This window comes from Pan paniscus, chromosome 14, assembly GCF_029289425.2.
Source record: "Pan paniscus chromosome 14, NHGRI_mPanPan1-v2.0_pri, whole genome shotgun sequence".
NCBI classification, from domain to species: Eukaryota; Metazoa; Chordata; class Mammalia; order Primates; family Hominidae; genus Pan; species Pan paniscus.
This window is the reverse complement of record NC_073263.2, coordinates 92,799,076-92,871,164: the sequence shown is the minus strand read 5'-3', so window position 1 is coordinate 92,871,164 and position 72,089 is coordinate 92,799,076. Positions and strand designations below refer to the sequence as shown.

The following is a 72,089-nucleotide window of genomic DNA, read 5'->3' as shown; positions in this document are numbered from 1 at the left end:
TAGTGAATAAGTCTCATGAGATGTGATGGTTTCCCCTTTGCTTGGCTCTCATTGTCTCTTGTCTGCCGCCATGTGAGACGTGTCTTCTGCCTTCTGCCATAATTGCGAGGCTGTCCCAGCCATGTGGAACTGTGAGTCTATTAAACCTCCTTTTATTTATAGATTACCCAGTCTCTGGTATGTCTTTATCAGCAGCATGAAAACGGTCTAATACACTCATTCTCATGTCTAGTTAATTATGCAAATATATATAGCTATTTCCTCTAATATATTCATGTCAAGAAAATATCCTTTCATATAACAGCAGTTTTAATTCTCACAGTGACTTAGTAAAATAAAGGTTACTATCACTGATTCACAAAAGATGAAACAGAGGCTCAGAGAAGTGACAGAATTTTATACAAAGTCTCAACAGGTTCAAGTGACTGAGTCAGGTCTGTCCAATTCCATTATACCATACTAATTTTAATATTCAGCTCATGAAGTCAACATGCATAAAGAAAGAAAAAGAATCATTTATGATCTACATCTCTACTATAGGGGTGGGTTACAATATTACTAGATATCTAGTCACCTTTCTCCCCTGAACACATGGCATGTTGTTGAAATATCCCAGAGATAAGACCTTTTTCTTTCCACTTGCACTGCTCAAGTGGCGTGCTACCCTGCCATACACTCTTCTTATCCCAAACCAGAACTTGCCATTATGGAAAGAGGTGCAGCCACAATACCCTAACAGCAATTTCCCATAAATATGCTTTTCCTCTTAAGCACACATCCTCTAGAAGGCAGACTTAAGAAGAGACCTCTGAAGGTAGCCTAATTGTTAAGCTTTTTCATATTCATGGGTAGCATATATGCCAATATCTAGGAAAGACGGAAAGGGAGCTTTCCCTCAGTGAGGTTGGCTGGCAGATGAGAGCAAGGATGGAAGTGTGCACCCCAAAGTGCTCTTGCTTTACATATTCAGCCATCAAAGTGATTTAGGAGAGTGTGGCTCATAAACACCCATCACACTGGTGCCATTCCATACCAATGTTTACATTGGTTACGGCAAAAATAGTAAAAAAAATAAATAATAAATAAGCATAACACCAGTGAGTTCTTTTGTAAATTTTGGTGTCTAACGATTTAGTGTGTTAGATTTTATTGTGAGGTTATAGCCAGCTTATTTCTGAGGGGTTAAAACACCTTTTAAGAAAGGACAATAATGGTGATGACTGGCGAATGGCATTTGTTTTTACCAAATGAATAAAATTAAAATAAAAATTTAAAAATCTGAACATTTTAAATTTTAATTTTATTTGTTTGATAAAAATTAAAAATGTAAATGAATAAAAGATTGGAGTGTGAAATCAAAATGCCTAGGGCTGTTCACTCTAGTGATTCCAAACCTTGATTCTTTTCTCCCCAAACCTTGATTTTAACAACACAAGCCTGTCTCTAGTTATTCCAGTGAATGTGAAATTCTTAAAACTCAATAATTTTAAAGTTTCTTTCTTTCTTTTTCTTTCTTTCTTTCCTTCTTTCCTTCTTTCTTTTTCTTCTTTCTTTCTTCTTTTCTCTTTCTTTCTCTCCCTCCCTTCCTTCCTTCCTTCCTTCTTTCCTTCCTTCTTTCCTTCCCTCCCTCCCTCTTTTCTTTTCTCTTCCTTCCCTCCCTCCCTCCCTCCCTCTCTTTCTTTCTTTCCTTCCTTCCTTCTTTCTTTCTTTCCTTCCTTCCTTCTTTCTTTCTTTCTTTTTTCTTTCTTTCTCTTTCTTTCTTTCTCTTTCCTTCCTTCCTCTTTCTTTCTCTCTCTCTCTCTCTGTCTCTCTCCTTCCTTCCTTCCTTCCTTCTTTCTTTCTTTCCTTTTTTCAGAGTCTCAATCTGTCACCGAGGCTGGAGTGCAGTGGCATGGTCTCGGCTCACTGCAACCCCTACCTCCTGCGTTCAAGCAATTCTCCTGTCTCAGCTGGTCTCAAACTCCTGACCTCAGGTGATCTGCCTGCCTTGGCCTCCCAAAGTGCAGGGATTACAGGTATGAGCCACCACACCCAGCCTTAAAATTTGTTTCTAAGGAAAGCAGAACTCTATGCCATTCAACATTTTTAAAAGTTTAGGGGAGGAAAGCATTGAATCAGTCAAACAAAGGTAGTTTGTTCTACACATCTGGTGGCAGGTGTGTTATCGGGAAGTTTTCGTTTTAAGCTGGAGTTCAATTGGCCAGTTATAGCCGGCTCACAGCAGTCTGAGAAAGACAGCAGAAATTCCAAGTCTCCCAGGACATGATCCTAGGTGCAGGTTCATACACAGTCCATAAGTAGCATTCATCTCTTTACATCTATGGAAAACACCATTGCATTGCAACCTCCTGAAAAAAAAAAATAGCAAAATTAAGGTAAACTGTAGAGACCATCATTGGAGGATCTGCAGGGAAATAGCCTGCCGAGGTGAGATGTGTGAATACCTGCACATGCCTACACCAGGTGGGTAGAAAATGACCTGAAGGGAAGAAATAGTAAAAGGAAGCTATAAAGTTCTTTTAAAAAATCTGGGTTCAAGTACTTCAGGAGAAATCAAAGAGTATTTCAACAACTCAAAGCAGGTCAGTGAAAAAAGGTTCAGTGGGGTGGGCAGGGTGAGAGGAGAGCTGGAAACCTGTGCAGCTTGCGCGTGGTGTGCATCCGGGTCCAGCACAGTATTCGGACACAACTAGAGTCCACCAGTCTTCAGCCCCAAGGGATGAGCCGGCGGAACAAGACTTGAAGATTCTGAGAGGTGGGGCTTGCAGGCCTGGATGGTTAGGAGAATCCATGGTCCCAGGCACAGAGGCAAGCTTCGCTTCTGGGCCAGGTTCTCTTAGAGAACAGCACTGGACCTCGCTAGGCACAGCTGGGCACCTCCTTGGCCAGAGTTGCACCTGTGCCCTTGGCCATGGGAAGCTCCCGGGCCCTCTCCCTTCTACCTGATCCTGACCAGGAAAAGGGGCGTGTGTGTGTGTGTGTGTGTGTGTGTGTGTGTGTGTGTGTGTGTGTACCAGCCTTGCTTGTTTTACTTTTATATGGCTTTATTTTAAAATTTATTACAATACTGTTGGCCCTTGAACAAATGGGAGTTATGGATGCAGAGTCCCACAGACGTGAAAATCCCTGAAGAACCTGACTCCCCCAATTCCTTAAAGGTAACGTGAAGAGTCCACGAACACATAATTTGTATGCTATATGTATTATATACTGTATTCTCATGGTAAAGTAAGTTAGAGAAAAAATGTTATTAAGAAAATCGAAAGGAAGAGAAAATGTATTTGCCATATTAAATGGAAATGGGTCATCATAAAGGTCTTTATCTTCCTAGTCTTCACATTGACTAGGCTGAGGAGGAGGTGGAAGAGGGGAAAGGAGAGGTAGGAGAGGCAGACACACTGGTGTAACTTTTATTGAAAAATAATCTGCATGTAAGTGGACCCCCGCAGTTTAAACCCCTTTTGTTCCACGATCAACAGCATATTCATTTCTATTATTTTATTTTTGCATTTCACAATTTTATTGTTTAACCAGTTTCAAATAGATTTCTTTTCAGAGAAATCGTAGCCCTAGCATGCTCAGGGGTGTCACCCCCAGCTCTGGCTTGCAGCTTGCCAGGGAGTGTCCCGCTGCTGCCCAGCCCATTACAAGGAGAGAGTGTTTGTCTCAGAACCAGTGAGCCAAGAGCCCTTCCACTTCTGCTCCTCTGGGCCCACTCAGGCCCCTTTTTGTTGCATGCTCCCTGGTTGGTGCCGCCTGGAGCAACCCCTGTGTCAAGTATGAACCTTTGTTTGGGGTCCACATGTCTGCACAAAAGAGCATCAGCACTGCCGACTCTACAAGACTATTGTGAAACTTGAAACTTAACTTTTGGCTATGTTCTGGTTTTTAGAGTGTGGTTTAGGACGACGTGGGTTTTCATTCTTCAATGTGCAGTTTTTAATAAGGCAATGCCAATAGGTTTCTGACACTAATTTTCTTGCAGTAGCTCATCAAAGCCATTCACTCTTCCTTGGGACCCAAGGAAACAGTGCCGTTCTTCTTGCTAACTTTAATGTGCTAAGGACTTTGCACCTATTAAAGCGGTTCACACACCAAAAGCAACTAGGTTTTAGGACAGAATTTAAGTCCCCCAAACAGCATATCAACTTAATTGTAGAGGTTAATATCTTCCATGCAGGAATCTTCTTTCCACAGTGTTCTCCAGAATGCGTGTTTCCTGGCCCACAACACTTTATTGTTGTTGCTATTGTTTTGATAGTACTCGTTCTTTCTCATAACCTGCCTCTTCTTAACTGATACTGGGTTAACAGAACCTTTCCATTTCTTTCATAAAATAGGCTGACTGTTGCCAAAGACACTGAGTGTTTAGGAATAGTGGACTCCTCTCTGATAGGTTAGTCAGCGCATTTTTGACCCGAGTAGTTGAGTTATATACTTATCAACAACCTTAGGGTTACAACCTTAAATCGTATTACTTCCCAAACCTGTTTATGTCCATTTTAGATGTTAGTTTAATTATATAATTTAATTAAAAATTATATAAATGATGCAAGATAAGTTTCAAAAGAAAATACCAGCATGTGACATGTATACATATGTAACTAACATGCACATTGTGCACATGTACCCTAATACTTAAAGTATAATAATAATAACAATAATAAAGAAAATAGATACGTATAGGGAAGCTAAATAGAATATTTTTGAATATTCTCTGAAAAGCAAGTGATAAAATTACTGTTAAACTAGTTGTGGGAGACTGACAGTGGAGAAAAAAGTTATGAAAACCCAAAAGTCAGTTCTCAGCTGGTTATAGTGTCTTTAACTGTAACTTTGAGCTAGTCTTAAGTTCTTGTTCCACTTGAAAGAAACTGAACCTGGAAGTTGTACACAATGCATTATGTGAATGGCTTAGGTAAGAAAGCTGATGTAGAATTCCAATCAAAGGGTTCATATTTAAAGAAAAGGATTTGACTCTATACCAAAAGATTGGTGAATGAAATGTGGGTGTCTGTGTATTTGTAAACATTATGTGTTTTAACTTAAAATACATAGATGTGTTTTTCCATTAATAGACTAACCAATGGTGTTAATACTATTAGATAAGTGACTTGTACTTTATTTAGATGTTTTTGAATGTCTTGAATTTTAGGTTTTAGTTTGTTTTGTTCACTGCTTTATTTGGAAAGGTGCCTGGCACCTAGGCTCTCTATCAATGCTTGTTGCAGGTGTGTGAATGAATGTGATGATTGGGTTCTTCAATTTGAATTAACAAAATGTAAACGTAAATATATATAACGGTGTCCTTCAGACCACCTTAAGAGTCAAAAGTTGACGGTTGCTGGAGGTGAAGGAGAAGGCGAGGAAGAGAATTGCGCCCTTTTGAAGGGCCTAGTACAACTGAGCAGGGTGGCTTTGTCAAACTCTACCCCACCAGTCTGACATGTATCCTCAATGTATATCCTTCAAATTCTTCCTGTCTTTTCTTGGCTAAGATCCACTGCAATTTCGTTAAGAACTACTGCCCCCCTAAACTGTTATCTGTATTGTAATTTGCCTCTGAAACATTTAGATTTAGTTCTTTGTATGTTAGGATTGATGCGTCTCTTGGTTTGCTTTGAACTTTAACACACACACTTTTATTGCACATTTGATTATTGGTTGAGAGAAGACAAAGAGTTAGCCAACAGATTGTTTTGAAATTAATGAGAAATTACCAGCAATTTGCTAATAGTTATGTGACTTAACTTGATTTCGTTATTATCTTTGTTATGTTGTGAAATATGGTACATATAAAGAAAACCCAGTAACATTATAAAAAACGAAAACCAAAAAAACTGAAATCTTGTGTGCCTGTCATTCACCTTGAGAGAAAAGACAGTACAGGCACCTTGGAAGTCAGCTGAGTGCACACCCTCCCACCTTATGTCCCTTCCCATAGTACCCAGGAGTTGCCTGTACCCTGAATTTGGCGCTAATCCTTGCCTCACTTTTCTTTATAATTTTAGCGCATTGGGTGTCTTCTTAAGCAATCTGTTGTTTCATTTGCCTGTTTTGGAAATTGAAATCAATGGAATCATATTCTATTCCTCTGTTACTTGGTTTTTCATTTAACATTTAGTTTTTATTTTAAGATTCTTTTTCACTGATACCTATAACTATAGTTCATTGATTTTCCATTCCATAAAGCATTCCAGTGTACAAATGTGCCACAGTTTACTTATCTTATCCAGTGTTATTGGACTTTTGACTTATTTATATATTTTTTGCTACTGTGAGCAACATCGCTATGAGGTTGGACATGCCTCTTCTGCTCAGGTGGAAGAATTTCTCCAGCCTATAGTATTATACACAGGGATGGTCATATAGCATGGATATACTAAACTTTACCAAGTAAAGTCAAATCATTTTCCCACATTGGTTTTAGCAGTTTACACTCCCACCACCTGTGTATGGATGTTTAAATTGAACTTTTCAAAACAACACAGGCATGTGTAGATTTATATATGTCTTGAAATGCTGCTTAATGGCTGCAGTTGGTATAAAGAAGAAGCTTGATGTGCACTTCCTTTAAAGCTTACATTCCCCAAAAGAAAAGGAAAGCCAGGGAATATGTATGATTCTGTTTAGGTTAATTTATATTGGCTTATATTGGCTAAATAAAGAAAAACTAAGTAGTAGACCTGAAAACGAAAGGAAAACATTTTCTTGTTTCTCTTAATTAGGTCTTTGAACTTAATTGCTTGGTGTGAAGGGTAAATTCCTGGAATATATACTATATCATATGTATTATAACACAACCCAGAGTCATTTTGTCTTTATTTTGTAAGAACTTTAATAGGATACAATTAACAGTTGACTACAGATTTTCTTGAAAATATTTTTGTTAATTCTAGAATTATTTTGCTTTCATTTTATGACTATTATACATTTTCTAATTTAACAGTTATTTGAAGTAACATTCCCTCTATTCTGTGAATTATTTTTGATGTTTTGTGATTTAAGAAATGAAAATATATGCAAGTTTTACATTTTAAACAACAAACAACTTTTATTTCCTTATTATTTCAAATTATACTATGGAAATATTTTTAAATCATTTGTGACACAGTGACTTATTTGCCACATGTGAAAAAGACACTTTATTCAAAAGACACTGAATTTCATTGTCCTATCAAATACTTTTAATTTCAAGTTTCAACATATTTTAGGTATACAGTATTTTGATCCTAATTTCCAAGCTAACAAAAATAAGTGACTCCAAGAAATGTAGAACTTACAAGAAAATGACAAAGGAAATATTTTATATGACCAAGTTGAAATCAATAGAATGTATTCTGTTATAAATATATCTTAATTGTTATTTCTGGCACACATAATTAAATGCTATTATTTCTGAAAATGTAATAGCCCTTGAATTTGGCAAATAATACTTAATTTTAAAATAGTTATTAATTACTAGCTATGAGGAGATTATTTAACAAATTCAACCATTTCTTCCTATTTTGTATAAATCTAAAATTCAACATGAATTTATTATTTTGCTATAGAATTTTGAAAATAACGATGGGAACTATGGAATAAATGTTAGTATATATTAATTTATATATAATCAGCCAATAAATGTTACTCCAGCTATTCAGTTTTGTTTTGTACTAACATTTGTAATAGTATAAAGAAAACATGTTTATGCTTGACAAGTATTTGGGAATTTACTGTTTCTTAGTAGTACCCAGGCTCACATTGTGACAATGAATTAAGACATAAGATCCTATTGAACAATTATCTTTTAAAAGGGAAACAATAGTTTTACTACTTGTTTTCTTTTACTTGTGCATTCTGTCCTTAGCTACAGCATGTACACCTTGACTATTTTAAGGAATTGAACAGCTGCTAATTAGTGGTTTTAATAGTCAAGAAAAGGGTGAAGCATGTTGTGGATATAAACCCAACCTAAATGTTTTCTTCTGAATAGGGTTGCACAAAAAAAACCCTTTTAAAACTGCATTTTCTTCATGATCCAAAGTAATATAACCATGTATATCTGCACCCACTTCTCTCACCATGATCCACAATAGATATGCTTTAAAATAATTTTTTAAAAAGTTTACAGACTCTTAAGTTGTGGGCACACACAAACAAAAGTGAGAACTGTATTATACATCAAGAAACCATGTCTAACTTATATTTTAAAATTCTTACATCTGTATGTTCGGGAATTATATTCCTAACGGTTTTCACCTTAAACAATATTGCCTAAACCCCTCAAGTAATGCTAATGAAAATAGGTTATAATTGAAAAGTTTGTTTGCCCAGAATGATCAGAACTAATCTATTCAGAATTAATAGTGATTCTGAAGTTTAGAGAACTTAAATGATTGAAAAAAGATATTTTAGTCCCCAAATGTGGTTTAAGTCAGACATAGGATATGGTACTAAATACACCAGCTTTAAAATCAGAGATGCCTTAGAAAATTTTATACAATGTAAGTAGTTGAGGGACTATATTGAGTTATTTGTTGTTATTTTGTCTCAGTTGCAAATATTTGGGTTTATCTGAAAAGGGAAAAAAGCTTCCTGTAAAACCCTACACATTTGATTATGAGAGAATATTTTATTTACCATTTCAACAAAATCGAAATTTGCCATGGTAACAATTTGCAAAAATTTAAAAAATGACTTAAAAAGGAGCTATCATCCTTCAATAACAAATATCTTAACATTGTATTTACCTGAAAATCTACGTGGATCTGCAGATAGGAGTGAGGCACAATCCCTCCATGTCAGGATGGGTTGAGAAGCATCTGCAGAAACCAAAGGAGAGGATGACGGAATATCTTTTTTTTTTTTTTTCCCCAAGGACCTACTTGTGTCCTTCGACTACTCTTACTAAGTTTTTATTTTCAAACTTCACTTGTTTCTAGTTTGTACAGGTGGAGTTTTTCCTCTTGCTCAGTGGTAATGATCTTAGTCCTATTGAATGTGTGGGCTTTTTTATATATAATATTCTCTGAAAGGGCCATTTTCGTTTCATCAATTATTACCCGTACCACACGGTCCATATTACAGTCTGGCTCTCACTGACGTGGCATTTGCAGCTTTACAGAGACACCACAGGAAATTGTTCTTCAAGTGTTAACCAGCGGGATTTAAAACAAAACAAAACAAAACAAAACAAAACAAAATGCTTATTAAAAAAAAATCCTTCCAAGAAAATCCCATATGAAATGCTTCCCGTATTTAGATTCCCAGGATTTAAAAAAGCCATTTGATTTCAAATAATTGAGAAAACTTGCTTTATTAGAGTTTGCTGTTATTGTAAATTGCATCAAGCGTGAGATGTATGATTTATGCAGATTTGAAAGAAATATCATGCAGAAGGAAAGAGAAGCAGCAGAAAAATAGGCTCTTCGTTCCTTTCTCTTCACTGTCATGATCATGCTCATTCATTAAAAGGAAGATTCTGAAGACCATACATTTGTAAATTGTTTCTGCTGTTGTCCACTGGACCAGCAGAGACTCTAATTAATAGTGAGTCGTCTCAGCTACTTTCTGAAATTTTTGCCACAGCCGCTTTCAAGTAGCAATTTTTGGTTTCACTGATTTGCCCTTATCCTGCCTACCCTCTGGTGGTGGTATTCAGTAACAGTGAAATGGCTACACAGGGAACCACAGAGAAGAAAAGCACGGGAAATACATCACATTCCCAACGGCAAAATGAGTGCCACGACAATTAAAATTAAATTGTACCATAGATACCCAAGGAAAGATTTTAAAAATATCAACAAACTCACAGTTGATGGTGATAGTTTCTTGAGAAAATATCTTTTCTCAAGAATTGGGTTTTTTTTTTGGCCATAATTCTCTTATGTTCAGCCCTTAGACATATTTTAATACTTAGAGCAGTGTGTTGTGAGCAGAACTAAAGTTTGTTCTGCTGTACATAAGTTTGAAAGGCTATCTGGATTGTCTGAAATTAATTATATGACATTAAAAATTATTTAAACAAGGAAAGAACTCATTGACTCGGGAAAAATAGCAGGCATACCAATACATAGCAAACAGAATTATTTGTGAATTGTCAAATTTTGCTCTTGTATTCTCTGTCAATTCTTTGTAAAATTGATGTATATTAACTCTTTTAGCTTAAAAAGGTTTATTTTAAACTTTAAAAAACTTAAAACAATATTTTAAATTTAAAAAGTTAGCCAAGGGTTGTTTTTATAAGGTTTAAAGATGCTCACAGATAGACCCAGGAAGTTTCCATGATAGACAACACTTTTGTGCCCTGGAAGTTTGTGTGTGTGTAGGGGGCGGGGAGGTGTGTGTAGAGCAGGAAGAAGATGGGGATTCTCTAGCACAATTGCAGAAGAAGGAAGTAGCTACTGTCTCTATGATTTACAAAGATGCTAGACTCATAGAGTATACTCTTAATTGTTTGCTGATAGAGTCACTTGCAATTTGCAACACGTTTTCAAGTCATGGGACTCTGAGACAGCTGTAGTCTAATTTCAATGCCAGGTTAAGTACCATAGTGCTAGTCATGAATTTCTAAGAATTTAAAATGCAATCCTCTGATATTCACTACCTTTGGGACACTTGGTAAGTCTGTTAGTTAATTCTTTTGTTTGTTTATTTGAGATGGAGTTGCTGTGTCACCCAGGCTGGAGTGCAGGGGCACACAATCACAGCTTACTGCAGCCTTGACCTCCCTGGCTCAAGTGATCCTTCTGCCTTGGGCTCCCAAAGTGCTGAATTACAGGCAGGAGCCATTGTTCCCAGCCCGAGTATAATTCTTTACACCCATTTCTCTCCTATCTATTCCTCTCTTCCTGCTATACCATACAGCTTCCCAATTATAATGTTTTTCTTAGTACCTAAGCCAGGGTTTACAAGGCCTTTCTTAAAGCGGATACTTCAAAGATATGTTTGATTGCTTGCTGTGCCAGTCATTCATTTATCGCCTCTCAGCTCCAAATTCACCCTTGAATATCTGTTCTCAGGATCTGTATTGAACCCTTGATGGTTTTTTTTTTTCTTTTTGAGAGCATGTTGTAAATTTAGCCAGTGGGTGTGGGAGGGAAATTGCAGGAAGAAGTTAACTTTTCCTGGTTCCTGTGTGTATTTTCATTCTTGCTTCTGCTGCCTGGTTAGTCAGTGGTGGGAAGACATGCAGTGCTCCTCTACTGGACCATGCGACCAGTGTGTGTAGTTCCTGGAACTACCTTGTATCCTTGGCCTGGGCCAGGTGACCTGCTTCCTGCAGGACTCTCAATGTTGACACTGCATGCTCCAGGCTTCTAACCTGCAGCAGCTCTCCTACACACTTTGCGCATCTTCCTGCTAGCTGTGACTCCCTTGCACCCTCAAGGATTATTTCATGTTTTTCTAGCCTCTGGTGATACAGTAAACTTCTCTGCCCTCCAGTGGGCTACAATAATATTTTCTCCAATTACGTCTGAACCTTGACCTTGAGAAGAGGGCCCTCCTTCCGAGTTCGTCCTTCTTTCGTCTGCTCCCTCAGTTTTAGGGTACACTTCAGTGTTCTCTTTACATCTTTGTAGCTGCTTTCCTCTCACAACTGAAAATTCTTCATTTTAAACATCTCCTGCTTAAATTACTGTGTGATTTTTGTCTCCCGATTGGGCCCAGACTCATACATTGACTGACAAAGTATGACATTATCATATAAAAAACTATGATAGTTGTAATTGTACCCTCAGTTACACTTCTTATTTATATTAACATATTCAATGTTTTAAAATGTCATCAAGTTTCTTTGTGCTTACTATCATCACAGAAATAATTTATATAATGTCACTGAGCACCAGTGATATAAATGGTATTAATACCATAGGTTTGTTTTCAATTTTATTCAAATTTCTACTTTGCTTGTAATCTGATTTCTATAAGACCAACATTTATAAAACAGTCAATAAATCATATTTGTAAATGTTTCTATCTCAGCTGTTGAGCTTTTAAATTTTGGGAGATAGATCTAAAAAGTACAGTGTAAGTGATAAAATATTTTCTTGTATCTATAGTGTTACATAACTAGGAAGTATTTTTTTATTCCAAATAGTAACCATTTATAATTTTTACTACCTTGGGATCAAGGTGACATTGATTTCTATTGTACTAGTCAAGATTTTTTACTTTGACCACAAGACAGCAACTCCTTCACAGGTAAAACATGTGATGAACCATCGTGCAGATAACAGGAAAATAGTAGATGTCTCCATATCAAAAATATCTGTATATCAAAGATGCCATTGGCTGAGAATCACAATGTAATTATTTATGTAATGTAGGAAGAAAAGAAAGTGCTGAAACTAATTGTAAGACACTGTAAATTGTAAGGCACTGTAAATGTAAAATATTCTGATTTCAGAGATGTTAAAATGTGAAAAAATATGTCTCTTAGAGTTGATGAAATATGGTAGAATTCTAGATAATTTTTAGAATCAATATCCTTGGTATTGCTGCCCTTACAAAATTATCAATATTTTAGCTGAAGGAAAAACTACTTTGTGAAAATTTACCAAAATATATGCATTGCAGATATTCTACAAAAGGCTTCTTAAGTCTCAGGTCCAAGGTCCTCAAGTACGGTGGTTCTCAAATTATTTTAACAACAACCCACAAGCAATAATTTTTACATATTGACCCAATACAGATTTATATATAATAAAAACAAAACTTTTGCAAAATAATATTTAGTGTTACTATGTATGATTATCCTGATGTTTTATTTTTTTCTTTATTCTATTCTGTTTTATTCATCTAAACTATAAGGCACAGAGCATACATTCTATTTTTCTTATGTACTCCCACTCTCACCTTAGTTTTGCATCTATACCTTAGTTTTGCATCATGAATTTCTAAGCAATAGAATAGAAATAGCATCATGAATTTCTAAGAGATAGCATATTATGCTATCTCTCTTGTAAATATCAATTAGTCATAGTTGAGTAAATATATATTTAATGTCACCATTAGTTTATTTATTTTGTTTTTTTAAATTTTGATGTCTCTCCATTCTTTTAAGATATCTGAAGTTTGTTCTCTGGATCATTACTTACGAAAGGTACAAGAATTTTCTCTGAATTCTTGCATATTTGTATTAATTTGTCTGACACTTTTATACTTGAAAATCAGTTTGGCTACAAATAAAAGCTGTGACTTTCATTTTTTTTTCCTTGAGGATTCAAAATACATTACTCTACTGTGTTTTGGCATAAAATATTGCTGTGCAAAAGTCTGGTAGCAATCTGATTTTCTTTCCTTATAAACTACTTGGTCTTTTAAATTCTTTTTTTGCCTCGAAGGCTGAAAATTTTTCTGTTTTTGTTCTTTCAAGCCCAGTAGCTTCACTAGGATATGTCTACCTTAGTCCATTCTGGATCAGTTTTCCTAGGTGTGATAGGCAACCTTTCAATATTAATTTCAAAGGGTCTTTTATTTCAGGAAAGTTTTGTTAAATTAACAAAATACAGTTTTGTTAAATTAACAAAATACAATTTTGTTAAATTTTTCAAAAAAGTTTTCTAAGATTATGGTTTGTATTATTTGTTCTAATTAATGCATTATATGTATTTTGGATATTCGACGTTCCATCACCTTCTTTCAAATTCCTTTCATCTTTTTTATCTTTTTAACGTTTAAAAACATTCCTCTTTCTCTTATTCGATTTTTCTCAAGGTATTATCTGTTGTGTTTGTTCTCTTTTGTGTTCCATCTAGTTTAATCTTTATTTATCAAAGTATATTTGTTTTAATTTTATTTCTTTCCTGTGTTCTCTTTTCAAATTATCTTTTTCTTTTCTTTCTAAATCTTCATTTTTTTCCCCAATCACCTCATTAGTAAGTTTTTATAATTCTGACATATGTTATCCTTTCATAACTTTTATTATTTTATTTTTTCTTTTATCATCTATCGAAATATTAGGTATATGTATAAATTATATATATAATTATATATATAAGATATATATATACACATATATATATATATGTGTATATATATATCTTTTTTCTGGGGACGTGTTTTTCTGGCAGGTTTTCCTGGACTGTAGGAAGGTAATTTTGTTCTTTCAAGGAGGGAGAGTAGGTCAAGACAGTTTTTTTGGCTTCTTGGCTCTAGAGCTCCCTCTTTGGTTGAGACAATGATAAAGACTGTATCTCATGCTTTTTGAGATAGGCATCCTTTGTTCTTCCCCTCAATTTTTATCAAAACCTTCTTTTTCCTGTGTCATTCCTGTTTCTCTCTCTGTTCAATTTGGATTCTATTCCCATTGAATTCTAATCCTCAGCAGGGGAATTTGTCTCTAAAATCAGTATGGTATATTAGTTTGGTACTCTACAGGATTCAGAGTCCTTGGGCACCATTAGACCACATCATACTTTAACACTCTGTATTTATTCATGAACTGAGTCCCGTAGAAACCCTTTGTGGTTTTGGATTCTGTCCTCAAAGTGGCCTGCTGCAATTTCCAGTGAGTACTCTATGGCAATTAGATTGTTCATTATTCTTAGGACTATTAAGCCAGTTCCCTTCTCTCCACTTCCTGCCAGTCAGATGGTGATTCCCTCTGTGTCTCATAGCTCTTTATGGTCTGTCCCCATACGCTCACACTTGCATTATAGATTTCTAAAGTTTTCTTGTAGATGTTTCTGGATTTGCTATTCTTGCTTGCCTGTCTATTTTCATGGAGAAATTAAAGGAGATTCCAAAACCGTATTGCTACTGCCAAAACCTTACCAGAAGCATTTTGCTTTGTAAATTGCCCATTCCAGCCCATCAGAGTGATTTCATCAATTTCTGATAGGCTTGGACCTGCAGTTTGAAAAGCTGAAGTTTATGTTTGTGCATTGTGGAACTTTTGGAAATACCTATGCAAAATACTGTGCTTATGTGCATTTCTCTATGGTGATATTCTATTCACTCTCCAACCCCCTCACCTTCAATTCTCTTCAGTGTCTGATTTCCAAAAAAAAAAAAAAAAAAAAAACCTGCTCTGAAATATATCCATGGATTCAACAATACCAACAAAAATTTATATGTGGACTATATTGTTTTCTAAACCCGTTAATCTCCAAAGGATCTCTTTTATGGAACATTTTTTTTTTTTTTACTATGTAACCATTTCATTACATTGAGGGATGTTAAAAGAAATAGCTGTATTTGCTGTAAGGATGTTTTAAAATGCATGCTTTTTATGTTGTTATTTCCTCTTAAGTATCCACAGGAAAAATTTCTGTCATGTCTCAGTATCAGGAATTGTTAAATGTTCTTCATTGTCTTTGAAGAACACATAAAGAAATAACTTATGAGTATTTTTAGTATAAAGATAATTAAAGAAAATACATGGCTAATGCTTAAACTCTAAAATTTGATAAAAGGCATAATTATTTTAATATTGTGTTATTAACAGAAAATACTATAAATTTGCCTGCCTTGATAGTACTATCCAACAATATTCTTTCTTCATTTATTCTTTTTGTTGTACACTTCTGGGACTCTTCTAACTCACGTTGAAAATAAGAACCTTGATATAATGTATTACAACATGGATAGATAATATGGTAGTTTCTTTACTTGGTGAAATGTCTTTATGTTCTCAATTATAAAAAATCTAGACTCTCCATCATGTCAAACAACTGTACATACTTTCATTTTTGTTACTTGTATTATTTCCTGGAAATAACAATATTTCTTAAAGACATTTTAATATTTGTTAATGCTCTTTACAGGGCAACATTTCTATCTTACTGTCTTTAAGACAATGAGATTTCAAAGTGGTTGGTTCTTTTCTTCTATTTTGAATATAAATACCCCATTGATTTAACTTGAGCTAGTGGAACTATTATCCCAATAAGTATATAAAAAGTTGAAACACTGTTTATATTTTTCACATGTTCTATTAGTCCATTTTCACACTGCTATAAAGAACTACCTGAGACTGGGTAATTGATGAAGAAAAGAGGTTTAGTTGACTCACAGTTCTGCAGGCTTAACAGGAAGCATGACTGGGAGGCCTCAGAAAACTTACAATCAGAAGGCAAAGAGGAAGCAAGGACCTTCTTCACATGGTTTCAGGAGAGAGAGAGAGTGAAGGGGGAAGTGCCATGCACTTTCAAACAACTGGATCTCATGAGAACTCACTAACTATCATGAGAACAGCAAGGGGGGAGTCCACCCCCATGATTCAATCACCTTCCACCAGGCCCTCCCCTGATACATAGAGATTACAATTTGAGATGAGATTTGAGTAGGGACACAGAGCCAGACCATATCATTCCGCCCCTGGCTCCTCCCAAGTTTCATGTCCTTCTCATATTTCAAAACCAATCATGCCTTCCTACCAGTCCCCAGAAGTCTTTATTCATTTCAGCATTAACTCAAAAATCCAAGTCCAAAATCTCATCTCAGACCAGGCAAATCCTTTCTGTCTATGAGCCTGTAAAATTAAAAACAATTTAGTTGCTTCCAAGATATGACAGGGGTACAGGAATTGGGTAAGTATTTCCATTCCAAATGGGAGAAATTAGCCAAAACAAAGGGGCTGCATACCCCAGGAGGGTATTCATTAAATCCTAAAGCTCCAAAATGATCTCCTTTGACTCCATGTCCCACATTCAGGGCACACTGATGCAAGGGGTGGGTTTCCAAGACCTTGGCAGCTCCACCCCTCTTGTTCTGCAGGGTACAGCTCCCATGGCTGCTTTAATGGTCTGGCATTAAGTGCCTGTGGCTTTTCCAGGCACATGATGTAAACTGTCTGTGGATATACTATTCTGGGATCTGGAGAACAGGGGCTTATTCTCACAGCTCTACTAGGCAGTGCCCCAGGGAGGACTCTATGTGGGGGCTCCAACCCCAAATTTTCTTTCCCCACTTCCCCAGTAGAGGTTCTCCATAAGGGCTCCACCTCTTCAGCAGACTTCTGACTGGACATCCATTTGTTCCCATACATCCTCTGAAATCTAGGTGGAAGCTCCCAAACCTCAACTCTTGCCTTCAGTGCACCTACAGGCCCAACACCATATGGAAACCACCAAGGCTTGCACCCTCTGAGGCAATGGCCTGAGCTATACCTTGGCCCCTTTTAGCCATGGTTGGAGCTGGCGTGGCTAGTATGCAGGGTGCCATGCCCTGAGGCTGCACAGAGCAGCAGAGACTTGGGTGTGTCCCCTGAAACCATTTTTCCCTTCTAGGCCTCCAGGCTTGTGATGGTAGGGGCTATCACAAAGGTCTCTGACATGCCCTGGAGACATTTTCCCCATTGTCTTGACTATTAATATTTGGCTTCTCTTTACTTATGCAAATGTATGCAGCAGGTTTGAATGTCTCCCCAGAAAATGTTTTTTTCTTTCGTGTAACATGGTCAGGCTTCAATTTTTCTAAACTTTTATGCTTTGCTTCCCTTTTAAACATAAGTTCCAATTTCAGACCATCTCTTTGTGAACACATATTTCTATATGCTCTTAGGAGCAGCCAGGCCACATCTTGAACACCTTTCTGCTTAGAAATTTCTTTTTCCAGATACTCTACCTAAATCATCTCTCTCAAGTTCAAACTTTCACAGATCCCTAGAGCAGGGGCACAATGCCACCAGTCTCTTTGGTAAAGTGTAGCAATAGTGACCTTTACTCCAGTTCCCAATAAGTTCTTCATCTCCATCTGAGACCACCTCAGTATAGACTTCATTGTCCATATTACTATCAGCATTTTGGTCTAAACCATTCAATAAGTTTCTGAGAAGTTCCAAACTTTTGCACATCTTCCTTTCTTTCTCTGAGCCCTCCAAACTGTTCCAATCTCTACCTGTTACCCAGTTCCAAAGTTGCTTCCACATTTTCTGGTATGTTTATAGCAGTGCCCCCACTCCAATTTTCTGTATTAACACATTTTCACACTACTATGAAAAACTACCTGAGATTGGGTAATTTATGAAAAAAAAGAGGTTTAGTTGACTCACAGTTCTGCAGGCTTAACAGAAAACATGACTGTGAGGCCTCAGGAAACTTACAGTCATGACAGAAGGTGAAGAGGAAGCAAGGACCTTCTTCACATGGTTTCAGGAGAGAGGGAGAGTGAAGGGGGAAGTGCCACACACTTTCAAACAACCAGATCTCATGAGAACTCACTCACTATCATTAAAACAGCAAGGGGGAAGTCTGTCTCCCTGATTCAATCACTTCTCACCAGACCCCTCTACTGACACATAGGGATTAAAATTTGAGATGAAATTTGAGTAGGGAAACAGAGCCAAACCATATCAGATATCATTACCACTTTCTTTTCTAATTACATCTTTTGAAAAACACTTTGAGTATAAAAACAATATTTCATTAGGAATTTGGTGAATAATGTAAAAATTGCATTAGATGTTTTGATTTTATAATTTTATAAAGTCCAGTAATATAAAATTATTAGAAACCAAACATGGGTGGGCGATGAGGCTAATTTTAGAAGTACGATGCCGTGATCATAAAATTTTCCAGATTTGCCTGAGTTCTCTGAATGTTTTCCTAAATGTGTTACTATTCGATGGGCAGCAAAGATCCAAACACCAGTTTAGGGAAAGAAATTTAGGGAAAGGACTCCAGATTCTAGGACAGGAATTGGTAAGGGCTTGGAAGAACATCAGTTCTATGGGGCACTGAGTTGTAAGCAAAACTGGAAATCAGAAAAACAGAAGCAAAAGCAGGCCCTGATCTATCAGACCTAGTGCACTGTGTTAGCACTGGACTGCTGCCCATAATGGTGAGTCTCAGAAGGTGTGGCTGGGACCATTTACATATCTGTTACTGAAACACCAGGGATTTGGTCTAGGTGCTGCTGCTCATTGCATGGAAAGCCCATCACTGACACAATGCACTACTGACAAGGAAGAAGGCTTTAATTGGGCACTGCAGCTGAGGAGTTGGGAGCTCAGTCTCAAATCCATCTCCCTGATGGACTAAAACTAGGGGCTCATATAGCAGGGAAGAAATGTGACAATGTGTAAGAAAACAGGAACTATTGAAGGGCAAGGAAGCAATCATGACGATTGAGGGGGTCGGCATCTGATGTGGTGATCTCGTGAGTTTCAGTTCTTTGACACTTTTTTTAAGAGAGGCCTGAAGGTTGGTTTTCTGAGGAAGAAATTTAGATAAAACAAATGTTAAGTTTCAAATTTTAAGATCATATGAGTCAATTTTTAAGTTTATAAAAAAACTATGGGACTACTGGATCAGTTACATATCCACTGTTACGCATAACTGCTAATCCTCAGAACCTTGGGTGTAACCTAGAGGTGGGCATAAACGATTATGGGGGAAAAAAGACAGATGGATTTAGAAATAAGTGTGTCAGATAATTAATACAGTTGAAGTAGTGTGTCATCACTACATTTCTATAAATGAATTAGTCAAGGAGAAAAAATGAAATTATTATAGGAAACACAGGGAAAATTAAGATGATCATCATCTAAGAGTACATGTAACAAGGGCAGTTTTCTAAAAAAATGTCTTTCCTTCAAAAACTTGCCTATTTTTCAGCTAAGCGGCCTCTGCTTGACTCCTTGACATTGGCTGCAAGAGTTGGCCTAATGACATGTTTCGTTTAGTTCCTGGAGGAGAACAAAAGATCTTTCTTTGTGAAAATCCAAACCATCCAACTTTAGGCCTATCCTTAGTATTCTCCCTGTGTGAGAGTCTGGGCAGAGGGGAGGGACTTGGCTGATTTCAGGGCTCTGAGACTCTAATAAATCTCAAATCTGGGATTAAGTATAGTATTAAGATGAGTCACAAGAGTCCAGTGAACTTATTGTAAAATAAACTAATTGTAAGAGTAAGTCTAAAACAGTTTAGTGCAGTCTCATAAAAGCAAAAAAAAAAGGACAGTTCTATAATTAACAAAATCTGTTTGCAACACCCAACAGGAGAGAACAAGTCTTCTGACAGTAGCATTTTTATCTCTCTAAAGACAATACTTTATGATAGTGAAAATCTACTCACTGACTACTGAGACTTATTTAAAAGAAAAGATGTGTATTTATACTCATGGAAATGCAGTTAACTTCTCCTGGCAAGCTCTCTGGGTATGCCAGGCATTGATAGGAAATAACAACAGAATAGGTTAACCTTCCTCCTTAGTAAAGATTTGATTAATAAGAATTTCCTCAGCTGGGCACAATTGCTCACACCTGCAATCCCAACATTTTAGGAAGTGGATGTAGGCACCTTGCTTGAGTCCAGGAGTTTGAGACCAGCCTGGGCAACATGAAGAACTCCATCTCTACTAAAAGAAAAATTAGCTGGGCATGATGGTGCATACCTGTAGTCCCAGCTACTTGGAAGCCTGAGGTGGGAGGATCACCTGAGCCCAGGACACAGAGGTTGCAGTGAGCTGAACTCCAGCCTGGGCCACAGACCAAGAGCCTGTCTCAAATTTAAAAAAAAAAAAGAATTTTCTCAAAAGTGATGTCACAGGTCTCCTGCAATTCAAATGAAACCATAAAACATACAAAAAGTTTCCTTTCTCACAGCAAATGATAATTTAAAATTAGACTACAGAAAGGGAGGCTGAGACATAAAACCATGTACCACCTTTACTTTGCAGGCAGATTAGTGGCATGGCTTCACTGCTGTCTTTCCTGTTGCAACTGAATTTTACATTAAACTCATAAGAGAAATAATTATATGTATACTGCTTAATTTTTCTTAATGCACTTTTGAAAAACCTGGCATTAAATTTCTTTTGTTTTTTTTTTTGGCTGACTGTCTTTACAATTGCACTGGGGTATTAGATCTATAAAGACAGGAACTTACTGTATTCCCATGTTTGAAATAATGCATGACACATAGTAGGTGTTGAATAAAAGAGTTGAGGCTGGGTGAGGCAGCTCATGCATGTAATCCCAGCACTTTGGGAGGCCAAGGCAGGAGGATTGCTTGAGGCCAGGAGTTTGAGACCAGCTTGGGCAACATTGTGAGACCCTGTCTCTACAAAAAAAAAGTTTACAAAATTAGCTGGGCATGGTGGCATGTACTTGTAGTCATAGCTGTTTGGGAGGCTGAGGCAGGTCAATTACTTGAGCCCAGGAGGTCAGGGCTGCAGCAAACTATAATCACACCACTGCACTCCAGCCTGAGTGACAGCAAGATCCCATGATATGGTTTGGAGCTATGTCCCCACCAAATCTCATGTCAAATTGTAATCCTCAGTGTTGGACGTGGGACCTGGTGGGAGGTGATTGGATTATGGGGGTGGAGTTATCATGAATGGTTTAGCACCATCCCCTTGGTGCTGCTCTCGTGATAGTGAGTTATCGTGAGATCTGGTTGTTTAAAAGTGTGTAGCATCTCCCCTGCCCCCCTTTTCTTCCTGCTCTGGCCATGTAAAATGTGCCTGCTTCCTCTTTGCCTTCCATCATGATTGTAAATTTGCCAAGGCCTCCCCAGAAGCAGAAGCTGCCATGCTTTCTCTACAGCCTGCGGAATGGTGAGCCAATTACACTTCTTTTCTTTATAAATCACCCAGTCTCAGGTATTTATTTATAGGAGTGCAAGAATGGACTAATACACCCTGACTCAAAAAAAATGAATCAATGGATGAGTGAACAAATGGATATTCTAAAGGACTGTTTTTCTAATTGGGTGTTTGTACTACAATCTCATGAAGGAAAATTTATCTTACAGGAGAGTGATGACAAAGGGGACAAAGCTAAAGGAAATGGTGGTCTTTCTTTACCTAGCAGGCTCATGTACTCTAAAATAAGAAATAGTGCCTGTAATCCCAGCACTTTGGGAGGCCGAGGTGGGCGGATCACTTGAGGTCAGGAGTTCAAGACCAGCCTGGCCAACATGGCGAAACCCTGTCTCTACTAAAAATACAAAAAAAAATTAGCTGGGCATAGTCGGATGCCTATAATCCTAGCTACTCGGGAGGCTGAGGTAGGAGAATAGCTTGAACCCTGGAGGCAGAGGTTGCAGTGAGCCGAGGTTGCACCACTGCACTCCAGCCTGGGCAACAGCAAGACTCCAACTCAAAAAAAAAAAAAGAAAAAAAGAAAAAAGAAAAAAAAAAAAGCAGAACCCCAGCCATTTCATGTCTCTGATTTCCATCTTTGGCTTATAATTGGTTTATATTTTCTAATGTGGGATGTTTGTTATGGGATAGTATTAGAAAGTAATGTGTTTCAATAGATAAGCTATCAGTTAGATGAAAGTTCTAGGCAGAAATATGCATTTTATTCAGTAGTTTGCAAGCTGGAGGTTTTCCCCAAGTACTAATGAGATCACAGCAGAAAACCCACTTAATTTCCCTCTGGGTTGGGTCACTTCCATAAGCAGAAACTAGTGCACTTTATGGGGCTCTTAGAAACTTGTTTTGATTATTTCACTTCCTATTTTGGGCCTAGGTTATTTCATCAGTGAAACAGAATTATGGAGGTAAAACTCTCCTGAATGTACACCTACACTTGATATATGTATATATATTTTAAATATTGAAATACGTAGTTTCTGCAGATAATCTTGAAATTTGGCTGAGGATACACAATAGAAGAGTCCTTGGAATATAGTAAGCACTATTTAGATATTAGCTGTTATCATTGTGATTATTATTTTGATGATACCACTCAGTAGCTTAAGCGCTTAATAAAGAATTGATTTAGGCCAGGTGTGGTGGCCATGCCTATAATCCCAGCAATTTGGGAAGCCAAGGCAACAGGATCTCTTGAGCTTAGGAGTTTGAGATCAGCCTGGGCAGCATAGTGAGACCTCATCTCTACTTAAAAAAAAAAAAAAAAGTACCCAGGCATGTGGTGGTGAGTGCCTGTAGTCTCAACTATTCAGGAGGCTGAGATGGGAGATGGCTCGAGCCCAGGTGGTTGAGGCTGCAGTGAGCCATGATTGTGCCCAGAGAGCGTGTCCCTAAGAAAGAGAAACAACCTGTAATGAAGCCTTACTGCTAAATAGCTCACACTGGAGAGGATATCACGAATTCTTACATTTGATGTCATGCCTTGATAAAACAATAAAAAGTTCGACTCAGGTAGATATATGTAGACATGTGAATGTGAGGTTTGTTTTGTTTTGTTTGAGACAGGGTCTCAATCTCTTGCCCAGCTGGAGTGCAGTGGCGCCATCATGGCTCACTGCAGCCTCAACCTCCCAGGCTCAAGCAATCCTCACACCTCAGCCTACAGAGTAGCCAGAACTACAGGCTTGCACTGCCACACCCAGCTGATATTTGGATTTTTTTTTTTTTTTGAGACGGGGTCTCACCCTGTTGCCCAGTCTTGGATGTGGAGTTTCAGGTTTTTTTGAAATGTTGGACCCTTATAGGAAATTGAGGCATCATCTGTGAAATAATTTTTCCATCACCAAAAGAGTTATACCAATCTCCTATTCTTTCAAAAAATGGTTTGCTAAATTGATCTTAACTATGTAAAGAAATGTCTTCAAATATCTGATGGCCTCTATGTACCACTAAAGAGTACCATCATGGTGTAAGTATAGCATATTTTTAAAAGTTTTTTAGGGGTTCAGAAAAGCTCTATAATATTTTTACTATTTGTATAAAATCTCAGTATATATGAGATAAACTAGAACTAGGTGTTGCTTACACACTTAAGCCAGATCTCATTTAGTCAAAGAATGAATTCAACTGTTTGACATAAAGTAGCTAGTTTTCATCAGTTATTACAAATACATTTAGAGAGCACACCCAACACTCAGATATTGGTGTCTAATACTATTCCACAAGAAACCAGGGCTCTTTGGAGAAATGGCTGATCTCTAGAAGAAGACAGAGTAAGTATAAGATGAACCTGGAATGAAAATCCTATTGTGCCAGAAGGTAAGGAGGAACTAAAAACAAACAGACAAAAGCCAAAAAGAAGTACATGCCCAAAACACCAAAAGCAATGGCAACAAAAGCCAAAATTGACAAATGGGATCTAATTAAACTAAAGAGCTTCTGCACAGCAAAAGAAACTACCATCAGAGTGAACAGGCAACCTACAACATGGGAGAAAATTTTCGCAACCTACTCATCTGACAAAGGGCTAATATCCAGAATCTACAATGAACTCAAACACATTTACAAGAAAAAAACAAACAACCCCATCAAAAAGTGGGCGAAGGACATGAACAGACACTTCTCAAAAGAAGACATTTATGCAGCCAAAAAATACATGAAAAAATGCTCATCATCACTGGCCATCAGAGAAATGCAAATCAAAACCACTATGAGATATGATCTCACACCAGTTAGAATGGCAATCATTAAAAAGTCAGGAAACAACAGGTGCTGGAGAGGATGTGGAGAAATAGGAACACTCTTACACTGTTGGTGGGACTGTAAACTAGTTCAACCATTGTGGAAGTCAGTGTGGCGATTCCTCAGGGATCTAGAACTAGAAATACCATTTGACCCAGCCATCCCATTACTGGGTATATACCCAAATGACTATAAATCATGCTGCTATAAAGACACATGCACACGTATGTTTATTGCAGCATTATTCACAATAGCAAAGACTTGGAACCAACCCAAATGTCCAACAATGATAGACTGGATTAAGAAAATGTGGCACATATACACCACGGAATACTATGCAGCCATAAAAAAATGATGAGTTCATGTCCTTTGTAGGGACATGGATGAAATTGGAAACCATCATTCTCAGTAAACTATCGCAAGAACAAAAAACCAAACACCGCATATTCTCACTCATAGGTGGGAATTGAACAATGAGATCACATGGACACAGGAAGGGGAATATCACACTCTGGGGACTGTGGTGGGGTGGGGGGAGTGGGGAGGGATAGCATTGGGAGATATACCTAATGCTAGATGACGAGTTAGTGGGTGCAGCGCACCAGCATGGCACATGTATACATATGTAACTAACCTGCACAATGTGCACATGTACCCTAAAACTTAAAGTATAAGAAAAAAGAAAAAGAAAAAAAAAAAAGTACAGTCTTCTGTCCATATCTGCGGGTTCCCTATCCACAAATTCAGCCAACGAGGATTGAAAATATATTTTTAAAAAGGATGGTTGCATCTGTGTTGAACATGTACAGGCTTTTTTCTTGTTATTATACCCTAAACAATACAATATAACGACTACTTACATAGCATTTACATTGTATTAGGTATTATAAGTAATCTAGAAGTGATTTAGAGCAGTGGTCCCCAACCTTTTTGGCACCAGGGACCAGTTTTGTGGAAGACAATTTTTCCACAGACCAGGGTTGGTGGGGGGTGGGGGTGGTGTATTTTCAGAAAGATTCAAGTGCATTACATTTATTGTGCACTTTATTTCTATTATTACTACATATTCACTGTAATGTAGAATCAGTGGTGGCCCTGAGCTTGTTTTCCTGAATCTGGATGGTCCCATCTGGGGGTGATGGGAGACAGTTGATGGATCATCAAGCATTAGCTTCACATAAGGAGCATGCAACCTAGATCCCTCGCAGTTCACAATTGGGTTCACGCTCCTGTGAGAATCTAATGCTGTTGCAGATCTAATAGGAGGTGGAGCTCAGCTTCACCTACTGGTCTGCAGCTCACCTCCTGCTGTGCAGTCATGTTCCTAACAAGCCACGGACCAGTTCTGGTCCATGGTATGGGGGTTGGGGACCCCTGATTTAGCATAGACAGGAGGATGTGCACAGGTTATATGCAAATGCTACACCATTTTGTAGTACCAAGGACTTGAGCATCCATGAATTTGGTGTCCTCAGGGCTCCTGGAACAAATCCCCCAGGGATACTGAGAGATGACTATGTTACAGGGACATAGGATCCAGCTTGAGGGGGCTGCTACTGATCAAATCTGGGAAATTGGAGCAGCAAAATAATGAAGTGCAGGCATGAATTATAAACCACAAAAACCACAATGAAATGTCTTCCTGCACCCTGATAATCATTTGATAGATGAATGGATACATAATGGATACATAAAACAAAGATACATAAATGGATACATAAAATGAGGAAGGAACTCAGGAGAGGGGAGGCTACTGATCACAGTAGCATGCTCAGGATTGACTGATAAATGTTGAGGAAATGCTGGAGTTGAAAAATCAGGCTTTTGCAGCCATCATAGTAAAGATCTGCTGAGGAAAGAATCATCAGTGAATACTACATTTATATGATCAGGATTATCTTCATGGTCTTGAAGAGTCTCTTCCTAGACTTCATCCTAGATTCAGGGGGAAGATTAGTAATTGCGCAGTGAAGAAATCAGAAAACACCTTGGCTAGAGACCCAAATTAACTTCATTAGTAAGGGGCAGATGAACATTGAATACCACCTGAGAGGCGATAACATCATCAATGCAGTATCCCCACCTGGGGATGTATAACCTGAATCTAATCATGAAGGAGTGTCAGGCAAACATGAAATGAGGAATATTCTGTTAGAATATAGGACTTTATTATTTATAAGTGCCAGTGTCATCAAAGAAAAAGGATGGCTAAAGAAATGTTTCAGATTAAAGAAGGCTAATGAGGCTTAACAATTAAAAACAATTCCTGAATCTAGACTGGATCCTGTACTAACGGAGAAAAATAATATAATGGATATTATTGGGTCATGTGAGAAAACTGGAAGCATGGTGCTTGACTAAATAAGGGTGTGTTAGTCTGTTTTCACACTGCTGATAAAGACATACCCAACACTGAGTAATTTATAAATGAAAAGAGGCTTAGTGGACTTACAGTTCCATGTGGCTGGGAAGGCCTCACAGTCATGGCAGAAGGTGAAAGTCATGTCTTACACGGTGGCAGGCAAAGAGAGAACGAGAACCAAGCAAAAGGGGTTTCCCCTTATAAAACCATCAGATCTCATGAGACTTATTCACTATCAGGAGAACAGCATGGGGAAACTGTTGCCGTGATTCAATTATCTCCCACCTGGTCCCTCCCACAACACGTGGGAATTATGGGAGCTACAATTCAAGATGAGATTTGAGTGGGGACACAGCCAAACCATATCAAAGTGTTAATTGCTGAAGTTAATAATTGTATTAAGTTATTGTATTGTGGTTAAGTAAGGCTATCCCTATGTGTAAGCAACATAAGCTGAGATGCTTAGGAGGAAGAGTCAGGAAATATATTACTTACCCTCAAATGTTTAATAAAACACACATATACATCCAATTAGAAAACAAATAGAATAAAATGTTAGTATATAAAGGAATATATGGCACTTTTTGTACTAGTTTCCTTTTTGTTTTTTTGTATATTTGAAATTATTTCCAAATAACAAGTTTAAAAAACACATTTATATCTTAAACCTATTTAAAAAATTTAACTCTGCCTGCCAAAATTATTTTGATGAAATAAAATTTTAGACCAAAATGAATATTCCTATATTAAATAATTCAAATTTGATAATAATTAGCATGTAGTATGCTACTTATGAAGCCAATTTTATTGCTTTTTAAATATTATTTTTAGATTTCTAAAAATACACCCTTGGAAAAACTTTATGTGTCATCTATGAGTTTTATATAGTATTGGAAAAACACTGATTAAAGAATAGATAGACCAATAGATCAACTGATAAGAAATATTGTAAGGAAATCAGCAAAAGATTTTATTTAATTATTATTTCTCTTGGAGAACCAGCAATAAGATGATATTTTAAAAGACAATAAAAAAATTAATAAAAACTTCACTTTTTAACTTTATTTTCACTTTATTTACTTCACTTCTGCTTTTCACTATTTGTTTCTCGTTTGAAAATTATTTACTATTGCCTGTAATAAGTGTAGTTAATATAACAGCTCTTATCTTAAACAAACATTGTACTGATGGTTGCAAAGGTACTAAAACATAACCTTTTTCACCCATAGACATAAGATTCCTTATCAGTTGTAACAAATACATCTTTTGTTCACAGATACTCCGTTAATAAGTGAATGTTTCTATTCCATTATTTACATTAAAAAGTTTCATTTGACTTTGCTAAATGGCACCCTGTGCTGACCCAAAGATGAAAGCCTTAATGTGTTTCCTGCTTGGAGAATATGAAAAATTAGAGCAATTCTGGAATATTTCCACTTCATTTTCAACAGGACATCTAAAGTATTATCAGTGGTGTAATTTTAAAAATATAGATCAACGATGGTTAAGCTCTTTAAATCCTTAGTTATCCTACATCCCACAACATTAATATTTTAAGGGGCAGCCATCCGACAACACATTTTGTAGGAAAAATAACAGATTCATAATGTTGTATTATTTATGTACAGTAGTCATCACTGTGAATTCTGTTAATAAAAGCAAATAGCATGCATTTATAGTAACTAAAATATTTTATTTATGAAATTATATTATAAAAATTCTCTAACACTATACATACACACAGTTAATTTTGTTAAAAAATGCTAATTGAATTCAATTAGATTATATTATGGAAATTAGTAATAGTTAACATCATTTAATAGTCAATTCCTTGAAATAATTTGAAATCCTATTTGCCTTGTATAGCCATTTTCATTTATTTAGTGTTGCTATAAAGGAATACCTGAGGCTGGGTAATTTGTAAAGAAAAGATGTTGATTTGGCTCATGCTTCTGCACATTGTACAAGAAGCTTGGCACCAGCATCTGCTTCTGGTGAGGGCTTCAGTCTCCTTCCACTCATGGTGGGAGGTGAAGGGGATCAGGCATATGTAGAGAACATACAACAAGAGGGGAAGCAAAAAAGAGGGGAGAGGTGCTAGGCTCTTTTCAACAACTAGCTCTCCTGGGAATTAGCTCTCCTGGGAATTGAGAACACACTCATTACCATGAGAACAGCACCAAGACATTCATGAGGGCTTTGCCCCCATTACCCAAACATCTCCCATTTGGCCCCACTTCCAACACTGGGGATAATATTTCTACATGAGATTTGGAGGGCACGAACTGCAGCAATAGCTAACATTTGAAGCTATTTCTATCTAATCCAAATAGTCAGATAATTTAATAAATAACTCAAATAAATAAATTATTATCCATTTGATTCTAAACAATTATATTCAGTATTTATAAATCTCCAGATAATTGACAACCATTTTTATATTCATTCTGATCTTTAACTCTTGCATGCATACAATGTTTATAGTTTAAATTAAATAGTTTAAGTACATAGTAAGAAAACCTAATTGATTATACCTATTCTTTCTAGGCATTTATAATATGTCATCAATATTATCCATGTGTATTTACTTATATCAACTAGCTTTTAACTGCTTTTCTGACATTTGAATGGACACTATTTCTACTAATTCTCCAATTCAGAAAATTGAAACTTTTATATATCCATCAGTTACCTTGCTTAGACTCCAACACAATTTTGTTCATTGTTCCAAGGATCAAAGTTTCCTTGTGAAATGCGATTGTTCCCTGACCCACCTCTCAGGATGTGTGACAAGGGTGTGGCTCATCTGTTCGGTTGCTGCCGCTGCTAAAACCCCATATAGGAGGGGGAATATGTAGACGGACAGGTGCAGGATCCCAAGTGGGTGTGTGTTACAGTGCGCTCTTTTAGCCTTGCTGTCCTTGGATGCCCTAAGTGTTAAGCAGCTCAGTGGACCCTCTACTTTTTTGCTCGAGCAGAGGGCCAGTGTGACAGGTTTCTGTGTCCTGAATTCTTGTGTAGCATCCCAGAAGAATCAGGTCACACATGGACTTGAAGGATGGTGAGTGTGGGGGTTTTATTGGGTGGTGGAGGTGGCTCTCAGCGGGATGAATGGGGAGCCGCAAAGGGAAAGGCATAGGAAGATGATCTTCCCCTGGAGTTTGGCCATCCAACAGCTGATTCTCCGACCATCCCCAGCTAAATTTCTCCCGATGTTTCTTCTCTTCTCTCCTCTGCCGCTCTTCTGCTCTTCTCTTTGCCTGCTCCTCTCCTCCTGGAGCTAGGGGTTTGAGGTTTATACGAGTACAGGATGCGGCGGGGTGCAGGGGGAGGTTGTGGTGGGCCAAACCTTTGGGGCACAGAAACAGGAATGCCTGTTCCCATCAAGGGCTGTGGGTATCCAGGCCTGAGGGTGGGGCCTTTCCCGGGGAACAGCCCTCTTCTACCCAGTATTTCCCTGTCTCCTGTCCATATCACTTGTTGTAGAAAAAATAATCCCCCATTAAATTAACTAAAACTAAATGTTGATATTCAGAAAAGCTACAGTGGAACACTGCGTTGTGCAGTTTTTATTAATGAGTCTCTCAGTACTGCTGAAATTTACTCCAACTGATATGGTTAGTTCCACTGTAGAGTTAACACATTTTATTCTATGGTTAATATTAAAGATGAGTTGAGAAGAATCTAAATGAAAGAATTAGGAGTTAAGCCATAATCTGGCACTATTGAATCAATAGATTTCAAACTTTTTTGGGTTGCAACTCGCAAGATATTTTTTTTTACATATGATCACATACACGTATGTAAAATTGAAATAAAAGTTTCATAAAGTAATCCTTTTAATAGCTCTTTTTCACTCTGAAGTTTCATCTTTTCTGTTTACACGCACACAAACCACACATGCTGGTCAAAACCCACCGAACTGATTTCATGATCTGCTGATAGGTTGCAAATCACAGTTTGAAAAACACTCATGGGAGATCAACTCTGTTGTTTATTGTTTATTAGATATAAAATGATTAAACACATAATATTATTTATAAAATGAGATGACTGTACTAGTTACTGTCTGAATCGCTTAAATCAGGAATCTACTTTAAAAATCAATTTAAAGTCCCTGCTCATGGACGATTTTGCCTGCCTCCTGCACTATTTCAGAAAAGCAGATCAAAACTAGTTCGTTCGGACTTTTTGATTCCTGGGTAATATTGTGAAGACTGGATATTGTGAAAAATTCCAAAGATAGATACATAGGCAGATAGATCAATAAATTAAAAGTATTTTTATTACAATGTCTGGTTTACTATATATGTGGAAACACTGACGGATATGCATATATGTGTGGGTGTCTAGTGAGTTCACACACTCATTAAACAAATGTTGATAAATTTATACCATGTGCCCATCACAATGCTAAAAAGTAATCACTATGTGGGCTGGGCGCAGGGGCTCACGCCTGTAATCCCAGCACTCTGGGAGGCTGAGGCGGGCGGATTGTCTGAGCTCAGGAGTTCGCCACCAGCCTGGGCAACACGGTGAAACCCCGTCTCTACTAAAATACAAAAAGTTAGACGGGTGTGGCGGGCGCCTGTAGTCCCAGCTACTCGGGAGGCTGAGGCAGGAGAATTGCTTGAACTCGGGAGGCGGAGGTTGCAGTGAGCCGAGATCGCACCGCTGCACTCCAGCCTCGGCGACAGAGCGAGATGTCTCAAACAAACAAACAAACAAACAAACAAAAAAAGAGGCAAATTTTTGAGCACTTCAAGGGACTCCTATATGAAACTAAGACGTCTAAGGACCATGATTTCTGGAAACATTCTGGAATTGACATTTATGCCCTCTTCTGGAGAACGTAGTTTTACCAAATCTGGTCTAAGTCCAGCCTTGTTTTCACCGGTCATCTTTAAGGGTTTAAGCCAGGGGACAGTTTGGGGTGGGAGTTGAGAGTGGGCCTGAGGAAAGCAGAAACTTTTTGAGGAACCGTTCACATTATTTTCCCTTAGTAACTTTGTCCCATAATTGCTCTAACATTTTGGAAATCTTTCTTCCTTTCAAGTACTTTGTTTTCACTTTTTGTAGATAGAGAATCATGAGAATTTTCAAACTGGAAGGAAAAATGCAAATCTTTCCATAAGCCTCTTTCAGTGCTTAATATTATGCATATTTCTATTTCTGCTACTTATAAATTATTTAGGTATATAGAATATTATTTTATGGTTCACAAAAAAATCAGATTATTTTCTTGACCCCTTCTTTTATTCATTCATTCAATATTTAGACAGCCAAAGAATTGTAATAGCCTGGTTAATGAGTTTCCTTGTCAATCTATACTTCTAGGGAAAAATCAGTGAATACAGGCTTTTTCATCTTTTCTTATTTTAAATTTGTTTATTTAAAAAGTCTTTCTTCTGGCTGAGCACAGTGGCCCACGCCTGTAATCCCAGCACTTTGGGAGGCCGAGGCGGGTGAATCACAATGTCAGGAGTTCGAGATCAGCCTGGCCAATATGGTGAAACCCTGTCTCTACTAAAAATACAAAAAAATTGGCCAGGCGTGGTGACACGCACCTGTAATCACAGCTACTCAGGAGGTTGAGGGAGGAGAATTGCTTGAACCTGGGAGGCAGAGGTTGCAGTGAGCCGAGATCACACCACTGCACTCCAGCCTGGGCGACAGAGTGAGACTCCATCTCAAAAAAAAAAATAAAAAAGAAAGAAAAAGAAAAAAAAAGTCTTTCTTGAGCACCTACTATGTGCTGCTTGGAATAGAGTACACAAAGAATAAGCTAAAGTCTGTGTGTAAGGGCCCATTGTTTACAAATACAGTGTTCTGGCTCAATTTGCCTAATAATGCTGTAAAAATGCTATCTAGTTCTTACAGAATTGGAAACCATCACTCTTTTTAATAGTTCTTAATCAATATTGTGTAAGCAAAGTTGTCACATATTGATGAAAATCTACATAACATACACTAATAGTTTAACTCACTTTGGAATTACACAGAGAGCTTGTTAAAACACAGATTGTGGCTTTACCCCTCAGTTGCTGATTCAGCACATATGGGGTGGGATCTAAGAATTTATATTTCTAACAAGTTCCCAAGTGAGCCTGATGTTGATGGTCCTAGAAACACACTTCGATTTAAATCAGGGCTCCATAAACTAAAGCCCAGGGGCTAAATCCAGCCACCACCTGTTTTGTAAAAATAGCTTCACTGGAACACAGCCACGGCCATTTCTATTGTCTCTGATGGCTGCTTTTGTGCTGCTGTAACAGAGTTGAACAGTACGGACAGAAGAGACCTTATGACCTACAAAACCTAAACTATTTACTACCTGGCCCTTTACAGGAAAAACGTTGCCAACCTCTGATTTAAATGATCATTGTATTTTCATGTGGGATTCTTATTTAAAACTACTTCTGTGATTTTGAGTTAAATGTTTTCTTGACAATCACAAATTCAAAGCAAGAATTACTTGTTTAATGCTTGTTTGAGATATTGAATATGCAGTTTTTAAAAAAAGATTTAACCAGTTTCCATAAAACGTTGACTAACAAGTAAAATAGAAATTCTTTTTCACTCCTACAAAAGGCGACTATGCCAGTAAGAAAAATAGAATAAATAATACAATTTGAAGAGTGAAGTAGTTTGATAGCCAGACCTAACTATATTATTTGACATATCAACCTCGAAATTCTAGATGTTTCATCAACCAACATGTTCTCAGTTGGCAAGAATATTGAGATAGTGGTTGTTTTCACAATTTTTTTCTGAAATGAATAATGGTTCTATTTCTTTCAGAATAAGTGACTTTCAGATATTTTTTCAGATATCGTTCTTTCAGATAGAAAGTGACTGTATGGTATCAGATGTGAAATTTGTTCTTTTAAAATTAATCAAGAACCAAGTATAATTCATAAAGCTGTCAGCTTTGAGGGAGTACCACAGCTAACGAAACTCTCCAGGAGGTCCTACCAGCTCTGCCACTTGGTGGTGGATCAGTGATGCATTGTGTCTGATCTGTGGTTAATTAGGGTGCTGAATTGAGGCTATTTAAGACCCTGGAAGAGGCCTCCTGTGTTCTTGGAGAGGCCTTGACTGTGTTCTTGGAGAAAAGCTGTTACTTCCAGCAAGAACTTATTCTCTTTTTGAGGAACATTTTCTAGCTTTACTATTAGACCTTTATTGGTTAGTTTGAGTGCCTGACTATGGTGGTTTTAAAGTATGGCCACAGGTTATTTGATATTCTTCTATTGAAAGGTGGTGTCTATGTCCCTTCCTCTTAAATCTGAGTGAGCTGTGACTGTGTTGACAAATAGAGATTAGTGGAAGTGATGGTATGTAATTTCCAAGACTAGGTCATAAAAGGTCATGCAACTTCTGCTATGGGGCTGGAGCATCTGCTCTTGGCATTTTAGCCTACCACCTAAGACATCCAGATTCACCCAGGGTCCATGCTTGAAGAAGCCCAAATCACATGGAGAGACTACAGAAAGCACTTTTGTTAAAGTCCCAGCTGCACCCCAGCCTTCAAGTCATCCCTGCCTAGGCACCAGACATGTGCAGGAAGAAGCCTCTGGATGATTCTAGCTTTGAGCCGTTTGTGTATTCTTTGCTATTCAAACATTTTCAGCTGAGATCACAAGCATTATGGAGAAAAAAACAAAACAAAATGATTCAGTATATATCCAGTATGAATGGTGTCCTTATAAGAAGAGACACCAGTGATGCAAGTGTACAGAGGGATGGCCATGTGAAGAGGCAGCAAGAGGGCAGCCGTCTGCAAGCCAAGGAGAGAGGCCTCAGAGGAATCCACCCTGCCAGTGCCTTGTTACTGGACTTTTAGCCTCCAGAACTGTGAGAAAATAAATTTCTGTTGTTTAAGCAAACAAATAAACAAAAAACTATCTAAACTGTAGTCTCTGAATTCTTGAGCCATAGATATGTGACTATTCACAGGTAATTTACTAGGTAGCAATAGATAACTGGAACAAAATTTGGCATTAGGAGTGGGGTGTGATATAAAAAAGACAAAGCCAAATAAAAAGAAACCTAAATGATGGGGCATTGTTTTGGGGATAGTGCTGTGGATGGAAGTCTGACAGGCATCAAGGAGGCTGTTTGTCAATGTTTCACGAAAAGCAAGGAAATTTCTACAGAAAGTGGAAGGAAAAAGGACCCTTGTTACATAATGGTGGAAAGTTGTCAACACTGCTGTTTGCAGCGTTGTGGAAAATTGATGATCTAGTTAAGGAGATTTCCAGGCAGAGTATTGAAGCTACAACCTGGCTTATTTTTTCTGCCTATTATAAAATACAAGCAAAGAGAAATAAAATAAGGAACACATTTTCATTTTCAAATATAATTTAGAAGAAAAATGGAGGGATCAGAATGGTCTTTTCAGCCAGTAAAGGGCAATACAAGGAGGAACTTCAGGGCAAAAATTAAATCTAGTTTAATTTTTACATGTTGTCAGTAAATTGCAGTGTCAGAGTAAAGAGAAAGGAACAGTGGAAGAAGCAGGAGAATGATATGGCTATAAGAACAGACAGGAATGATCCTTGACTTATTTTAGCAATAACTCATACATTGCCCTTATTCTTGCCTACTACCATTTTACGCTTGGTAAGTTTTTGCTTTTGTAAATGATAATTTCACTAGCTTTACTTTGAACTCACTTTTATTATCCTGGAGATGTAGAACCAACAGGGAAGCCTTCAAACTACATGTATTTGTATGACTTATGGTCTGACTATTTTAGGGAAGGTAGTGTTAGAACTCAGACTGAAGCATCTGAAAATTGGTTGGCCATACTTCAGTTTTCTCAAGGGAGTGGATAAGGTTATGACAGCAGTTATTTGGAAATCATGTTTCTTTATCTAAATCGTTTTTAAAAGGTTCATGAAGGATGTATGCATTTATTCAGGAAAGTAAAAAATATTTTAAACTCCACAAAACATATCTTTTTCCTCCCTTCTCTTCTCTACCCACCTTACAAGCTAACAAATTACATGTAAAAGACTGTGATAATGAAACTGAAAAAGTGTGTGTTTGTGTGTGTGTGTAAGACAGAGAGAGATAGAAAGTGTGTGTGTATCATAAAACACTAGTTATGTTTTTATGGCAATGATTAAAAATAAGCATTTTGTTGGATAATTAGTATAGGAAATATTACATACTAAATATGTAAGATAGTTAATGCTGTAATCAGATATCTCATCTTTGAAAATTTCTTTCCTAAATATTAAAATGTAGAATCAAAAGAAATGTAAATTCTACATCCCAAATAGCAGAGACTTACAAACCAGCAGTGCAGTGCTAACCTTAGAATTCTAAGCATTTTAAAGTTATTGAATAATCCTGATAATATCAATGAGTTGTGTAATTGATTAATATATAGATGTGAATCTCAAATCATTGATGATTTAGTAAGAGTTCTCAATGTTCAATTTAGCAAGTAATAATGGACCGAATTGGTTAGTCATATTGTCATTGGACCATTCACATATATGATACTAGTATTTATAATATAATAACACAGTATCTGATATCAGGTATTAATAAGTGCTTTTTAAGATAGGTAATTTAAAATTGACATTAAGTAACTGATATTTAATGGTGAAACTCATTAAATTTCCATTAACTGAGGAAACTTACATTTTGCTTTGCATGTAGAAATGAATGTTGTAAGTACCAGTCTACAGCGGTCTTCTGCCAAAATTATCCATGATTAATATGTTTGCAAACCAGTCCACCATGTCAATCACAGTAAAATGAGGTAAGAGATAAAGGAAACAAAGAGATTATCTTGTTGAAATGTTTACAGCCCTAAGCTTTAGAGAGCCTAAGTGATTTGTTTGAGGTCCCTCAGATAATTGTAATATAAATTCCTTAATTTAAAATTAGATTGTATTACAAAACATTAATCTTGCTAATTTTATTGATTGAAATATAAATTTAAAATAATGTAAAAAGTGTTCTCATGGTGGACAGAAAAGGAAACAAACAATAGAATACATTATGCTCCACCTCGAGAACTTTGTATTTGAGATGAAAACGTAGAAAACTATTTTTAACATGGTAAATTTTAAAAATAGCAAAGCAATATTGTCTCCAGTTTGTTTTCTGTTGTCATAATAGATTACCACAGACTGGATAATGTATAATGAAAGAAGTTTATTTGGTTTATGGTTCTGGGGGCTGGTAAATCCAAGAACACAGTGCCTCATCTGGTGGCCTTTGTGCTATGTTGTAATATAGAGAAAAGCATCATATGGTGAGAGGGCAAGAGCACAGGAGACAGAGAAAAGGAAATCAGGCTAAACTCATCCTTTTATCAGAAGCCCACTCCTATGATAATGGTATTAATCCATTCATGAGAGCAAAGCCCTTGTGATGTAATCATCTCTTAAAGATCCACCTCTTAATATCCTCACAACGGCAATTAAATTCCAACATGAGATTTGGAGGGGACATTCAAAGCATAGCAAATATTACATTTAAAAAATGTAGCATTATCTTGAATGTTTATGCTTAATCTGAGGAGTTCCTAAGTTAGCACCTTCTTTCTTGCCCATGGCTCTGAACATTTTGATAAATAAAACGGCAAATATTAAATCAATGTTACTGATAGAGACCAGGTTGGAAGATCTGCTTTGGTGTGAGATGCAAGTGTGATTTCTAACACTGAACAGTAGAATTAGACAGTCTTACAGACCTAAGCACTAATTCCTCCTACATTTAAGAAATTTATGGCAGGGTACAGTGGCTCTTGCCTGTAATCCCAGCACTTTGGGAGGCTGAGAAGGGTGGATTGCTTGAGTGCAGGAGTTTGAAATCAGCCTGAGCAATATGGCAAAACCCTGTCTCTACAAAAAAATGCAAAAATTAGCTGGGCATGGTGGCATGTGCCTGATTCGGGAAGCTGAGGTGGGAGGATTGCCTGAGCGCAGGGGAGGTCGAGGCCACAGTGAGCCATGATCATGCCACTTCACTCCAGCCTGGGTTACAGGGTGAGACTGTCTGGAAAAAAAAAAAAAAAAAGTGCAGAGCCCCCATAGAGTCAGAAGTACCAGGAAGAGTGTGCTGTAAATATGCATAAATTTCCACTGAAACAGAAAATTCCTCCACTATTTTATATATCCCAATGTGCAAAACATGATTGTAGCAATGGAATCCATAGAATGCTTTTGTACGGAATAATAGATGACAAATCTAACAATAGAGGTTTGTAGTTTCCTATAGTACTGGGTACCTGGGACTATAGGCTTGCACCATCATGCCCTCCTAAGCTTTGTATTTTTATTTATTTATTTATTTATTTATTTTTGTAGAGACAGGGTTTTGCCATATAGTCCAGGCTGGTCTTCAACTCCTGGGGTCAAGAGATCTGCCAGCCTCAGCCTCCCAAAGTGCAGGGATTACAGGCGTGAGCCACCAGACTCTGCACTTTTTATTGCCATTGATCTGTGTTGCAATACCTTTGTTGTAGATAACTGATAGCGATGCAAAATAATTCTTGTTTATAGCCATGCAAACATATTCTATTAGGTGATGTTAAAGAGATTTTTTTTCCTCTGTACTATGGAAGAAGCAATTTTGCCTTTATTTGCATGTTCATTTCAGTATTTCTGATTTATAATTGTGATTATTCTTTGGATTATCTGAACAGATTTTAACATCTTACCAGCTCCCTCATCAATAATGAGTTACATAAAAATTTCCACATATGTTCATTTTTTATCTGCATAAGACTCAGAATTTTACCTTTTAAAAAATCCTTTAAAATAGAAAAGAGTTTTCACTTTTGTGATTCTTAAAATATCATTTTCTCCTTTTTTCAAAACAAAATTATTTTAAAATATATTTTCTACTGGGAACGTGAATTAAATACAAATAAATGTAGGAGCAATAAAATTCAAATGGTAATGAAAAGATATAAGTACAACTTTAAATCACTGAGGGATGAAAGAGGCGTAACACTATCTCTGCAACTCTGCCAGTGAACGTGAAGGTAAGGAGCAACCAACGTATGTACCAATGTACATACATTTTACCTTGTAGCCAATGTAAGCAGAATCAGTGCAACATATACATGCCTATTTTAAGTGTAACTCTTATTTTTTGAGATGCAAATGAAGCTACACTTTATTTTCCCTTGTGCAATAAGACCTTAGCAATAATCAAATACAACCATTGTTCTTGAAAAGATATTTGAAAACAAACTATGAATATTTTAAAGGAAAGACAGTGGAGATTTCATATCAAAAAGGAAAAAATAGAGGGGAAGCCTTGGTTAGGAGGAGTAGAAATAGACAAGTAAATAACTGGATCACATTATCCTTGCCCTAAAGGATTGGGAGTTTAGCAGGAGAGAAAAACATACAGTCATATATCACTTCATGATGGGGATGCATTCTAGGAAATGCATCATTAGGTGATTTTATCATTGTGCAAACATCATAGAGTGTAGTTATACAAACCTAGATAGTATAGCCTACTACACACCTGGGCTATATGGTAGAGCCCATTGCTCCTAGGCTAAAAACCTGTGCAGCATGTGTCTGTACTAAATACTGTAGGTAGTTGTGACACAACGATACGTACTTGTGTACCTAAACATATCTAAGCACACAGAAAAGGTACAGTAGAAATACGGTATTACAGTCTTACAGGACCACTGTCATATGTGTGATCAGTTACTGACCAAAATGTCATTATGTGGCAGATGACTGTACCGAGAAATAATTACAAAAAGGCAAAATATTGTATTAGTTTCCTGTGCTGTTGTAACAAATTACCAAAACTTAGCAGCTTAATATAAAATGTATTATCTCACAGTTTGATAGATCTAAAGTCCAACATGGATCTTGCCGGGCTAAAATCAAGGTATTAGGAAGGCTGCATGGTCTACTGGAGCCTCTGAGGAAGAATTTGTTTTAAAATGGCTTCAAGTTATTGGCAATATTCAGTTCTGGGTGGCTGTTAAACTGGGATTATTTTTCCTTGATAGCTGGCAGCGGGGTCTTTCTTAGCTTCTAGAGACCACCCACATTCCCTAGCTCATGGCTGCCTTCATTGCTAAAGCCAGCAATGGCAGGTCAGGTCCTTCTCACACTTTCATTTTCTCTGATCCCTCCTGCCTCATCTCTCCTGCCTTACTTTTCTACTTTCCTCCTTGGCTTTTAAGATCTCATGTGATTACCTTGGGCCCAACCTACCTTGAGGTCAGCTGATAGTAACCTTAATTACATCTGCAGAGTCCCTTTAGCACAGTGCCTAGATTCATGTTTGAATAACTTGCTTTGGGGAATCTTGGGACAGGAGACATCTATATAGAATTATGACTACCATAGATTGTGTCGATACTCATGTTATATATAGGGCACATGCAAAGCTCTACGCCAAGATGCTAGTGACTACACTGAGGTCACTGAAATTGTCATTGCAATGCCTGTCACTTCTAGCAATCTTTTTGCCACCACCGGAGTGATTGTCTTCGGCACAATTATGCCTATCAAACTAGTATCAAGAATTTTGATATTTTGGGTGCTAACCATCCTAGGGAGGGTATTTAGAAAATGTCCATTTTAGCTTTACTCTTTCTTTTTGCAGCCTCCTTGTTCTTGAACTCAGGCAGGAGTCCTCAGGCATTTGGCCAGAGAGCAATCTAATATAAAAATCCTATGCATAATGTTTTGCCTTTGACAAGTCCATTATACTTGAAACAATCTTCTACTGAACTATCTTTTTTTCCCCTTAAGAATGAGTTCGCCAGAGGCTTCTTAGACTTTCACGTAAACAGACTCGTGCCATTCCTACCACCTAAGACCTATAGGCTCTGCCAGACAAACATAGATCCAGGACAAACATAGATCCATCTTAAACGGAAATGCTTGTTACACAATGCTGCAAAGACCTACAATGGAAGCTCCATTTTCCTCAGAATTGGAGTATAGTTTCTTCGAACTTCCCAATTCATGGTCTGTGAAAAATTCAACACCCTCGCCATGATTTCTGCAAATTATCTTCCAGCTTACTTCTTCACGGTCCGTCTCTTCCCTCTCCTATGTTTGGGTATATTGATCAGTTAGGACCTGCTTTAGCAGCGTGTAACAGAAATGCAACAGCAATGGCTCAGTCAAATAGGGGAGTATTTTTCCCAGTCTAGCTCCACAGGGTCATCGTTGACTCAGACTCTTTTCATCTTTCTGGTCCTCTATTTTCATTATCCTCCTGCTTGCCAGGTGGCTGCTGCACCAGTAATAGCCTGATCATACTATTGGCAGGAAAACGGGAAAAGGAGGAATTGAGGAGTCACCTACATTAGGAAACCCAAATCCCTATCAGTCCATCACTCGCGTCTCATTGATGAGAACTGTGTACCTGGGTACAATTTCACCCTGAACAAATGAGGTTCTATTAATAAATAAGAACGAGGAGTGGGTATTCGTCAGGTATTCGTAGTGGCTGCTCCAATGGGTGCCTTCTCACTTCTAATTTAAACCAACATACGCAAACAGGCCTGTCATGTGTCAGTTTCCACTAAAGGTCGCCCCGCGCCAAACATTCCAACTGTCTAATAATTTTGCTGAAGACCTGAGGTTTCATCAGGAATGAGGCAGTTTCTCAAACATCTTGTTGGCTCCACTTACCATGCTTTCTTACCCCTCAATTCACACAAACAGAGCCACTCCATCTAACACAGGGTTCCTAAAATGAAGGCCTATGCCAGCCAGACATTAATAATTCCTCACTCTGTTGCATACATGGCACTTTGATATAAAAATATATTTTAACAAGGAGGAAATATTCATACTCTTCATATACATTCTCAAACAATGTATGTTCCACATTCACATAATTGCTATCTCCAGGAAGTTGATCTCACAGTCCTATTGAGAAAAACTGTTGTCATGTCTTAAAGGAAGCAGCTTCTTAAAACTATTTCCTTGAGCTTAAATAGATTTTTTTAATTCTGGAAGAATAAGGTTGTAGCAGCTTGATCGTAGAGAATCTGAAAGTATTACATTAGAAGTTAGGAGACTGGGTCCTATTTTTTGCTGTAACTGCTGTAAGAAGTTACAGATGTTGTGTCTGTTTTGATCAATATGTGCCTTTTCTGTAAAATAGAGTAGGTCAGTGTGTATAAGTTCCAAAAAGTTCTGAGTTGTGAGAGATCAAATACTTGTATTATTATTACTATTACTATTATTATTATTATTATTATTTTGAGATGGAGTCTCACTCTGTTGTCCAGGCTGGAGTGCACTGGCGTGATCTCAGCTCGCTGTAACCTCTGCCGCTCGGGTTCAACCAATTCTCCTGCCTCAGCCTCCCTAGAAGCTGGGATTACAGGCGTGCACCACCACGCCCAGCTAATTTTTGTATTTTTAGTAGAGATGGGGTTTCTCCTTGTTGGCCAGGCTGGTCTTGAACTCCCGTCTTCAGATGATCCACCCACCTCAGCCTCCCAAAGTGCTGGGATTACAGGCGTGAGCCACTGCGCCTAGCCAAGATCAAACTCTTGTAATCAGCTGTTGCTTTAAGAGAAAGGAGGAAGAAAATAAGCAAAGGAAGATGGGGATGGGAGGAGAGAATAATAGGGAAGCAGAGAGGCAGGCCAGGAGAGACAGGAAGGGGGAACAGAATGAAGGGACGGTGGAGAACCCAGTTGCTCAGTTATAACGTAAGAGTAGGAATGACCAAATGAAAAATGCAGCTACCTTGTATTCTCCTTTTGACTATGACTACATAGTTATTTCTGTCTTGCTCAATTTCTGAAAAAGACTTTGATACACCCACTCTGTGCCATTGTACATGCTGTTTCTTCAGCATGAGGACATTAGTTCATATCGGCAAGCATTCCTTCCTCTATCACTGTGCCTGGCTTATTCCTAGCCACTCTTCCAAATCGGCACAGAAAACACCACCTCAGCAGTGGAGCTTCCAAGTCTTTGACTGCCCCCTAAATTTATACCCATTTTGAGCTATGAGCTTCTCTATGTGCTCTTGTAGTTCCTTATGATAGCTTCTTCTATCAGACTTATCTTTATATACAAGTGTATTCATTTATTCTGTAAAGCATTAGGTCAATGGAGTTTATTGAGTAGATATTATGAAGGAAAGCACTGTGATAGGTACTAGGTTCAAAGATAAATAAGATAGTGTTGCTTCCAAGGACTGAATATTCTACCAGGAGAAATAACTTAAAGGGAAAGATAAATGCTGTAATAATGATATGCATGTAATTCCATGGAAGCTAAGAGGAGAGGTGCATAGACAAAGCTAAAGGAGTCAGAGGAAGCTTTCCAGAGAAAACTCCTAAAAATAAGAATAATCTAGCAAAAGAGGAAGCACTAGCAGCAGGCGTGCCAAGTAGAGGGCACAGCATAGGCAAAGGATGAGAAAGAGAGAGAAGGCACAACTCGGGCTGTGAGAAGTCACTCTACTGCAGGAAAGAGCTGTCCTGGTAGTGGTGAACAAGGGACATTTATGGCAGGGTATGTGTACAAATTCCAAGTTTATCCTAAAACCTATGGAACCCACAGAGAGGTTAAACTGTCAGGGGTGTGACATGATCACACTACAAAACCATGGATGCTACAAAACTCATTTAATTTTTTTTGAATTGTTGATTTAAAAAATACTGAATTAGAAACACATATTTCCTTCTATGTCTTGCCTACTATACAATGAATTTCTTTGAAGGCAGGGATAATGTTTTATTTGCATCTTTTCGCTCAGCAAAGCTTCAGCACATAGTAGGTAGGCATTTAATAAATGTTTGTTGAATGAATAATAATAAGTGAAAATAAGTGAATTTAAAAAATGAATAGGAGAATTTGGGTGAAAAGTAATATTGTTAAATACACTCAGGGATGCTGTTAAATTGCACACAGGATGGGAAAGGCTAAGATACTTCCATCTATCTAAAAGCTAAAACAACTCTGAAGCTGCAGTGACTTGAGTCATGAAGCTATTTTTTAAACCGTTAACTTCTTTTTTAAGATGGGGTCTTGCTCTGTTGCCCAAGCTGGTGCAGTGGTGTGATCATGGCTCAGCACAGCCTAGACCTCCCAGGCTCAAGCGATCCTTCCACCTTATCCTCTCTCAAGGAGCTGGGACCCCAGGCATATGCCACCACGCCTGGTTAATTTTTAAATTGTATTTAATTTTTTGTAGAGATGGGGGTCTCCCTATATTGCTGAAATTCCTGGCCTCACACAACCCTCCCATCTCAGCCTCCCAAAGTGCTGGGATTACAGATGTGAGCCACCATGCCTGGCCTATTAAAGCCTGAAATCTTGAAAGTAAATGTCTTTACAATATGGTGAATAGGAATTGTTAATGAGTTTAGAGAAGAGGCAGATGTGAATTGTTAGAAGGTATTTTCTTCCTAATGCTAATAGGCAAATACCAATATGTAAATGGCATTTAATCAGTAAACTGTAATGTTAACGATATCATTTTTAATTAAGGAAAAAAGCATCCTTGGCTAGGACAGGTATATTTTTTGAAATATTAATCCTACAGTTTATGTCACATTTATATTCTAGATTTTAAATCAGCCATATGACCCATCTTGTGCTACTTCTAGGATGGTGTCTGGGAGTAAGTAGTAACCAGCTTCCATGTTTTAAATTTCAACCATATTTCAGGAAGGATAAATGCAGGCAAAAATAGTAAGTGGAGAATTGCTATCATCTCTCTTAATTAACTATACCAACAGAAGCCTAGTTATTGAAGACTGTGGATCCCTAACTAAGATTGAACCATGTATTTCATGTCATAGGATATTAAACTGCAGGCCCAATTCTTAGGGAATAAACAGTTTCAAGATAACTGATCTTGAAAACTCACACCTATAAAATATAGTAAATTTTATACATGGTTTTAATCTTTATTGCAAGGATCTCCAAATGCATTATGGACAGATTAATCCTCATAACCTTTATTTGAGAGATGGCAAGTATGGTCTTCATCTGATAGAGTGAAAAATTGAGTCATCTAGGATCTTGGCTTGCATCCAGTCGCAGAGCTGGAACGTGAAGAGGAAGGAGAAAAGGATGTTAGATCTGCTGCCACTTGGTTTAGAGCTTTAGTCACTAAAGTTTGGCAGCTATCTAGGTGGTAAATTATAAAATTAATTTTCTTCTGAAATTCATTCTTGACAGATGTTTTCCCATTGGTAGATTTCAAAATGTATACTGCCTAGGAAAGAAATATTTTTTCTCCTCCTAGGATTTCTTCTAGTTGAATTGGAAAATGTTGTTGGTGAAAACAACTTTGCTGTTTCATTTTTTTTAAGTTAAATGAATGCAACATTTAACAAAGCTTGTGTTTTAAAAGCCCACTTTTCATACTTCAAGCTAATATTTTGTTTTTTTTAAATTAACTATCTTAATTAAAATGCCTAATAAATTACATAGTTAATTGCTATGCAATTCAATATGTAGCTAAATACTATGTAATTTAACTGTAAATATGATATATGTATACTGTGATGTATGTTATATATATGTGATTTAATTTTATTTAAATTTAATAGTATAAATGTATTTCTTATTTATAATTTTATATAAATTAAATCTCAACCATATTTCAGGAAGGCTAAATGCATGCAAAAATAGTAAGTGGAAAATTGCTATCATCTCTCTTAATTAATTAGCCTAGTTATTCAGGACCATGAATTCCTAAGATTGAACCACATATTGGGTTTTTTTTTTTCAAGACAGGGTCTCATTCTGTTGCCCAGGCAAATATATGTAACCATATTCATATATAACTATAAATGTAATATATGTATGATGTAAAGATGTATGTGTGTATGATAAAAAACAGTAAAACCAACACCCATATATCTAGCATTCAGCTTCAGAAATGCATTACCAATAACTCTGAAGCCCTCTTTCTTCATTTCTGGGGGTAACCACTGAATGATGTGTTTATCATTTCCTTGATTTCTTTATAGTCTTTCTACATATGAACCTATATCCTAAACAAAAAACAACATATTGTTGAGTTTCATCTGTTTTTGAATTCTATATAAATGGGATTATACTATATGTATTCTTTGACGTGTTTATGCCATTTTAACTCCAGAACTTAATTTCATTACATATATACCACAATTTATTTTTTCATTCTTGTGTCAGTTGCCATTTAGGTTATTTCCCTTTTTTTTTTTTTTTGCTATTGCAAACAATGCTGCCATGGAAATTTCTGGAAGCAATTCTTGCTTTAGCCTGTGTTCTCATGAAAGCAGAACTTGATCCACTTGTATACAGATAGTTTATTTGGAAAGTGATCTTAGGAAATAGGAGTGAGGAACCAGGGATATGAAACAGATGAGAGGAAACCTATAGAGGATGTTGTCTTTATTGACTGAATATGTGTGTCTTTCCAAAATCTGTATGTTGAAGACCCAACCCCCAGTGTGACTATATTTGGAAATTGGGCCTCTAAGGAAATAATTAAGGTTAAAGGAGGTCATAAGACTGAAGCCCTCATCCTATAGTATCAGTGTTTTCATAAGAAGAGACAGCAGAGAGTTGTTTCTTTCTCTCACTCTCTGACATAAAAGGATATAGTAAGAAGGTGGCCATTTGCAAGCCAGGAAGGAACCAAATCAGCAGGCACCTTGATCTAACACTTCTAGCCTCCAGAAGTGTGAGAAAATAAATTCCTGTTGTTTAAGCCACCCAATTTATGGTGTTTTATTACGGCAGCCTGAACCAATTAAGATATTGTCCATTGCAGTGGACACAGGTGTAGTGGGTACTTGCAATTTTATGTTGGCTCTGAATCCATTTTGAGTATAGGGTTAACTGTCTTCTACTAGAAACAGGATTTAGTCACCCTTGATGCAGTTTTCAACTCTCTGCCTCCTGCCAGTTCCTCAATGTGGTCGATCTAGATATCTGCCCTATATACCCACCTCCTGTTAACCACTTCCCTATGAAACAGAGAGATCCAACCTACTGGACTCATCACACTGACACTCATACCTCTCATGGAATATGCAGATGTGTCACAGTGATCACTTCTAAGTCACGGTGTGGCCTCATGGGTCTTATGTCTAATTCCATCAATTAGAATTCCTCATGGGAAATCTGCTTGGGTACCCTGCACCCCAATAAAGGCCTCAGCCTGCATCAAGGGTGACTAAATTCTGTTTCCAGTATGAGACAGTTAACCCTATACTCAAAATGGATTCAGGTCTATACTTAGACCTTATATAGTTAGCCATATACTCAAATGGATTCAGCCTACAGATCTACCTCTCTCTGCCTCTCCGTCTTCTGGTTGAGCACAATTCCCCTGAGATCTTCCCATCAGCCTTGATTAGTAACCCCCTTCTCTCTTGGACCTGTAAGTAATAAACGACTTCTGTTATTTCGTGTATTTTGTTGTGTGTCTTCTCTGTGTCTCTCCTGACTGACACACTTGGATGCAAATTTCCTCCCAGTCATAGTTATTTTTCTAGAGATTGGCTATCTTGGCACAAATATTATACAGGTCAGCAGGAGCCACATGGTACCTGCCAGTATAAACAAGTGTCCTGTGAGGACATCTGGTCATGGGCTAGACATTAGGCAGTCCGTCAGGATAAAGAAGTATCTGGGAAAGGCACACTGAACTTCTATAACCAAATCCCTGGGGTCTCCATCAGGATAGGGCTAGAGTTTATGGCTATTCTCAAGACAGGCACCTCAAGACCAAATTAGGAAGAAATGAAACAAAAATGTTTCATTTGTGTTGATATTCTCTGGAGGGAATTTTTTGAAAGACTAAACTGCATAAAATAAACACAAATACACGTATATTGTCTTTTATGTTTACCTGTGTATTAGTGTTATTGGCATTCTTTCTTCATGTGAATTAGAGCTAGTCTAATATCCTTTCATTTCAGCCTGAAAAACTTGTTTTTGTATTTCTTATAGGGTTGGACTGTTAGAGACCAGTTTTTAAAGTTTTTGCTTATCTGAGAATTCCTTAATTTACCCTTTGTCTTTTCAATGTTAATTGCGCTGAACATAACATTCTTCACTGACAGTCTTTTTCTTTTAGCATTTTGAATACAATAGCCCTCTCTTATCCATGGTTTCACTTTTCACAGTTTCAGTTACCTATGGTTAACTGCAGTCTGGAAATATTAAATGGAAAATTGCAGAAATAAACAATTCATAGGTTTTTAATTGCACACCGTTCTGAATAGAATGATGAAATCTTGCACCATCCTGCTCCATCCCACCCAGTACACAAATCATCTTTTTTTTGGAAAGTATCCATGATGTACACAGTACCTGTTCATTAGTCACTTAGTCGCAGTCTCAGTTATCAGATCAACTGTAGTAATAACGCAGTACTTGTGTTTAAATGACCCTCGTTTAACTTAAAATGTTCCTAAAGCAGAAGGGTTGTGATGCTGGCAATTTAGATATGCTAAATAGAAGCCATAAAGTGCCTTCTTTAAGTGAAAAGCTGAAAGTCCTTGACCTGATATGAAAAGAAGAAAAATTGTGTGCTGAGGTTGCTAAGATCTATGGTAAAAACTAATCTACCTATGATATTGTAAAGAAGAAAAGAAGAAATTTATGCTAGTTTTGTTGTTGCATCTCAAACTGCAAAAGTTACAGTGCTTAGTTAAGACAGAAAAGGTATTAAATTTGTGGGTAGAAGACATGAACAGAAACGTATTCCAATTAACAGCAAGAGAGTTTGGTATTATTTGCAGTTTCAGGCATCCACTGGTGGTCTTGGAATATATCCCCTGTGAATAATGGGAGACTGCTCTGTACAATTCCATAGTCTCCTGGCTTCATGATTTCTGATGGGAACTCATCTGTTAATCTTCTTGAAGATTCTTTGTACATGATGAGTTGCTTCTTTGTTTTTTTGACAGTTTGATTATGATGTGTCTAGATGTGGATCTCTGAGTTTATTCTACTGTGAATTTGTGGAGATACTTCTATTAGGAGGTTAACATTTTTCATTAAATCTGGGAAGTTTTCAGCAATTGTTTCTTCAAATATTCTTTCTTCCCATTTATCTCTCTCTTTTCCTTCTGGAACTTTCATTATGCATGTGTTTGCAATGCTTGATGGTGTCTAACAGTTCTCTGATGCTCTATTCATCTTTTTAAAAAATTCTTTTTAATTTCTGCTTCTTAGATTGGATAATCTCAATTGACGTATCTTAAAGTCTGCCAATTCTCTCCTGTGTAAGTTGAAATCTGCTGTTGAGAATCTCTAGGAAATTCTAAATTTCAGATATTTTAATGTACTTGTTTATATTCTTATTCCCCTCACCAGAATGTGAGCTACTTAGAGAAAGGACTAGATCATATTTGTTTTCTAGCCCTAACATTGGGCACACAGAACATACTAAGTGCTCCATAGATAGAATTGAATTGATTAATGTAAATCAAGTTTATATATGAATAGTGTATACCATGCAAACACAGCTAGATCCACTAGATTCTCTCAAGAATTCTTTCAGCATTTAGATAAACTATTTTTTATTATATAAAACCAGTTCTAGAATAAATAGAAAGATCAGAAATTTCTTGATTTATCCTGTATGATAGCATAGCATTGTGGTCAGAGTGCCAGCTTCTGAATGAGACAGACTGGGTTCACATTCTTTCTCTGCCACTTACTGACTGTGTAGCCTAGGGAAAGTGGCCACCTATAGGCTCAAATTTCACTTTCTGTAAAACAAAGAGTTGCTATAAGCATGAAGTGACATATAGATGGATAGAAAATAATTGGCACAGTTTTAGACACATAGAATACATTCAGTAAATTATATCATCAATAAAATGACCAATATTCCATGCTAAAGAACACCATACATCAATCTCATCAATGTATAGAGACATAACATTTTTCAATAAAATGCTATTTCATATGATTAATCATAAGTATAAAAATATTTCCTTATGACTAGATAAACTTTTTCCTGAACTCAAGAATGTGTCAACATATGGGATTCTAATAATAGACTGAATTTCTTTGCCTAAGATCTATGGTAAAAACTAATCTACCTATGATATTGTAAAGAAGAAAAGAAGAAATGTATGCTAGTTTTTTTGTTGCGTCTCAAACTGCAAAAGTTACAGTGCTTAGTTAAGACAGAAAAGGTATTAAATTTGTTGGCAGAAGACATAAACAGAAATGTATTCCAATTGCCAGCAACAGGTCAATCTTTCCTTTATAATTGATAGGATGTTGATAGCACTACCAGATTTCTTTTCTTAAATTATTATATGTATTGCTTTGTTAATCTATAAGGTTTTTCTCTAGTGGATTTACACTATCTATAGAATCAAATACTTATTTCAAGCCCCACCTTCATATTTTGCTTCTCCACATTTATTTTTTATTTTTTTTTAATTTTTTCTCCTGACATTTCCCCATGCTAACTTTGGACTAGAAATAAAGTGGATCATCTCTCTTTTCAAATGTCTTCTGCTTTTCTGCCTCTTTCTGTGTGTTCATTTCATACCTTCTCCCAAAACAGTAACTTGAATCTTTCCCTCAGGTTTAGTTAAAGTGTGCATATATTCACATAATAATCATGTCTTTTCTGAATTTTCCTATATATTTTTGTGTTTATTATTAGGTGAATGCTATTATTACCTAAAATATCTTTATTGTCCTTTTCTACAACTAGATTACAGTCTTCTATAATAGAAAAGTCTAGTTACTTTTGTAGACTCCATTAGCAATGCTTATGATTACTGAGAAAATATTTGGTGATTTCGAAACCAACTTTACACATCACGCTTTGTAAAAATTCAGTTTTAGCTACTCATTTTTTTCCAGTTGTGAAGAAACAATTTCATGTCACTTTTTAGAACATTTAATGTGCTCCGATCAAATGCATCTGTTTAAAATTTTGTTTTTATATACACACAAAAGTTTAAACTATATGATCTTTTACAAGTTGAGTTTACCAAGGAGTAGATATGTCTATTCCACTGTGTGATGGTTGCCATAGAAATGAATGAATGAGGATGTTATTAATTTTGTGATTTTAGGGCGGAGGAATACAGTTTAGAGTGAGAATACTCTGTATATGAAATAAATATAGACCAGCAATTGCTGCAGAGAAAACTCAATAGAGGCAAAAACAATTGCTGATTTTCTGTGGTGTTTATTTGTTTGTTTATTTATTTATTTACTGAGACAGAGTCCCGCTCTGTTGCCCAGGCTGGAGTGCAGTGGCGCAATCTCGGCTCACTGCAACCTCCGCCTCCTGGGTTCAAGCGATTCTCCTATCTCAGCCTCCCTAGTAGCTGGGATTACAGGTGCATACCACTACGCCCAGCTAATTTTTGTATTTTTAGTAGAGATGTGGTTTCACCATATTGGTCAGGCTGTTTTCAAACTCCTGACCTCGTGATCTGCCCACCTCAACCTCCCAAAGTGCTGGGATGACAGGCGTGAGCCACCGTGCCCGACTGTGGTGTTTATTTTTTGCCCAGTATAAGCAGGCTGGAGAGAACGGACTGTTGAGGAGAGCTCTGGTTTTCGGTATCTACCTAACATCCTTCTGGGGCAGCTGTTTTGTGTTTTGTTTTTGTTTTTGTAATGAATAGAACCAGGAAAGACAAATAAAATGAGAAAATGTAGCCTATCTCTTTTTAGCAAGGGAAAAACCAAATGTTTTTGTAGTCACATAATAGCAGAGTTTTGTTTGTGACCTGACAACAGAGAGAGGAGGAAAAACTGTTCTGTTCTTAGCAAAGGATAGAACAGGAATTTGATAAAGCCTGACTAATAATTGAAGATAAATAAAGTGAGTGCCTAGTGTTACCTTTAGTTTCCTTTTTAACCTCTTCAAAATATGCTTCATTCATGAATGGCTATGCTTCTCTGATAGCATAAATAATTATTTAAGGTAGACATATATCATTGTGACTTGTTTTCCAATTACCTTATGTTATAGAAATGTGGATGTTGAATCATGAAAATTTTAGAAGCTACCACTTATTGTGTGACAGTCCCCAACTTATGGTTCAAGTTATGATTTTTTCCAACTTTAAGATGGTACAAAAGTGATATGCATTACACAGAAACAGTGCTTTGAGTATTGATGTTTTCCCATGCCAGCAGTATGTGGTGCAATACTCTTGTGATGCTGGGCAACAACAGCTGTCAATCAGCCACGGGATCCCAGGGTTAAACAACCAATATGCTACGTTGCCCCATGTTGCAAGATGATTTTGTCCAACTCTAGGCTAAGGTAAGTGTTCTGAGCACGTTTAAGGTAGGCTGGGCTAAGGTATGATGTTTGGTAGGTTAGGTGTATTAAATACATTTTTTTTTTTGAGATGGAGTCTCACTCTGTTGCCCAGGCTGGAGTGCAGTGGTGCGATCTTGGCTCACTGCAACCTCTGCCTCCCAGGTTCAAGTGATTCTCCTGCCTCAGCCTCCAGAGTAGCTGGGATTACAGGCACTCTCCACCAGGTCTGGCTAATTTTTTGTATTTTTAGTAGAGATGGGGTTTCACCATTTTGACCAGGCTGGTCTTGAACTCCTGAGCTCAGTGATCCACCCGCCTCGGCTTCCCAAAGTGGTGGGATTACAGGCGAAAGCCACCGTGCCCAGCCTTAAATGCATTTTTGACTTAGGATATGTTCAACTTATGATAGATTTCAGGATTTAACCTTATCAGAAGTTGAGCAGGTTCTGCATTTTAAACAAGGGCAAAAGAACTGAAAGGTAAGCAGCTTCTAGAATATTGAACTTGTAAGTCTTTATCTATTCAGTCATAATGTCAACATTCAGCAACACTGACAGGAAAGCTATCTCATATTTAATTGGAATCCTTATATTTCAAACTCTATTCCTCAGTTCTTGGTGCTGGTAAAGAATGCATCCTTTATCAGAGCTAGATTTACCAATGGAGTCTAGCTTCTCAGCTTCTCACTTGCAGGGATCCCTTACAGGGCCTTGGGAGGGATCCCAGCATTGTGTTGCATGGACGTATATTTTCATAACATTTGCAAAATTAAGATATTTTAATTGTGCTTAGTTGGATTACTATCACTCATCCATACTTACTGTTATCATGCTTTCTCTTGGTGCTAGATAGCAGGAGAATGGTCATGGGCATTTGCGGATCAGCTAAAGGGAAGTCTAATGTTGAATACGTGTATTTTGGTGTGGTGGACATATTTTTGTAGTTCACAGACTCACTTCTATGTGTAGTTCAGTTGTTGCTAGTTATCCCATGACAGGAATTGTTTCCAGGAGTATTACTACTTGGTACCCACTGGTGACTTACATAGTGTCATGAAATAAAGATGTAGGACCAGACATTTTAAAATCAAATGAGCTTGTCCTGTGACACTTGCCACTGGACCTACATGGGAAGTGGGAACAAATAAGGGTTAAAGGCTTTGCAGATGCCGCCGCCGCTGTGAGCCCTGTACTATCAGCCATGGTCAACCCCACTGTGTTCTTCGACTTCACGGTCAACAGCGAGCCCTTGGGCCGCATCTCCTTCGAGCTGTTTGTGGACAAGTTTCCAAAGACAGAAGAAAACTTTCATGCTGTGAGCACTGGAGAGAAAGGATTTGGTTATAAGGGTTCCTGCTTTCACAGAATTAATCCAGGGTTTATGTGTCGGGGTGGTGACTTCTCATGCATAATGGCACTTGTGGCAAGTCCATCTACGGGGAGAAATTTGATGACGAGAACTTCATCCTAAAGCATACAGGTCCTGGCATCTTGTCCATGGCAAATGCCGGGCCCAAAACAAATGGTTCCCAGTTTGTCATCTGCACTGCCAAGACTGAGTGGTTGGATGGCAAGCATGTGGTCTCTGGCAGGGTGAAAGAAGGCATGAATATTGTGGAGGCCCTGGAGCACTTTGGGTCCAGGAATGGCAAGACCAGCAAGAAGGTCACCATTGCTGACAGTGGACAACTCAAATAAATTTGACCTGTATTTTATCTTAACCACCAGACCATTCCTTCTGTAGCTCAGGAGAACAGTCCTCCACCCCATTTGCTTGCAGTATCCTAGAATCTTTGCCCTGTCTCTGCAGTTCCCTTTGGGTTCCATGTTTTCCTTGTTCCCTTCCATGCCTAGCTGGATTGCAAAGTTAAATTTATGATTATGGAATAAAAACTAAATAACAAAAAAAATGAGTGTTGAAGTGTTCAGATCTAGAAGCTGATCTATGGAAGATTTTTCTATTTGTCAGACATGTAAAATTATAGGCAGAGAATTGGTTCTCATCAACACCTAATCCAATACCTAATCAAAATGGAAAATCTCCCTTATTAGGAATATTTGATAATGTAGCATATACAATGATCAGTGTATCATATATTTTTTCATTTTTGGGGGAATTATACAATGGAGAATTGATCAGAATGTGTTTTTATAGGGCACAAACCTATGGGTACTAAAAAAAGCACATGTCTGTATGAAGTTATATTTTTGTGCATCCTAACTTCATTTTTAAAAAATTCAATTGACCATCCTAGAAGGCAGATTGAATTATCTCTCTATTCTTTCTCTATAAAGTTACATAGAACGATTGTCATATGATGAGGCAAAATATGGAACATATAAAGGTACACTACACAGTCAATAAAAATATTTTTTGAATGTTTGATGTTTGTGATAGTTGTCAGTTTTTTAAAATTTTGCAGTTTATTGTGATTTCATTTTTCATTCTGAAAATACTGTTCTCCTGAGTAACTAATTTGTTACTCTTTTCTTTAAGTATCCCCCCAAATTATATGTTTAATGTCTCAGAACATTTATATTTGCCCTTCTGCACTATGTAATGATATTTAAAGCATCTTATCAATTTAGTTAAAAAATTGAGTGAGACACTGAAACCATTTTTTGAAACTATATAGAAACAGCTTAAAAATTTTCACATTGTATGCTCATTTCATATGCTCATTCCTTTTTTTCTAAGAACAACAATCTTAGTTTTAAAAATATTTCTTTGTGTGTTATATTCTGAATACCATTGCTGTCCAATAGAACTTTCTGTGATGATGGAAATGTTCTATATCTAGACTGTATAATATGATAGCCACTAACCATATGTGACTGTTAAGCACTTGAAATGTAGCTGGTGAGTCTGAGGAATTAAGATAATAACTTTATTTAATTTACATTTACACAGCCAAGTGTTTGGCTATGTAACAGAGTTTATACCTTTAATCAACTTTGGGATTACTCCTTCATGTCCTATCCACATTTCTATCTAGTCATTGAGTATAGGATTCTATGTCTCTATGAAGTAAAATCCTAACTCATAACTAATATAACATGTATTATTCAGAAGATTGTGTTTTATTTTTCAATACTTCTCAAATCAAATATTCTTGTATTCTGATTATGTTGTAGACATTTTTATAGACAGGTCTTATTTATTTTGTTTATAGTTTGCAGATACTGGAAAGCTTAACACAGTTTTGTGGAAATTCCCCATTAAAACATGCTTTTCAACATGGTAAAATCAATCAACTCAAGGATGCTTTATTTGGGGGAAACGATGCATGGAATCCAATCAATAATGACATTCCGTTTGCCTAAAAGTTGTGCTTACTAAACTGAGCTTGGCAAAAGTTTGACACGTTCAATAAATGGAGACTTTGTGCTATATCAGAATTAACAGCTCTTAGCTGGATATTTCATATATTCTACAAATATAGAGTGATAGACAAGGCAGATGCAGCCATGACCTGCCCCCTGGAAGATGACTGTTTATACCCAAGAACAATTCCTGGAATGTAACAGGAAACGGCACATGACCATATATCTAAGCTGGGTATTTCTCTGGCTTCCTGTTAGAGAAATGACGGATTTTCACTCCCCTCCAGGCACAGAAGAAAATCACTCTGAAAACCATACAGAAGAAAATACGTATTTAAAACAAATGTGACTTCCCAATATCTGATTCTTAATAGAATAATCTCCAGATAGCTATTGAAACAGTAGGAGTTGGAAATCTAAACAAAAGCTTCAGAAAAATCAAGAGCAGTCTAGAGTTTCAGTATAATGCAAAATTATTCTGAAATTCAGTAGTAGTACTAAACAATCTCTCAATCTTTAGGCCCACAAAAATTTACAGAAGTTTGCAAATTTGAGTCAAGACATTTTTCCTTGTTACTTCTTCTCTATTTACATAATATGCCTATGTTTTAGTCTACTGTTTTCATGCTAATGATTGAAAAATCACAATTATTCTATTAATACCCTGTATGCATATGTAATGTTAAGTATTGGGTTAAAACTAAAATGGTTAGGCAAACATCAACATATTTTCGTTTTAGTTAATTGTGTCCTTGAGGCAAGTGGGTGATGAGGCATTTTTTTCAATTTTCTCTTAGAATGGACCCTAGTGCTGGGTGCACACAAATTCAGTTTGCTTATAAAAAGGAATGCTTATAAAAACCCAGAGTAATAAAAGATTTTTTAGAGGCTCCATTTGCTTTATATTTTGATATTTAGGTTCTCAGCATGTAAGCATTTGCTAATTTTTTGAGCAGGGTTCACAGTTTATGTAGAGATATAATTACTTTCTAAAACTTACATGTCCATATAAGAAAAATCCTGACTTAGCATTTATTTAATGGATTTAAAGGCTTAAAAACATTGGGACCCCTTTCCAATATAATTAAATAATAACAAATTTTGAAAGAAGAAATGAATATTTGTCAAGCTGAGGAAGATAAAGCCACCTAGGATTACAATGTACACTTTAGCAGTGGAGTCATAGTTTTACATAAAGCTGAGAGTTAATTCATGGACCATGAAAAAGTAAGTTTAAAAAAAAAAACAGAGAAAACACTATGAGAAAACCTCAGGAATGAGAGTGTTTATAACGTTCTTTTACATGATATTTCAAAGTTGTTAAAAAAGTTATAAGGAAATATTATGAGCCACTTTATGCCAATGGACTCAACAAAACAGATAAAGTGAGTAAGTTCCTAGAAAGGTAAAAATTACCACAGTTCACTCAAAAATAAATTGATACACAAGTAGCCCTGCCTTCACTATAGAATTGAACTTTTAGTTACCAGCCTTTCTGTAAATATAGTTCCAGGCCCATAGAGCTTCACTGGTAAATCCTTCAAAACATTTAGAGAGGAAATGCCATCTACACACAGGCTCTTTCAGAACATTGAAGAGAACTGAAGAGAAGAAACACTATCTTTAGCTTTTTAGGCAGTTATGCAAACATCTTGTAGCACCCTTTCTTCAGATGGCCTGGACCGTAAAAATATTCTTGGAGAATTGTCTCCCAAAATATATTAGTAATGGAGACTTGGAAATTAAAATTAAAAAAATTATTTTCATAATCGCAATACAAGTTGTTTATGTTTAAGGATAAACCTGAAAAAGGTGTGCAAGATCTGTACACTGAAAACTACAAAACATTATTGAGATTATTCTAAAATATTTAATAAATGAAGACATATGCCATATTAATGGATTGGAAAACTCAAGTATTATTAATATATCAGTTCTCCCTAAATTGTTCTATAGATTCAACATTGTCCCACTTGAAGTCCTGGAGGCTTTTTTGTAGAAGTTGTTAACCTGATTCTTAAATTTATATGAAAATGTAGAGAACTAAACTCTTTGAAAAAGAACAAAGTTGGATGGCTGAAATTACCTGTCTTCAAGACTTAAAAACGATAGTAATCAAGACAGTGTAGTATTGGAGTAAAGATAGACAAATTGAATCATAATACAGAATAGCGTCCAGAAATACACTCACACATATTATCAACTGATTCTTGAAAAAGTTTAGAAAGGATAGTCTTTTCAAAAATTAATACTGAAACACATGGCTATTCCATAGGTAAAAAATAAGAAAGTTAAGTATAATCTTACCTCATACAATTTCAAAATTTAACTCAAAATTTATCATTGGCCTAAATATAAGTTCTAAAACTATAAAACTTTTAGAAGGAAGCACAGGAGGAAATTATCGTACTCTTGACGGAGAGAGTTCTTAGCTGTGATATGAAAGCACAATTCATAAAACAAAAATGTGATAAATCGGACTTCACCAAGATTAAGATCTTCTCCGCTTCAAAAAACATGGTAAAAGAATGAAAAGATAAGCCTCAAACTGGAAGAAAATATTTGCAAATCTTATGTCTAATAAAGATATGGATCCAGAATATTTAATGAACTCTCAAAATTCAGTTGGAAAACAAGCAAAAAAGCCCCGATTTTATGGGCAAGAGATTTGAACAGACACTTCACTAAAGAAGGCATATGGCTCTGTACAATATGAGGACACAGGTAGAAGACATCTTTTATGAGCCAGGAAGACGGCCCTCACCAGACACTGAATCTGCTTGGAAATTGGACTTTCCGGTCTCCTAAACCGTGGCTTACTAGAGACGTTGTATACCAGTTGTCAGAAAGAAGGTCTAAAGTTACGGGAGAATGATCATGGCCTGAGTGGAGTGCTGAGGGAAGAGAGTTGGAACCCGTCAGAGAACTCACAGGAAGAAGCTGAGGTGCAGAAAAGCAAAGCAGCAAGAATCTGGCAAAGATTAATCCCTGAGGAAATTGGAGTCCCATGGAAAGGGTAGATGGGGGTGTATGTTTATTCCCACATCCCAGCGGTAAACTGCTGACTGCTGAATTGTCAGAGAACCCCTCTGTCCCTGAGAGGCACTGCTGTGAGTGGCAGTTTGTGAACTTCTGGAAAGCAGATCACAGGGCAGCCATCTTGCACAAGTTTGCTGGCTCTTCCTTCAAATGCAAGGTGAGGTGACCAGTGCCATATTGCTGTGCAAACATTGTGGACCACTATCCTGCCAAGGAAATCTCAGCTCATGTTTCTCTGCGTCACTAGATCCCCCACAAACACTTCTCAGAACCCACTCTGACTGTGGCAGCCACAAGGGGCTGGCAGCACCCTAGGGAGCTGTGGAATCCCCGGAGATCTAGCTCTCAGCATGGGCTTCTCCTAGGGGAAGGGGAATTGCAGTCCCCTAAAAGACCTCTTGAAACAAAGGAAACCAGATTGTCTGCTCTTCCCTGCATGAGAGCCCTCCTGCTTGTGACCAGACAGTGACTGGACCCCTCCCAATGGAGACATGGGTGTGGTGCTAATCTCTGAAGCTGGGAAGGGTTGTTCTGCCTCAGCAGCAAGCAGCACCACTGGCCAGGAATTAACATGGAGAGGAAGTCTTCTCCTGCTCCCCCTGTCCACTGTTATGGACACAACTGTGACCTCTCCTACTGGGAGCTGGCATGGGTGGACTTGGAGAAAGTCCTTCCAGTGCCATGCAGGGTGATGTACCCCCACTGAAAGTGAGCCCACTGGCCCAGGCTTGCACAAAGGGAAGGATTCATCTCTCCCTTTCTATGCAGAGTGGCAGTGTTCCTGCAGTGGCATGCAGACCAGCTGAGGGCTGTCTGTTTTGGGCTGAGGAAAGAGGTTCCACCCTGAAGCCATTTCAGTGGTAGTTGTGGGATACGCATTTTTCACAGACCTCAGTTGCACTGTGGCCTGGAAGTAAAAGACAGTACTTATGTGAACTGAAGGTTGTAAGCCCTGGGATGGGGTCTGATAGGGAAGTGGATCATGTCTCTGCCTGGCAGGATGAGAAACTGATGCAGCCCCCTCTTGCACACCCCCTACAAAGATGTCAGAGCATCCCACCAGGAGGTATCCCCCCAATCCCTGTCAAGACAAGTGATTTCATTCATTATTGGGGTATCCGAGGAAGAGTCAGCTCTTACTTGTAAGTGCCACATACTGGGCTGGAGACTGAAATGCACAACCAAATGAAAAACCTACTGACACAAGGGCATAGTGCTAAGGAACTAGATAAGCTTGCTGAGACATCTGCAGCCCTGTGGAAGACAGTTAGTTGGCTTACACACTCCATACATTGTTACAACAACCAGAATTTGAGAAAACCACTTATGCAAAAGTCAGCTACAACCAAGGAACTCATAGGGAGCCTTGGTCCCCTGAAAGTGCCCAGTCTTGAAGCCAAATGATGACACACAACATACATTACAGTTATAACCTCAAGGGAGAGGATAATACAAATTTAAAAATCCAATCCAAATGAAAGCAAATTCAAATATAAGAAGTGACAGCTTCTTCAAATAAGAAGGAATCATTGTAAAAACTCTAGCAGTACAAAAAGACAGTGTGTCCTGTGAACTTTGAAAGGAGAGAGGGTGAGAGAGGAGTTAGGGTTGAAAAATTACCTCTTGGATACATGTTTAATATTTGGGTGATGGGTGCACTAGAAGCTCAATCTCCACTATTAAGCATGTACTATCCGTGTAACAAACAAGCACATGTATCCCTGAATCTAAAATTAAAAAAAAAGACAGAGTGTTTAGACGCCCCAAAGAATCACACTAGATCTCTAGAAATGGATCATAAGCAAAATGAAAACTCTGAAATGACAGATAAATAATTCAAAATACAGATCATAAGGAAGCTCAATGATATCCAAGACAAAGTTGAAAATCAAAACAAAGAAACTGTGAAAACAGGATAGGAATGAAAAATTTGCTAAAGAGATGGATACATAAAAAAACAGGACTTCTGGAAAAGAAAAATTTATTGAAAGAATTATAAAATATAGTAGAAAATTTAACAACAGAGTAGACCACGTGTAGGAAAGAATTTTAGAGTTTGAAGACCCATTATTTGAATTAACCCAGTCAGACAAAAATAAAGAGAAATGAATTTTAAAAATGAAAAAGCCTTCAAGAAATATGGGATTATGTAAAGTGACCAAAACTATAACTTATAAGCATTCCTAGGGAGAAGAAGTAAAAAATAGAAAATTTGGAAGATGTATTTGACAAAATGATCAAGAAAACTTCCCAGTTCTAGATAAATAATTAGATATCCAGATACGGGAACTTCAAAGAACATTTGGAATAATCTCTGCAAGACAAGGCTCATCAAAGCATATATTTGTGAGGCTATCCAAAATTGACATGAAGGAATACATCCTAAAAGCAGCTGGAGAGAAGCATCAAAGCACCTATAAAGGAAATCCCATTAGACTAACAGTTGACTTCTCAGCAGAAACCTTAAAAGCCAGAAAGGACTGGGGTCCTATTGTCAGCCTCCTTGAAGAAAACAATGCCAGCCAAGAATTTCATATCCTGCTAAACTAAGCTTCATCAATGAGGGAGAAATGAAATCTTTCTCAGATAAGCAAATGCTAATGGAATTTATTACCAGTACACTGGCTCTCCAAGAAATGCTCAAATGAATTCTAAACATAAAAATGAAGGGAAAGGATGTACTCAGAATTATAAAAGCACACATAAGTACAAAGGTCACATCCTACAAAGAAATTACACAATCAAGATTACAAAGCAACTAGGTAACAACATTATGACAGGAACAAAACCTCACATATCAATATTAGCCTTGAACGTAAATGGCCTAAATGCTCCAGTTAATAGGTATAGACTGGAAAATTGGATAAAACAAAACACAACAAGATTCAACCATTTGCTGCCGACAAGAGACCCACCTAACAGATAAATACACACACAGACTCAAAATAAAGGGGTGAAAAAGATATACCAGACAAACATAAAACAAAAACAAGCAGGAGTAGCTATACTTATATCACATTGAACAGACCTTAAATCAATGAAAGTTAAAAAGATAAGATTATTATATAATGATAAAGGGTTCAATTCAACATGAAGATATAACCATTATAAATTTATATGTACCCAACAGCAGTCCACCCAGCTTCATGAAACAAATCCTCCTAGACCTAAGTAAAGAGACAGAGAGCAGTTCAATAATACTGAAGTCTTCAAAACACCACTGAGAGCACTAGGCAGATCACTAAGGCAGAAAATCCACAAAGAAACTCTGGACTTAAACTGGTTGCCAGACCAAAAGGACCTAATAGACATTTACAGAATATTCCACCCAACAATTGTAGAGTAAACATTTTTCTCATCTGGGAATGGAACATTCTTGAAAATAAACCATATGCTTGGCCATAAAGAAAATCTCAATAAGTTTTTTAAAAACCTGAAATCACGTTGCATATCTTTTTAGACTACAGTGGAATAAAATTAGAAATCAATACCACCAGAAACTCTGAAAGCTATAGAAACACTTGGAGACCAAACAACTTGCTCCTGAATGATCTTCAGGTAAATGATGAAATTAAAGCAGAAATCAAAAAAATTTTTGAAATGAATAAAAATAGAGAAACAACATAGCAAAACCTCTAAGATATAGCAAAAACAGTGCTAAGAGGAAAGTTTATAGCAAAATATCTACATAAAAAAGATAGAAAAAATTTAAGTTAACAACCTAATGTCATACTTCAAGGAGCTAGACAAAGAAGAAAAGAAATAAAAAAGATCGGAGCAGGACTGAGATTGAGACAACAAAATACAAAGGATCAATGAAATAAAAAGTTGTTTCTTTGAAAAGATAAAGAAAATCAATAGACTGCTAGCTCTACTAACCAAGAAAAAAGAGAGAAGATTCAAATAATATTCAACATCGTACTGGAAATCCTAACCAGAGCAACCAGGCAAGGGAAAGAAATAAAACAAAAACAAAAACAAAAACCAAACAAAAAACATCCAAATTGGAAAAGAGGAAGTCAAATTATCTCTGTTCACTGATGACATGATCTTATACCTGGAAAACACTAAACACCCCTCCAAATGACTGCTAGACTTGATAAATGACTTCAGTCAAGTTTCAGGTTACAAACTTAATGTACAAAAATCAGTAGCATTTCTACACACCAATAACGTTCAATCTCAGAAGCAAATCAAGAACTCAGTCTCATTTATAGTAACCACAAAAAATTAAATAAAATACTTTGAAGTACAGCTAACCAAAGAGGTAAAAGATCTCTACAAGGAGAATTACAGAACACCAATAAAAGAAATAGTAGATAACACAAATGGAAAAACATCTCATGCTCATGGATTGAAAGAATCAATGTCATTAAAATGGTCACATATTCTAAAGCAATGTAAGACTCAGTGCAATTCCTATCAAATTACCAATATCACTTGCCACAGAATTAGAAAAAATAATCCTAAAATTCGTATGGAACCAAAAAAGAGCCCAGATAGTCCAAACAATCCTAAGCAAAAATAACAAAGGTGGAGGCATCACATTACCTGATTTCAAATTATGCTACAAGACTATTGTAACCAAAACAGCATAGCACTGACACAAAAGTAGACATATAGATAAGTGGAACAAAATAGAGAACCTACAATAAAATGATCTTTGACAAAGCCAAAAAAAAAAAAAAAAACACAATGAGGAAAGGACACCCGGTGAAAATTGGCATATGCGGAAGAAAAAAAACTGGATCCATATTTCTCACCATATACAAAAATTAACTCAAGATGGATTAAAGCCTTAAATGTAAGACATGAAAATACAAAAACCCTGAAAGAAATCCTAAGAAAAACTCTTAAGACATTGGACTAAGCAAAAAATTTAAGACTAAGACCTCAAAAGCAAATGCAACAAAACCAAAAATAGACAAGTGGGAGTGAACTAAACTAAAAGGCTTCTGCAGAGCAAAAGAGATAATCAACAGAGTAAACAGACAACCTACAGAATGGGAGAAAATATTTTCAAACTGTGCATTGAACAAAGGACTTATATCCAAGGTTTACAAGAAACTCAAACAACTCAACAAGAAAAAACGCAATCCCATGAAAAAGTGGGCAAACGACATGAACAGATAAGCACATAACTAGATGCTCAACATCATTATTCGTTAGGAAAATACAACATAAATATGCAATGTACTATTTCTGCAAACCCATTACAATACCTAAAATTAAAAGGAATGACCTTATCAAGTGTTGGTAAAAAGATGGAGAAACTGTAAACCTTACACATTGCTTATGGGATGTAAAATGGTGAAACCACTTTGGAAAACCATTTTGGCAATTTCTTAAGCAGTTATAGATATATCTGTATATAACCAAGCCATTTAAATTCTAGATATTTCTGTAAGAAAAATGCAAGCCTCCATGACTTGTGCATTAGTGTTCATAGTAGTCTTATTTGTAACAGTCAAAGCCAGGAAACAACTCCAATGTCCATCAACCAGTGAATGTATAAACAACTGTGGTTTACACAATAAAATACTACTCAGCACTAAAAAGGAATACATGCCTCAATGCAGATAAATCTCATATAATTATGCTGTCCAGCAAATACTGGATAAATACAAAAGGTATCTCAAAGAAGCAAATGATCAATTTTGAAAAGTGTGATAATAGAAACCAGGAGTTGTTGGGGGAGCAAATCAGATGATGTTACTTTGCTGTCTCTGCGAATGGTATCAGTCTTTATTCATTTGCTGAAGTAAAATACGTGGACATCCTCTTAGACTTATTTTATCCCTTGCTCTTTCACCCAATTAGTTATAGTTGCTTTTCTCTCCTATATTAGATATTTTCGAAATGTATCTTATTTCTGTCTTGTTTTCTCTGATTCATCATCCACTACTTTGGTCAGCTCTTAATTATTTCCTACCTACAAGTACTTTGTAACCATTCTCTCTACTTCCAGTCTTCTTTTACACTCAATCTTCATGCAACGAAGGGAAGCAGTTACCTGAGGGCAGGGTACCAAGCACCTACCACAAGTAGAAAAGAGAAAGTTCTAGCTATAGGAGGCCAGGTGACAAGAGCTGTAGTCTTTGATAGAGACCATGGTTCAGCACAGCCATTGCTGAACCATTGCCTGGAGGGAAATGGGGAACAAACACTGACTTCACCTTCCTCTCACTCTTCAGTCTCCTGCCATTGTCTTTCATTGGACAAACCAAAACTGGAAGCCAGGGAGACCAGTTGATGGAGTCCACAAAGGTCAGCCTTCCCGGGCACAAAGCAGGGTGGAAAAGACATAGAGTGGATTTGGAGAGGCAAACAGAGGCTGTATCAGTTCATCCTTCTAAAACATAACCCTGATGGTATCATTCCCCTTATGAAAATAGCCTTGTGCATGTTTCGGAGCAGGAGTAGATCTTTGACCCTTCCTTCAAACTTGAAGGGTAATACCTTGTTGTTATCATTAATATTTATTTGTAAGAAAAATTATGTGCTGAACTAAATTAATGACAACTATAATTTATTAAGTGACTACTATGTGACAGGCACACTCTTAAGTATTTTATGTATATTGTCTCATTTAATCCTCTCAATATCTCGGTGAAAGAGTTGTTACTTTCATTATTTTACTGTTAAGGAAGCTTGTCTGGCTTTACCATGATGTGGGATTACATGTGCATAGTCAGTAATCTCACATGAATTCAGTAATACTTGTAAGGAGGAAGATGTGATAAAGCAAAATGACAAATTAAATAATACAGATGATTCCACTCGCCTTTCCACTGTCAACACTGAGTGAAAAACTAGAGTTTATTTATTTTTTAAACATACACTAACTAGCTTATCTGGTACTCAGTGGAAGAAACAAAGCAGGAAAAAAATTGGAAATTATGATTTATTAAGAGGTAGTGAGTTGTTTTCCAATGTGGCTTAATTTGCATACCTTATTTTCATCTTATTCACTGACTTTGAAACCTAACCCTTTGATAAGCTGGCTCCACTGTTAAGAATTAGAGCCTAGATTAAAATCCAGGCTGATTAGCAAAGTCTGTCTGATGATCAACCCTGTGCTCCTCAGCACTGCTGTATACAGCCTGGATAAATAAAAGGATAAAAGCTGTCAACTTTTTTTTTGTTTCTCCTTGCAGAATTGGGAGCTCAAGATTATTTCCCTTTCCCTCAGTTTGCTGTTACTTAATATTTTCGAATGCCTGCAACTTGAAAGGCAATGGAAATTTTATATATCCTGCCATTGTCTTTTATTAGCATGATTTTTATGAAAGGGTACACTTATACAATAGTATTCATATTTTAGAGTATAGGATATGTCAAATTTCTATTGGATATAAAAAGTTTATTTCCATAACTTATACAATATATGTCAGAAAAATGCTAGTGTTTTCAAGACTGGTAGCAGTTGTTTTCTCTTTCTGTTGGCTTTCTTTGTCTAAATATTGTGCAGAAATATTTAGTACTCATAATCTAACACTGTTAGAGATTCAAATACGTCAATTTTTTAAAGCAGAAGATACTTTTTAAAAAAAGAAACTATTGATGAATACTACACTCTAGTTGGAATAATCATATATTTCTCTTTGAGTCCATATTCCTGCTTTCAAAATACCTTTCTAATTCATAAGGCATATCAACTTTATTGCTATTTATTTTTAAGCTTTATCTTCTGTGTTAAAGATTCATGTATTTTTTAATTTGAATTTTGAGGGTGCCTAGTATGTCCCTGCAAATAAGATACTCAGCAATGACTGCTGAATGAATGAATTTTCTAGATGACAGCTACCAAGATTTATTCTGAATTTCATTAATTTCATTTATAGTTGACCTTGAACATCTGTAATATTTATATATAAGAAATGACATAAAATTCTGATACAGTTATCATCTTTATATTTTTATACTTTGAAATAAAATGTGTTTATTTTAAGCCAAAAACAACAATAAGAGCAACAACAAGAAAACTATCAAAGGCAGAAAGCAAAAAGTAGCAGTAAGTGTTCTGTTGGGTGTGCATATAATTTTTTTCAAAGTTTTTGAGTCAACAGTTTAAAGTTAGATTATTTGAAATAAAAATTAGGATTTCTAGATTTTCTTAAAATCTGAAGATAAGCTAACACTTTCTCTTTTCCCAATGCAGCCTTTTAGACCTGGCCCTTGGCACCCTCTGGTTCACCACTGGCCCCACCCCTCTTGCAGTGCATGCATCTTCACTTGCAACTGGCTCCAGTCATCATTTATACCAGGTGCCTTGAGACTGAGAGTACATGAGAAGAATAATCAGGTTGAATGGTTTTAAGGAAATCGGTTTTTGGATTATCAAGTTCTGGTATTCTTTCCTAAATTAGTCTCACTGAGAACCTGCCTGAGTTCATGATGGAACTCAGTGGAACCCTTCTTCCACTATGGAAAACAAGGTGTGTCCTCTTCCATCCCAAATCTATCTGTGGAGTAGGGCTTTGGGGCATACAATTTATTTTATACAAGCCTCTCGTAATGATTAACCAGAGCACCACAGAACTCGGGAGCTGCTTGTCCTTCCTGTATTCCATTTTTGGGTTCTTGGAGAAGCCAGGCGTAAGAAAGGAGGTCCCTATTTGATGCTTTAAATTCAGATAAATTCTTTAATAAGGTTATGAGAACAATGTTTATTTTACTCATTTGCTAACTAATTAAACTTATTTTGAACAAATATATGATTCTATTGAGGGAAAGTCTCTCTATTCATACAACTAAAGAGTATTTATAAGAGACACTGAACTAATAAAAACCTACTTATTTATTTAGTTTTTAAAATTTAATTGTACAAAGTTATCTTTAGTCAATCTTAATTTTCTTCTTATTTCAGATTGCTATCCAGGTATGATTTAGCAATATATACCTTTCTCTTTTATAAATAAACCGGAAAAAAATTATTATAAAGTCCAATGAAATTAATGGCTTTAGCTATAACTTTGATACTCAATTATTATTTTTAATTGTTCCTCAAATCTGCACACCAGAGGACCACTACACTGTGTATTATCCTTCTCAGTCTATATATAACTTAAAATTTTAGCTACACACCTTGGATTGCATTATTACAAATTAAGTATCCGTCTTGGTCAGTGTTTTTTATTTATATAATTCCCTGAAACTCCTATTATATATATTTGAATTGAAAATGGTGTTCTGACTTTTTGTTTTTATAAGAATATAAGTCTAATTTTGTTGCTTCATTTGACAGTGAGGATGGTTCTATCAATTAGATATGATACGTATTTTCTGTAAATCATGTGAGCTAAATCCGCAGGTCCAAGTTGCGATGAAAATATATTTTAAAAGTATAACAATATAAAACTTTTACTTAAAACATTGTATGTGCAATTAACATTATATTTGCAAAATTAACAATATTTTTATTTTCTCAACTCTTCTGAGTCTTTTGGGCTAAACTAAATATTTCCAGGTGAAAGAACGACAGAACTATTTAATAATCATTTGATAAGTGTTGGCAAAGACTTTTTTATTTCGTTCCTAGAAATTGAGTAAGGGAATGATAGGACACAAACAAAGTTCTATTTTTTTTTTTTGAGACGGAGTCTCGCTCTGTCGCCCACGCTGGAGTGCAGTGGCCCGGCGAGATCTCGGCTCTCTACAATCTCCGCCTCCTGGATTCAATTGATTCCCCTACTGCAGCCTCTCTAATAGCTGGAATTACAGGCGCCCACCACCACACCCAGCTAATTTTTGTATTTTCAGTAGAGACGGGGTTTCGCCATGTTGGCCAGGCTGGTCTCCACCGTGTGATTGGCTTGCCTCGGCCTCCCAAAGTGCTGGGATTACAGGCGTGAGCCACCGCGCCCGGCTCACAAAATTCTTTTACGCTTTAGGTGGTTTCCAATTTTTTGCTTTCAACAAGTTTGGAAGAGAACTTAATAAAGTAGACAGCTGATAGCATATAAAAAAGTAACTTTTAAGGATAGATGGTTATGTGATTTTGACAGAGAGCTCATAAACGTTTTAAAAATTTAGTGACACTACAATAACAAAACTTGTTTATATAAGGTTTCTCAGAGATTACATTAATTAAAATGAAAAATTGCAACGGAATTGATACTGACCCCTTTATCAGTCTGGCCAGATGAAATATGGAATAATTGAAAAAAGGAACCCTAATCCCATCTATGTCATGCAAGAGATGCATTCACAGTAAAATTTCGTTTTATGTTCATTGTGATTTGTATTGTATTTATGTTGTTTTAATCAATTGTTTATAAAATATAGAATATATTAAAATTTATATACATGTATTAGTTATAGAAAAGCCTGATGCATAATCATTAAAATACTTTGTGATTTTTAATTTTCAAGCATAATACACTACATACAAATAAAGTTCGATGGAGAAAACAAATGGAAATACAACTTAAAGGAAAAGAAGAAAATGTATAAAATTTCTAAATGTTAAAGATGAGCTTTTCTTTGTAATGGTGATGGTAAATAACATCATTAAAGTGTTTAGCTTCCACTTGATAAATTTAAAACCATGATTTAACTGCTTTGTTAAAAATGTTTTATTTATGGCCAGGCGCGGTGGCTCACGCCTGTAATCCCAGCACTTCTGGAGGCCGAGGCAGGCAGATCACGAGGTCAGGAGATTGAGATCATCCTGGCTAAAACGATGAAACCCCGTCTCTACTAAAAATACAAAAAATTAGGTGGGCGTGGTGGCGGGCGCCTGTAGTCCCAGCTACTCGGGAGGCTGAGGCAGGAGAATGGCGTGAACCTCGGAGGCGGAGCTTGCAGTGAGCCGAGATCGTGCCACTGCACTCCAGCCTGAGCGACAGAGCAAGACTCCGTCTCAAAAAAAAAAAAAAAGTTTTATTTACAATATGCTGAAAAACAAATGCATTGCAATTATTTAAACGCATAATGAAAAATTTTAGATGACTTAAAAATACGTGAGGGATGCATAGTTTTTCCGAAATTACTTTAGGGGCTATATGAGCAAAACGTTTGTTCCTGTAGCGTTTGAATTTGTAACTTCTGCTCTGAGGTAGGTTTGTGTGCATAATAGAAAACGTCTTCATTTGAGGGAAACGGTTCCAGAATATTTAAATTAATCTTAAGTAACTGGAACTAAATATTTAAAAGAGCCTCTGTAGTTAGAATGCACACTGCTTAGTGAGAAAGAGAAAAACTCTCTAAGAGAGGGGTGTCCCATCTTTGGGCTTCCCTGGGCGACTTTGGAAAAATAATTGTCTTGGGCCACACATAAAATACACTAACACTAACGATAGCTGATGAGCTTTAAAAAATCGCAAAAAAAACCCTCATAATTTTTTGAGAAAGTTTATGAATTTGTTTTGAGCTACATTCAAAGCCATCTTGGGCTACATGTGGCCAATGGGCCGGTTGGACAAGCTTGCTATAAGAGATGAAGTGGATTTCAACACACAAGGTGCACGTGTTTCACAGCTAAATGAACATTAAATTCATACCAAAGAATGGAAAGAAATTAAAAGTTCTCATCGTGTACATTGAAGTTTAAGATGCTACAAACCTTAGAGAGCTATCAACAGGTTTACGTAGTGTAGGATAAATAACCTTAATTGTCTTATATTAGTGAATTTCTTATCATTGTCTTCTGTTGAGTGAATTTTAGTATTTAAAAAAGATTTTGGAGGAGAGAGTTAGCTGAGTTAAATTTTCGTGTTTATATTTATAGGTTAGTGTAACTATTTAGTTCCAGAAAGGTAAAAAATGATAAATGTCATAAATAGAAAATAATTTTTGAATATTCAATTGACACAAACAATTTTAATGAGTTAAATAACAGACGTTTAATGGTATTGGTGTCTTCCTTGATTTTAATTTTTGCTTTTGACACCAGAAAGGAAAAACAAAGAATAGTCTTTGCTTTCTCACTTTCAACTAAACGTGATTTTAGCAAAAGGTACGGAGGGAAAATAAGTCATCCCAAAATGAAGAGGATATTAAAGAAGTAAGGAAGTGATATAAGCTTTTCTCTTTTTTGATAATGCTGTCTTCACATACACCAACTCCAGTACAACAATAGGAACAAACTGAAAAAATGATGATGAAATGTACAATGATCATGGATTAAGTTAAACCCACAATGAATAAAGGCACTATGCATCACAGCAATATTATCCCTAGTGATTAGCAAATTTTCTCAAAAAATCCAGTGCACTCCACAATGCAGCTCCTTCTTTCTCCTTACATTCATGACAAAAGGACGTCAGTGGCACTGAAAATCACAGGGCACCTTTGCTAGCTGAGATGGAGGAAAGTCAGAGCTGTAGAAAGTTGTCCACAACAATAATAATCTCCAGTCCATAAAATGACACAAATTCTGCCCCTTTGGCATATTTTGTGAATGGGGCCTGGCTTCCTGTGAGCTGGCAACATGCTCCAGACTGGGGTTCTACCAGTGGTATAGAAGCTTACGTGTCTCTGTTGCTCAACTATATTCACTTTACAGATAAATAAATGGAGGCTTAAAAATATAAGTAAAGTACCCAGAGTACATGATTTGTAGGTGGCTGAAACTGGAATTTTACATGTCTGACTCTGTGTTCTTTATAAAAATTTTAAAAACAGATTTATAGATTTGGGGGTACAAGTGCAGATTTCTTTTTATTTCTTTTTATTTTTTGAGATGGAGTCTTGCTCTGTCGCCGAGGCTGGAGTGCAGTGGTGCACTCTCAGCTCACTGCAGCCTCTGCCTCCTGGGTTCAAGTGATCCTCCTGCCTCAGCCTCCTTAGTAGCTGGGATTACAGACTCCCACCACCACACCTGGCTAATTTTGTTGTTGTTGTTGTTGTTGTTTTTAGTAGAGACGGGATTTCACCATGTTGGTCAGGCTAGTCTCAAACTCCTGATCTCAGGTAATCCACCTGCCTGGGCCTCCTAAAGTGCTGGGATTACAGACGTGAGCCACCGTGCCTGCCCCAGTGCAGATTTCTTACATGCATGTATTGCATAGTGGTGAAGTCTGGGCTTTTAGGGTAACTGCCACCGGAATACCGAACATCGTACCCAATAGGTAATTTTTCCACCCTCACCCTGCTCCCACCCTCCCACCTTCCTCCCCTTAGTAGTCTCCAGTGTCTAGTGTTCCACTCTGCCTGTCCATATGTACTCATTGTTTAGCTCCCACTTATAAGTGGGAACATGTATTTGACTTTCTATTTCTGTGTTATTTCGCTTTGGGTAATGGCCTCCAATTTCTTCCATGTTGCTGCAGAAGAGGTGATTTCTTTCTTTTTTATGATTAAGTAGTATTCCATGGTATAATTATACCACATTTTCTTTAAGCCTCCATTGATGGACACTTAGGTTGATTCCATATCTTTGCTATTGTGAATAGTGCTGTGGTAAACATACAAGTGCAGATTTTTTTTGATATAATGATATTTTTTCCCTTTGGGTAGCTATCCTGTAGTGGGATTGCTGGGTGGGATAGTAGTTCTATTTTCAGCTCTTTGATAAATCCCATACTGTTTTCAATAAAGGTTGTACCAAGGTTCCTTCCCACCAACAGTGTAAAAGCATTCCCTTCTAAGTTTGTATTCTGAACTGCTCTATTATACTATCTTTTATTAAATTTCAACCTCTCAGAAACCCACAGATCTTATTTATACATTTTATCCAGTTCCACCTTCTGGCTCACCTGTGTCTTGCTCGTTTTGAGGGATACCCTCCAGCCTGAGGTTCTGCAATTCCTCCTGTCCATCTGGGTACTTTGAGGTATCCTTCAACAATGTCTACCTAAGGACAAAATAATAAAAACAAAACAAAACAAAAA

General features: G+C 36.9%; 1 pseudogene; it reads left to right on the top strand.

The window, feature by feature from the left end:
• Positions 1-53,062: 53,062 nt before the first annotated feature.
• Positions 53,063-53,589, top strand: LOC106635446 (peptidyl-prolyl cis-trans isomerase A-like; annotated as a pseudogene).
• Positions 53,590-72,089: the final 18,500 nt, after the last annotated feature.